General features: G+C 39.1%; 2 protein-coding genes, 1 long non-coding RNA gene and 1 other non-coding gene across 4 annotated transcripts in view; 1 reads left to right on the forward strand and 3 right to left on the reverse strand.

Moving 5' to 3' along the window:
- The window catches only part of ROR2 (receptor tyrosine kinase like orphan receptor 2), a 151,521-nt gene extending 146,609 nt beyond the window's left edge, over window positions 1-4,912 (reverse strand). Inside the window, exon 1 of the mRNA XM_068667765.1 lies at window positions 4,585-4,912. Within this exon, the coding sequence (XP_068523866.1) occupies window positions 4,585-4,681 (97 nt within the window). The 5' untranslated portion in view covers window positions 4,682-4,912. The remainder of the gene's footprint in view (window positions 1-4,584) is intronic.
- Window positions 4,913-6,682: 1,770 nt separating this feature from the next.
- On the reverse strand, window positions 6,683-6,753 carry TRNAG-GCC (transfer RNA glycine (anticodon GCC)). The gene has a single exon. It is a non-coding gene; the product is annotated as a tRNA-Gly (tRNA).
- Window positions 6,754-7,237: 484 nt separating this feature from the next.
- LOC137848468 (uncharacterized) lies at window positions 7,238-9,969 on the forward strand. The gene is made up of 3 exons (XR_011091371.1): window positions 7,238-7,386; window positions 7,763-7,911; window positions 8,846-9,969. It is a non-coding gene; the product is annotated as an uncharacterized lncRNA (long non-coding RNA).
- A 15,054-nt stretch (window positions 9,970-25,023) lies between these two features.
- On the reverse strand, window positions 25,024-60,474 carry SPTLC1 (serine palmitoyltransferase long chain base subunit 1). The gene is made up of 15 exons (XM_068666459.1): window positions 60,320-60,474; window positions 59,162-59,269; window positions 50,974-51,068; window positions 50,000-50,093; window positions 49,511-49,583; window positions 43,428-43,560; window positions 41,645-41,774; window positions 40,016-40,105; window positions 37,379-37,486; window positions 36,491-36,586; window positions 36,105-36,201; window positions 34,757-34,811; window positions 30,231-30,348; window positions 29,270-29,343; window positions 25,024-28,783 (listed from the first exon to the last, which is right to left on the reverse strand). Exons 1-15 carry the CDS (start codon window positions 60,383-60,385, stop codon window positions 28,690-28,692), a joined length of 1,431 nt encoding a protein of 476 aa, XP_068522560.1. The 5' UTR covers window positions 60,386-60,474; the 3' UTR covers window positions 25,024-28,689.
- Between the last annotated feature and the right edge of the window lie 10,181 nt (window positions 60,475-70,655).

Consider the following 70,655-nt stretch of genomic DNA (forward strand, 5'->3'; position numbering starts at 1 on the left):
TCTGGTGAGCTAGCTAAGCTTACAGTAAGTGGGATGCATCTACTTATCCCCATTACAATAACCATGTACTGCTAGTAAGATGCATTTTTTACTGTGATTTCTTGTTTTCACTGAAATTGTAACACAGATTTGTGTTCTTAAATTAAACTTCTTGTCCACTACCAGTTAAAAGGCAAAGACATACTCTACAGGTAAGGGATCATGCTGATTTTCTGGAAAATGTCTCTTACTGCCACCAAAAAAAAAAAAAAAAAAAAAAAAAGAAAAAAAAAAGATCATCAACCAACATAGCTCAGAAAGTTATGGAAATTCTTTCCCAAAGTAGCAGAGGATGGCAAACAGAAGGAGAAAAATATTAGTTGTGGGTCAGGTCGTGGAGACTGTCAGAAAAACTATCTAGTTGGAAGTTTGTGCAGGGCAAAGGCTTGGAGAAAAATTAAAGCAAAAAGCTAGTAAGGTGCTGTTCACTCCAACCCACTCACACGTTTAGACAAAACCAAGAGGAAAGTCAATCATTTAGGTTAAATTGATGTTTGCCCAGAATGGTTACTAGCAATGCTGCAGGAGTCTGCAGTATAAGTAACAATAAAAAGCAGGATTAACAAACAATGCATCTTCTTTCAGTGCACCAAAATCCTGTCGTTTCTTTTCTTTGAAGCTTTAACTACTTTGTAGTCACTGGATTAGAAGACTTGAGGACTTGCATACTTTCCAGACATGCTGAGCCTAATGACAACTTCCTTTACAAAGCAACAGCCTCACAATGAATAAACAAACTTAAATAGCAAGCTATCCTTCGCACAGAGAACATAGTGACAGATGCTATAAATTAGACGGAATACTCTAAGTAGCATTTCTTTCCTCTGAGCAACCGCACAACGCAGCAGAGAACATCTACAGAAAGATTTATGTAGGAAAACCGAAGGGAGTTTGCTTCATATTTTTGCTTTGCTTGCAATGTTCAAAATAATAAAAAGAGGATCTGAAAAATAAATTATCTCAGTCAAAAGTGTGATTAAAGACCTCAGATGCTGATGGCTTCTATCTGACATTTTCATTGAACACAAAATGTGAATTTCAGGCTTTGAAAAAAATAGTGAAACCATGAGGAGGAGACAAGTCTTGTATACAGAAGATTCACATTGACTATCAAATGAAAGAGAGTACCTATTACCATTCTTCCTTTTACAATGTCAATCTCATTGGCTAGTGGGTTAAGTCTGATTCCTAATTAGTGGTCAAATATATTTCCATGCCAATGACAATTCTGCAAGCTAAAGTGCAGTGAGTGTAGAAAAAGATCAGCTTTCCTGCAAACAACTGGAAGCTCACTAAATAGGATGAATTTGCCAGGTCTGCCAACTGGTCCTTTTCTCCCTGCATCTTGCATTTCTATTTACAGCAGAAAAGCGATTAAGGAGAAAACACCAATTCCATTACAAATGCTTAACATAATCAAGACACTCCAGGGGAAAAATCATTCAGTGTCAACCCTTGACCCTAAGATAAACTTCACCACTGAATTGCTTAACTATTTAATTAATGCAAGAAAAAGCTTTAATAAAGTTTGGCCATGCTTAAGGTAGTCTGCGTAGTCGATGCCATTTATTAAAAAGCTGTGTGAAGATTCCGTGTATTCAAAGCTGCACGGACTTTTACCAGGTGACCTAAGTACACTTTCCAGAGCTGAATCTCATTTATTAAAGTCAGGAGGGGGCTATAGCTAAATCCCATGCAACTTTAAAGATTCAAGCATTTTACAGCTTTTTGTAGTGAGGCATTTAAAAGCGCTCAGAAGTAATCTGTACTTTATTCATTTCTCTACTAACACCGTACTCTAAGAAACGAGTCGTTTTTTTTTTCTTTGTAATGTTGGGTAGAAGTTTACACACCACAGGGCTTGCAAAATCATAGCACAGAGTTACCATTATGTTTTCGTTCCCAGAAGCTCTGTTGACAGAAATTATTTATTTTTTAAACACAGTGTTCTGCATACTTTGTGAGTCACGTGAGTATTAACTTCAGGTCGAATAAATTCCTATTTAACGGTAAAGGGGTGAAACAAGTTAAGTAAACTGCAGTGTGTGTCCTGGAAGCGGAGCGCATTGTGCACCTACACTTCCAGGAAACCAACATGCCAGTCCCTGTCCCTTGGTAACTCGGTCGTATTCCGAAGAGAGACCAGAAAAGACTGAAATAACCTTTTTCAAAAATAAACACAGAAATTAAGCGTGGGCGAACACACACTCTCTTTGCCGTTAAGCGAGTCTAATTAGAGAGAGGAGCACAGATTAACTACAGCAGCCCCCAAGATGCGTGGGGGGGCTCCCAGCCGCTCCGCAGCATGTCGGGTGCGGGCAGGGGAGCCCCCAGCTGCACCGCCTGCCCACGCTTCCCGCAGCTGGCTGGGACCACCAGCGCAAGCCCACTTTTGGGGCAGCACAGAGACAAACACAAATGTTGTGTACGCGTCCCCCTCGGCGCCGGTTTGCGGTCGCGCACTGCCCCCAGGACGTTTCCCCGACGTGGGGTGCCCACGGGTGACGGGCACAGGCAGAAGCAGAAAGCGCTGCCGTCCTCAGGGCACGGCGTTTTGGGGCTTTTTCTGTGGGGAAAGAGCAAGCAGCGGGGGGAGAGGGAAGGGTTCTGCCTCAGAAGACACCTCCCCCCACCCCCCGAGTCCCCGCTGGGGAGAGGATGGGGGGGCAGCCCGCGCAATTTGTTAGCGGTCTCCCCCTTCAAAGGAGCAATAAAGGCGCTAGGAAAAATAAACGCGACGGGAACTGACCCCAAATCTGCGAGCGGTGACACCCTCCCCCCGGAAAACCCCCAGACCTCCAGCTTTCTGCTGACCCTTTCCCTTCACGGTAAGGCAACAAATGGCAAGACCTAGGACCCCGGCGCTGAATAACAGGAAATATAGGCATCTGTCACCTCCCGGGGAGAGGTAAATGGATTAGCGAGAGCAACAAAGGGAAGAAAAGCCCTTTCAAACGTGCAATTGATTAACAAGTCCCCTCTAATCTGCAGCATCACTGTTTTTCCTTAAAGACATCATCGGTCTCCTCCTGCACCTCGGTGCAATTAAACCAGGGCCGGGAAAGGCGGGGGAGGAAGGCGCTGCTCGCCCGCCCTCCCGGCCGGGACAGAAGGAGAAGGGTTTCCAGCCCGGCACGGAAACGGTGCCTCCTCTCACCTCTCCCTCAGTCCCTAGGCGAAGCGCCCCGAGAAGGAGTTTCTGAGCAAGGTTTATCTGCCGCGAAAGGGGAGAGGGCAATTCTGGAGGGAATGGTTTTAGGAAAGATCAAAGAGCTGAATCCGGCAGCTCCTACCCCCCTCCCAGCGCGTTTCACATCCCGGGTAAAACGAACAGGGTAAACCACCCCCCTTTCTGCTCCGAAAGCGCCACACATTTTAGGCGTGCGTGGAAGAAGGGGGGAAAATTATTAAAATATAAATAAATAAAGAAGAAGAAAAAAAAAAAAGTTATGCGGCTTCTTTTACAGGAACTCTTACACCATCGCGGCTCTCTAACCCCACACGCTCCCTAAGGTCCCTATAAATCACGGCGCTCGCCTCGGAGGTGCCGGACAAACTGGCAACTGTTCAGCAGCCGCTCTGCCGCTGCCGCGGCGCAAGGTCAGATGTTAATAAGGGCAGCTTATTCAGCCCCAAAAACAATCGCGGAGCTCGCTGAACCGAGTCCTAGCGTTTCCCGAGCCCAAAGGCAGACCTCCTCCGTCCCCGAGGGTCGACCAGGTACCCAAGGGACATGGGACCCTTCCGAGCTCGGAAACACACAGAAGGAGTCTCTGCTGAGCCTCCGTCGGCTGCAAGCGCGGCGGCTGCCCCTCGCCCATTCGGCTTTAAGCCCCCAGCCCCCCTCCCCCTGGTTCCCGCTGAGGTTCTGGCAACACTCAACGTCCCAAATAATAACACATTATTATAACCGCTCCGAGGGGAGGGCTGGAGGGCGGGCAGACTGAAGGAGGAGGCTCCACTCGCTGCTATCCACCCTCGGCAACAACAAAACCCCGAACTTTTCCTTTGTTTTCTCCCTCTTCCCCCCTCCCACCGACCGCCACCACCCAGCTCCGGTGCGCGGCGGCGGCGGCCGGGGGGGCGCACGGAGCGCCCACCGCTGCCGGAGCGGGGCAGAGGCGCAGGGATGCACCGGGGAAAGGTGAATTTTTGGCGAGCCCTCCTCAAGAGGGGCCTCTGCCGCCCGCCTCGTAAGGAGGCGACATCAGGTTTCCATTTTGCAAAGAACCAAAAAACAGAAAAGAAAAAAAAAAAAAAAAAAAAAAGAGGAGAGAAAAGAAAAAGTAGGAGAGAGAGGAGAGGAAAAGAGAAAAAAAAAAAAAAAAAAAAAAAAGGAAAGAGAGAAAGAAAGACACCAAAACAAACTAATCAACACCAAATGGGGATGCTGGCGGCTCCTCCGGTCCCAAACGCACAGGCAAACTCCCCTGGAAGCCCCCCTCCCCTTTCCCCCGCAGACCCTCTTCCCGAAAAGTGGTGGCGGCGGCGTTGCCCCCCACTCCGGCGGGTCTCCCTCTCCCCCCCGGCGCATCCCCTCCTTACCTGCGGCTCGGAGGCGGAGGATGGCTGCGGCCGCCAGCAGGGCGAGGATGCGGCCCGCCGCCCCCCGCCGCCCGGCCGGTCCCGCCGCGGGGACCATGCTGCCCGGAGCGAGCCCGGCTCCCTGCGGGCGGAGCGGTGCCGCCGCGCTGCGCTGCGCTGCGCTGCCCTGCGCGGAGCGGTGCGGAGCGGTGCGGTGCGGTGCGGAGCGGAGCGGTGCGGAGCGGAGCGGGGAGGTGCGCAGCGGGTGTCCCCGGCACCGCCGCCCCGGCTCTGCGCTGCCGCTAGCGGACTGTCCCCGACTGGGGGCGGAGGGAGCCGCGCTCCTCTCCCCTCCTCCTCCACCTCCTCCTCCTCCTCCTCCTCCACCTCCTCCTCCGCCTCTCCAGCATCCCAACGTCACCGGGGACAAATCCGACACAGGGGAGGGGAGGGAGAGGCGCCGAGGGGCGGACGGTCCCTGCGCTCCGGCACCCTCTGCCGGGGGCTGCCCCCTCCTCCGGGCCGGCTCCCGCCGCCCCCAGCCCCCCGGGCAGGGGGAAAGCCCCGCGGCCCCTCCGACGGGCGGCTGCCGCCGCTCCCAATCCCCCCGGACGGCCGGAGTTAATTTTTACTTTCCGTCCCGAGCAGCGAGGAGAGCGCTCTGCCCCCAATAAGGCTTCAAAACATTTCAGAAAGTGATTTATTGCCGGAAATAGGGACGCCGTAAGCGCGATTTGAATATGCTTTCCTAAACCCTTTTTAGTTTATGTTTTCTGCAGTTCAAATAAACCAGCGCGCTAAGGTAACGCAGACCCGGGAGCAGGCATCTGTTAACTGCATCACGAGTGCCAAAAAGGCGCGTCTTAATTTGACGTACTTTTAAAGTTATAACTCATCAGTAAATTTAGTTAGATGTCTTCTCCACAGTCTTGCCTTTGCTTTAGACTTTGATACTAAGGATGTGATGTCGAGTAATGCTGAATATACGCTCTTGATATATGTATAAATATATACAAATCTCTTAACAACCCTCCCCCCGTCAAGCTTTAAATGTACATGGTTCAGTGGTAGCGATTTTACATTAAATTTCTTTATTGCAAACACAAGAAAATGCTACAAAATACTCTTTTCTTCTTGCTTTTGCATATCGTTTCTTCCCTCTCAGCTCTCCAGTTCCATCTTGAAAATTCTTCTGGCACCTACGGGTGACAAAGGAAGGTCCTGATCCCTCTTTGGTAGGAATGTAGGACTGGCTGAATCCAGTCCCTTGCCATCACAACAACACTTTTTGTAATCCCTTTCATAAACAAATGAAACCAAACTTAAGAGTACTGAGGACTTTCTTTCTTAAAAATGATTTCCACCCTTTTGATTAGAAGGCTGCTCCAGACCTTGCCTTTTCAATGCTCAGTGAGCTATTTCCAATCTCCAGTCTAAATTTATTCATTATCAGTTTATATTCCTTGCCTCTTGTGCTGCTGTTATCTTTTTCATTTAAGTATCTTCCCACTTCCCATTTCTATTGAAATAGAAAAAGAAATACTCCTCAACCTTTATTTTGCTGCACTAAAGCTTAAATTGTCAAATTTCCTCTGGAACAAACAACTCTGCACTCCTTGATTACCTCTGTCCTCCTCTTCTCTTTTTTGTCTGCACTTTTGGAAATCTGATTGAATTTTTCTAAAGCTCTGTCATTAGACATGCTTTCTCTTCCAAAGCACTTGCACTTTCCTATCAGTGCTAAAAAGGCTAATACGTTCTGATGATTACAGCACCTTTCCACTTAACAGATATGCTATGATGTGTTAGGAAATCTACATCCTCTGTCTTTATAAGTTCCAGTGTGTTCCTTAACAGCAGTGAACTAAATCAAGTGTCAGCCTGGCCTGGCACTCCCCCTTCACCCTTCGTTTTTTTTTCTCATTGTATTTCAACTTATCAGGATGAGTTCTTTTTGTAAGATCATAGGAACTTTATGTTGGAAAAGTTATACTGCTCCATCTTTTATCAAGAATGGCTCTGTATCAGCAAAACACACTTGGCTGTATGCTGATAATCATAGAATCATTAAAGTTGGAGAGACCTCCATGATCATCGGCAGACCAACTAACAAGGATGTTGCATTGGCCGGGAATCGAACCCGGGCCTCCCGCGTGGCAGGCGAGAATTCTACCACTGAACCACCAATGCAAGCTCAAATATGATTTAGTGTGTCAAAACCAAAACAAAAAAATGAATAAAAAAGCACACAACAACATCCTCTATTTAATATGAGAGATAAATTATGAAGAGCATTCTTCCACCTAATATTTTCAAAAATTCTCCTTTCCCTCTCTTCTGCCAGCTCCTCATCCAATTTACAGCCTATGGATCACCTTCATCTTAACCTGTAACTTCCTTGTTGGAGGTATATGAGATGTTTAACTCAAGTCTAGATGAATGAGATCTAGTATAAACTTTTTGTTTCAAGAACTGCTTTAAAGGAAGCTATTAGTTCAACTGACATGATCTCTCTTCAGTAAATACACTGTGTTCTATATATTTCCATGATATTAACTTATCTTTTCCTCCAAACTGTTCCAAAGCTTTGCAAATTCCTGAGGCCAGACTAATATATCTATAGGTATCTGGATGGCTTTCTCCTTACTCTTCATAATATCATCTACAGAGATGAAGAGAACTGATCTCATGGGAAATGAGCAAGCCTGCACAGCCATGTAAAATGATATGTGAAGCGTATGCAGTGTGCACAAGCTGATGATAACAAAAACACTATACACTCTTCTGCTGCTCTCCAAAGTAAAGCTGCATTTGCCACTGATGGTAAGTAGCCAGGGTGTATCTTACTTCCTAGTTATATGATACTGCATTCATTTTGGTAGGTTACATGGCTGAGGGCAAACAATAGTAACAAGACCTACAGTTGAATGTATTCTTTCTCCTTTGCCTTATTCTTTATTCCTGCTCTCATAAAAATAAATAAATAAACTCAGAGAATAATTAGGATATTGACACAAATAATTTTTTTGCACTTGGGAACAAATTAGCATTAGATAGAAACTTCATTTGTGAGTGATTGTTATGTTATGAAGGCCAAATTACCAGAACAAGTTAGATACTGAGAATTTGCCTTCTTCACAGCCACAAATGACTTTGTCACTGACCACAAAAGCTATCATTTCATATTTCACATTTGCAGGGAGAATCACTTGGCAAAACTGAGATGAAGTCACTAGAGTGAAGAAACCACAGTATGAATTCTTGTTGTGTGTTGTAGAAAGACATGTACAGTGGGAAGAGAAGGATGGACAATTGCACATTTCTTCTGAGTTGATTCACCCTACTCATGTAAGCCATTAGAGTGCTCACTTGTGTTCTGTAGCATATGGTCCCAAACTGTTTTGTCGCTATTTGACAAAGAAAAAGCTGTACACGTATTTTTTTGCATGGCCATATGGTACGTGCCTGATAGGTGTAGCTGAGAGCAACAGGGAGAGCTGGAGTTTGGCCTGAGCTTGTCTGGAAATCCCTGATAGAGTTCAGATGAATTCCATTTGCCATGTGTGTCTGCTTTCGTAATAAACATAACAAAAACACTTTAAAGAAAATATAAGTTCTCACGTGGTTTGAGCTTCAAGGACATAGTGTTCCTACAATCATTTTACAAGCTTAAATAAGTTTTAACCAGTGCACTATCTTTATTCAAAAAACAAATTCCACACCTGATCTTTCTATTCCTATGATATAAGGAGCACAGAAAAAAATATTATTACAAACATTACTTATATGCTCCACGTTTGCAGGATCAGCTTTTAGATTTTCTTCTACAATTGTTTTTACAATAGTGGAGAAGTGCATACTGTTAGAAGTCATCAGAAGTCCAGCTAAATGGTTAAGACATTGAGCAAGGTACAGAAAGCCCATGAGACTGGTCATGCTGATAAATGTTAGAGAATCACTTAATAAAAAAGAATTTTGGAGAAGTCACTCGGAAAACAGTGCTATATACACTATTCTCACATTCATACCTGCAAATTTCTGATATCTTTAATGAAATCAGCAACTATTAAAATTAAATCAAAAATAAGTTAAACACTTAAAAAAAACCTTTTTCCTCTTACAGGAACAAAATAGTATAATTTTTTAATCATGCTTTTAGATCACTATTTACGATGATTTAGATATGTTATATTGAGATACATATATGTGTACAAATAGTAAGCTTCAATACATATTTTGAACAAAATATTTCACCTCTTCCTATTTTTTTTTTTTTAAACAGGCACAGAATTTATCTCCCTTCTTGCTGTTGTTTGCACCTCAACACACACAAATGTATCAAACAGTATTGATACAGAAGCTGGCCCCCCACAGAATAAGAAGATCTGACAAGCATTCAAGTAATCATCACTCTCGATAAATGGAGATCATCAAGGGCATTTCTCATTCCTAGAACTACAAGAAGCATTAATTCAGCTTTTCATTTATTTCATGGGATAGGATGCAGACAACACTCACAAAAATAGAGCTGATTTTCCTGACTAGTAAAATCATACCCTCTTGAAGGTCTGAGCAACATGTGGTGTCTTTAGACTGATGCCTTCTCAACCCCCTGAGTCATAGAAACTGAAAGGAGCAGGAATTTTCATCTCTCTTCTCTATCAGTTATTCCTACAGGTAAAACAATTAGAGAAAGACTTATTAAAGCTTAGAATATGAATAAGGAACAGGATTTAATTTCTTTTATACAAACTAAGCAATAGCTTAAATGCCTGAATCAATCAATTTAATTTAGAGCTAAACTAATCCTTGAAGTCATTATGATTACACTAAAGAGTGAACGTGGCATTTGGTTTTTCATGCCCCCAAAATAAAACAGAGGGTTTTTTTTTCATGCAATTGTCATTAGCATTTGATGTAAGCTGTACTGAAATACTTCTATGTATTTTAGTAGTTAATAGCCATCATCCTGGCAGTAGAAGTCCAGTCCTGTAAATAACACAAATAATTAAAATCGTAACAATTTAACTTAGATAAATCTCAAAACAATATCCTTCTTGTTATGGCTGTCAAGCTGGAACACCAACAATCAGAAATTTGGCAGATTTCAAAGTAAAAAGTTGTTTAAATGTCCTTAATCACCTAAGTTGCTTGTTGAGTTCATACAGAACTAGAAGTCCATTACCCCAAACCTCAGCAGTAGGATATTAAGTACTGCAGAAGTACTGCAGTACATTGCAAAACAACACTGAAAATGCATTACTCCAGTCAAGAAGATATGAAAACTGTCAGTGGATGTAAACACCACAGGATAAAGTAAAGTTCAATTTGAAAATAAATCAAAGGTTTCCAAGTTACCACAAAACTATATATATATAAATATATATATATATGTTTTGTTTGTTTGTTTGTTTGTTTGTTTTTAAAGGTCAGTATATGGACATCAAAATGTCCAAAACTGAATTGAAACAGCAGTTTATAAATCAGCAACCAAAGGGTACCAACTACAAAAAAAAATGTCTCTTTTTGGTGGGTGGGGGTGGGGCGTGGGGGAAGGCAGTGTTTGCTGGGAGAGGCAGGGTTTTTTTTTATTGGTTTTGTTTTCTTTTCTTTTCTAAAACTAGCCTTAGCTAGAGAAGAGGCTGTCTTCAACATTGGCACACCGGGTTCAGGGCCACATCAAAGAGGGATCAGAATTTGTATGCTGTGTTCCCAAGTGCACTTAAGAGTTCTCCAGATGGGAGACATCTCATTACAAGCTTGTCAAAAGTGCATCAAAGACTGCCTTGGCTTTGAAAAAAAATAGATGGATATACTCAAGAAAGAGGTAAAATCTGGCAAAAACTAAAAGCAGGCAGCTCTTATTGCTTAGGCCACAAGCATGATTTTTCTTGCAATTCCTGTGCCTTTGCAGTCACAAAGCAACCCCAAAATGGACAACAAACTTAGTCAAGAGAGCCAAACTAATTATTCTGCAGTCCTGCACTAGGGATCCATCATGTGGTAAAGTGAAATTCCTCTCCTTCATTCCTCTCTCCCCATATTCAGGGGCACATATGGCATACACACATAAGGGAGCAAGAGCTACCATGGGAAGAACTTCAAAGATAACACACAAACAGTAATGGGAACATGTATACAAGTAAAATTCATTTGGTGTTGCTGTGTTCGATGGCACACAGCAGATGAATGCTGCTGGCTTTAAGTACGCGATCCCAACTGTTTTTCCTTTGGTCTATAACACTTTGAGGAAGACAGTCTGCCACATTTTTCCCTTCTCTCAACTACATTCTGAAGTTCACACTTGTGAAAAGTAAATTCAGCGTACTGATGAATTTTCAAATGTCTGTGCCTGAGCAAATAGCTTATTCTGTAGCATTCACAGACCATTGTACTTACTGAGTAAGAACCTGAGAGTGACGTGAACTTGAACATAGGCATGAATACAACTGCTTAGCAGATATGCACACTAAATTAATGGGCAGCATAGATAAAGACTTGGGACTAAAATACACCAAGGAAGATATGATTACAAATAATTCTACATTTAAAACATTTTAAAGACTGCATAAATCTTTTTCTCCCCGGAGAGATATGTAAAGCCAGTTGGCTGGAATGAACACATCACCTGGGTCCCAAAGTCCCACATGGGCCACTGAAGTTCTCTTCTATTAAAAAAACAAGTAACATTATTTTAAAATAGATTTTTTTGTTTCATATAATTGCAAGCTTGCACTATGTCTGGTTCAGCTGGTTTTGATTTGCAACACTGCTACCCATTTTATACCCATTGTCCTTTGGTTTCACTTTCTCTTAGTCTATGTACCAGTCCCATAAACAAAACAAACAAAGAAAAAAATTGAAAAATTGAATATTTCTGCTCACTTAAAGACACTTTCTACCTCTTCTTGTCCCCTTTTACTGGAATCAGAACAATTTGAACAGCTGTTCACCACACAAAAATAAAAAACAGTCTACATTTTTCTTGTCCTTCTTACATAACTTCTTCGTTGTTACTAAAGTGGATTTTTAAATAGGTAATTATCCTGTCTCATCTATACAGTTATGGTCCTCAAATTCTACAAATAGAAAGAAGTTATCTAAGCGTATTTTTCCTGTCATTATCACTGCTTTGACATTCTGTGCCTTTCATTCACAAATTAGACATGACAGGATTGGAGATCAACCATAATTAGGAAAAAAAAGAAAAAAAATGTATATATATATATATATATATATAGTCTATTGACTATTTAGACATAAATAGTTATTTATGTCTAAATATTTAGTATGTCTATTTAGTCTTATGTTTAAACTGCAAGCTCAGTCTGATCCACCAAGGAAGACAGGAAATTGCATCAGTCTGGGAGTATATTAAATAGTTCTCCCGAATGAAGAAGTCTTATCTCCCTATATTTCACAAGTAGAAGAAAGGGACAGAAGGAAAGTATGTTGTTTTGCCTTTTAGGGAAACAGATTTTTTGTACCTGGTCAGCTACTTTGGTGGCACCACGTCCATTTCACTTCAGAGATTCTAGGAACATGCATCCTCGTTTGAGTTCTGTTTATGTAACCAAATTTTGACATACTGGAGTCAAAACCTCTGATCTGGGATCAGTCTGCTTTCTTGACTTTGAGCAACCTGTCAAGGATGGATTATTAGATCAGTCACTGCTGTTTCCCCATAACAGCCGTAACATCACCAATATACAGGTACAAAAGTAGGTTTTCTATCCTATTTTATTGTTCAGAAACTGCTGAGCCTATGGTTTTGATGGAGGTTTACTTGACTTGTGTAACATCAGCTGCAGTGCTACACAAGTGTACCTGCCTCTCATGAGAGCCTTTCAAATGAACGTTCCTTGACATCTTTCTTTCCCAAGCTACCATAACAGCAGCAGCAGTCAACTTCTTACAACAAATCTGTAATTAAATTAAATAGCACAGTTAAATTAGACTCAGATGCTCTGAGCTATTGCACAGACTTGATGATATCTCTGAGGCACCAGTACCATTTTTGTGGAGAAGAGTTCATCTAAAAGGCCTCAGCATATGCCAGTTGTTGCCTTGTGCAACAGCTAACATTATGCAACGCTGGACCAAGAAAAGTCAGACCCTGAGCAAAACTGTCCTTTGTCAGGTTCTCAGCAAGCACAGGCCAGCATGCGGTGCCAGGAATCAACCCAGCTAAGAAAAATAGGAAGAGGAGGAACAGAACAGCTCATTTCCAACTCAGCTGAAGCCCTCTGGGAACATCAAGGATAACTGGGGAAAGTCTGAACAGCACTTTTACTGTCTGTAAGTTATGGATAATAGGAAAAATAAAGACAATGGAAGATAATATTTTTTCTGTGTGTGGTTGGTTCTGAAATACTCAATATTTATAGCAGTTAAGTCAGATGAGAAGGCATAGACTGATTAAGCAGAAAAGCCCCTGTGTTAAACTGTAATGTAAAACATATGAAGGTGGTCTATTTAAACTTCACATTTCTACACTTGTATAGCTTTTAATTCTACAGGAAGAGGGGAGAGACAGCATAGAAAATTGTACTTTTGAAAGGGTATGAAAGAAGCCAGTAGGCTTTTGTTATATAGTGACTTAGAATGCACAGGGCTGCTCACATGAAAAAAGAACGTAAATAGAGCAAACAGCTTCTGAGACACACATGGCACTAGAAATAAAACTAACCAAACAAATGTATATGGGAGGAATGACTGAAACATAGGAAATAATTTATTCCATTGTAAAATGGAGGGGGGAATAGATTTTCTTTTAATGTATATTGGGTATGCATACATTTTAATACTGATGTACCACACACATAATTTTATACCGATGTGTGTATGTTACTGAAGTGTTGGAAGAACATTACAAGATTTTCTGTTGCAACCAACCACCCATAATAAATCTACAATTTTGCAAGCCTCACCTCCCTCTGCCACCTCCTCTCCCCTCTTTTTTTTTTTAAATATATTCTTTGGAAGCAATGCAGAAATTCATTAAAGTAAAATAAAGAAAACAATAACGCAGTAAGGAGAAGATGACTTTAAACAGAGTTATGCACACATCCATTATATTTCCAGTTTCTGTTTATATTTGGAATTTCACAAAGTTACCTATTCGTGTATTTACAACAATAAAAATCCAACAATTTAAGCAATATTCAAATATATTCCTCAGATACAATGTGACTGAATTGATGCTACTCTTGGAAATTCAATATTTGCTCTTTGTTTTTAGTTTTTACATTTAGCATGTTAAATACCAGAAAAGAAACAACTGTTGGTAAGAATCCCAGGCCAAAGAGTATTTAAAAAAACTTTATCTCTCTACCATTTATAGTAATAACAACAAGACTATGACGTTTAAGACTTTCAAGTCAGCCTTCCTACTACCCACAATAAACCCTATGGGGTTTGTTTTGTTTACTTAGTTGTATAAAAGGTCAAACTGGCTTCTAGGACTACTGGAAACCATAGCATTTTCAACTTTCACTAGCATTAGTGGGAATCACATACCTGTATGGTGGTAGGATAAACTCCAAAATAATCCATTTTTAAAATCAAAAAGCAGATTTAAAGACAGACTTCTATCAGTGCATTTTACATGACTAGGCAAGGATTTTGATTTGATCCACACTCAACAGGGGTGACTGTTATTGAAACCATGTGGTATCTGCTTGGTATGTAGGGTATATAATAATGCTGCTGTCAGCATTTGCTTTAAAATCTGATGCAATATATTATAAAGAAGATTTGAACAATCATAACTAAAATTTGTTGGGAAGACTTGAAACAAAGGATTGAATAAAGTTGAAAACTTATGGAAACAATAAAAACTGAAATGTTATAAAAAGAAACTTAGTATCCACATGGGAACTATTCTACAACCTTCTTGGCAAATTTTAATCAGACATGCCTAACAAAAGTAATGTAACTAACTTCTATATAAACAAAAACATACATACCTTCCAACAAAGGGATTAAACATTACAGTTAACATTTTTTAGGACTACCATATATAGGAAAACTTGGTGCAATTGATGGCACTGAGCTTTTAGAAAAATGCATAGCCAATTAGCAGAATAATTTCTAATATATATCTGTTTATCGGGTCATCTTTCACGATTTTCCAACACAAAGACTATATTTACATTAGCATTCATGACATAATACTATCAGTTTTATTCCATCTAGATTTATTTTGTCTTATTAAACCATGCTTTAATCTTTTCTGTCTAAAACACATACACTGATAATCACAACATCCAGAACAGCCTGCAATATTTAAACTTACTTAAACATTTTTGCTGTCAATGAATATGTATGTTATAGCAATTTGGTACTTAGACAGGTCTGCCAGAAGTTATGGAGGAGATCAAATCAAACAATGATTTCCCAAAGTGATCTAAAGCTTTACTGTAAATTACATTGCACACATTCTGAGGAAATAAGACTTGAAAGTAGAGATTTGCCTTATAATAAATATTTTGTGCTACATAACCTACAGCTTCAGAGGTTTTCAAACTTTCATAGAAACAAACATATGCAACCTTAAGTTAACAAACCTGTATTAGCTACTTTTAGAGGTGAAGAAATTAAACTCATGGGGACATTGACCAAAGTTTTATAGAAATTGTGAGAATATAAGACATAAAACCTGCACCTCAGATCAGGATACAAAAATTCAGAAAACTTTTTCTTCAGTCTGTGCTTCAAGAAGACTAGCTTCATCTTTATGAAAATTCTTCATTCTCTTTTTAAGCAGTGAAGCCTTCTCTGCTAAACTTGATCTGTGTTAGTTTTAACATCCTGAGAGCTACAGTAATTGTTGAATGCATAGGAAGAGAAATTAAAAAAAAAAAAAAAGCTAAATATTTGACTCTGCACAATTTCAATTTGTGCTTTCAGTTTCATATTTCTAACCCTGCAACTTGTAACAATAGTTACCCACTACAGAATAATGGAGTTATTGCAAAACACTAAAGCAAAAGCAACTTGGAGAAATTCTTACTCTTCTTTCAAGTGATGGAAGAGACTTTGTCTCATTCTGAGATTTATCACATATGGCCTCCTGGATGGCAGCACTGAATACAGGTCTTACATTGCATATAAAGTTTTATTTCTTTGTACTATCAGCACAGAGCAACACCACCTCTGCCAGAGCCATGAGAAAGTCTTTGGAAAGCATTGTGTATCACCTAAGATGACCTTGTGATTCTTCTGGTGAAAATCAGTCTTTTAAGAACCACTGATGTAATTGTCTCTCAGCAACAAAGGAGATCCAAATGAAGGTGAAGGCTGATAAATTAAAAATAAAAGAATATAAGTTAAAATCTATAAAAAAAAAATATATATAAATAATATAAAATCTAAGTGAGTATATTTACCAGGTGCAAAAAGATTTAAAGAATGGTAAGCATGAGAGTGCATCTTACTAGAGAGCATATGTGATTTCCAAACATAGAAAGAACTACAAAAATAATATATATATTTTGGACAGTGAAAACGTATTCTGAATTATTTACCATGACAATAAGTAAAGAAATAACACTAGCACTACAGGATTTGACCATTAAAGTAGTCTGGTGTCTGTTGATTCCTTTTCCATGTTCAAGACCATCAAGATCATAAGAAACAGAAAGAATAGCCTTAATGGAGGTAAAGCCCTCTTTCCTGAAGTTTTTCAGTAACCTGCTGTAAGCAGCAATCTAAGAACAAGTTCCTGGCCCAGACAGACCTCAGTCTGATCCAGTATTGTTAGTCTTTTATTAATTGTATTCAGTGAAAGTTTTCTAGTAACTTTCTAGTAGCAGCAAAATTAGACTACCACCAGAGATTGAGATGTACTATGATTCTATTAAGCAAAATCAAGAATGGTTTGGGTTGGAATGGACATTAAAGATCATCTAATTCCAACACCCCTGCCATGGGCAGGGACACCTCTTACTAGACCATGTTGCTCAAAGCCCCACCGAACCTGGCCTTGAACACTTCCAGGAATGGCCTTTTGAGATGTTTCCCAAAATCACCTTTCTTTAAACAGCAAAATTGCTACAATTACCAATACATAAAGAAAAATATGAAAAAGTCCATGACTACAATGAAATGTCATATTCTACCACGATACACAAATGTTTTTCAGTGTCACAAGAAAGAAATAAAGTATCCAGATTTGATTATGAATACAATAGAGTTTAGACTGAACTGAGGATGTAGAAAATGCAAATTTTTTTTTTTTTTTTTTAATTTTTTGCTATTATAAGTAACGTTCAGTATTACTTTTCAGAGTATAGATCTCACTGCAAATCATGAAAAACAGACTTGTTTTTTTGAAGGGACATGTTAGTATTAACCAAGGGTGAAGGTTCTGGTGACACTATGTTGAACGGTTCTGCTGGCGGAAGAAAAAATGCATCTGAGTTGTACTTGTGTCACCCTATCTGTCCTACTGATTGGCATGCACTTATTTCCTCTTTTATTTGCGTTCAATGTAGCTATGTGTAACTGTCAAAACTTCCATATAATTGTATAGAAATGTACACAACAGGAATAAATCAAAATAGAAAACTCAAATATTTTGCTCAATTTTATTAATGACCAAACTTCAATTTCAGTTTTCAATTCTCTTCCTTCCATCTTTATAGAATACTGATTAACTTTATAAGAGCAAAAGATTGTTTATTAAAAAGTAACGATGAAGCAACAGTACAAAAAAATCAATGTATTGATAGCAAACTCAAATACAATTTATTCAGTGCCTCATTCTTAGCCTAAAAAGCCAGCTTCCAAAGCAAGAAAGGACAAAAATTTGGGGGGTTTTGGACTTTCTCCTAATAAATGTTTCTCCCACCTACTATGCCACTTATGTAATATAGTGGATATTTATTTTGATGTTAGATAGATAAATGTCAACATTAGAGCACAAGGTTTATTAAAAAGGGATGTTATGTAGTGGCTATATTTATCACAAAGCTCAGAACCATCAGATATCATACGAGAATGCATAGGTCATGTAGAGTATAGCAGTAACTTTTTTTTTCTTTTTTTTTTTTTGAAAACTGCTGAACACACCACTATACAGTCGTATAACTGTCCAAATTGCTCTTGATATAAGACAACACACGCAAAAGTAGTCGCTGAATTTAAAGATACAGCTTTCATAAATAGCCTTTACTATCAAGAACCACAACTCAGTCAAACACCACAAAGAAAATTTGTACTATGTGAACAGAATATTCCTAAAAGATTGAAAACTTACCTCATCTGTCAGTTCTGCACCAGTAGCACACATCTTCTCTTTTTTTTTTTTTTTTTTTTTTTTGATATGGGGGACCTACGCCTTCAATCTTATGCCTAATACAAAACACTTATTGTTTCAATACATCATTCCTTATATCCCAGCTCTCAGTATTCCTTTGTCATTTCTGTTGACCCCAGTAAGTCACTTCAGGATAAGTGTTCTACCCATAGGAGGACAAAATTTGAGATCTACTTTGGGATAAGTATTCTACCCATAGGAGGACAAAATTTGGGATCCCAATTCAGAGTCTATCAGGTATTTCAGAATACTAGTTTGATGAGTCTGAGCAACGAGTCCTTACGGAAGAGTCCAGTCAGATGGATTCTGTGAGTGCAGTGAACTGGTCAAGTCTTAAACTTCTATATACTCCCAGTACCCCACACTCACAGGTACTGTACCTTCCCAAACATTACAAACCAATTGTAATGTAATTTGTATTGGTAAAATACTGGTAATCCTAAATAAGTATAGAAGTTAGTATTAGGCATGCATCGTCTACCAATGTGATCTGTACAAATCTCAGTGCTGCCTTAATTTCATTTTTATCGTTACAGATCATCTTTCAATGCAGGGACTTCAGAAGTTTGGGTGGTGGTGGTTCTTTCTTTTGTTGGTGGTAGTTTATTTTTATTTTTTTAATCACAGGCTTTGAGAAGAAACTACAATTGAAGCCATAGTTTGAGTATAAATAATGACTCAGACAACTGTTTTTTATTTTCATTTTTGTTTTCACTGACTGAGAATGTAAATTGAACTTTAGTGCTATTGTGCTTTGTTCTCCCTCTCTGTGAAAATGTGTTCTGCATTAAAGTGCATGGATAAACTAGAACAGCTCCAAATATCACCCTTCAGCTTTTGTATAACACAAGAGCCAAGAAAAGATAGAGAATGTGGTTTTATGACCAACAGATGGTGTAATTGGTATCATAGATGTTTTTATGTCAGGGGGTCGTAGGTTCATTCCCCATCTGGAGCCTTCTCAGATCTGCTGTGTAGCTAAATGATTAAAGAAGCCATATTGGGTCAAAAACACAATCACCTGCCTGAGGGTAAATGTATTGCTTTCTTGATCTTGTTGTTATACTACAGTTGCCTTCCATAATACCACTCTCAAGTCAATCAATGCAGCAGTTAGTATGAACAGGATTCAACAAAATACTTAATATCAACTTGTTCATACCCTTCAAGACTCCAAATAATGTTTGTCAAACTTCACAAAAATCTAGTTTTGCCTACCTGAGTGAAGAGCTATTTAACTTTGTGTGTTAAATTATAGCAATAGGCCAAAACTCAGGGTAAAGGAAAAAAGTTTGTTGGACAGACCTTTAGAAATTCAGTACTGGTTGATAGGCCAAACTGGGTCATATGTAGCAGTCAGAATTAGAGACTTTTGTATTCTGATGGTAAAAAGCACCATTAATACTAAATACAGGTTTTTTTAGCTACGGTTTCTGAATAATAATCACAAAATCTACAAAAATGCTCTAACCATATAGTATAAGGGTCATACAGAGTATACTTGTCTAAAAGGGTGTTAGACAAAAAACATTAATTGGTACACATGATGAGGTCACCAGTTTACTTTTCTTATAGGGGTATTAGTAGCAATAAGAGCATAAAATGAGTGAAACCACAACTTTACCAAAGACCAATACACTCAATTCCCTAAAATATTATTTCTAAATCTTAGTTTTATCCTTACTCAATGCACCAAACTTGATTGGGATACCTCATGATTTAGTTACGCTCTACAGTAGTACTGATGCCAGAAACCTCACCTGACTAACACTGGAAATTACTGGAAATAAGTAAAATGTCTCTGTCTAACACTCACGCAAATTACCATATTTTCTCGCCGTTCCACTGCAGAACATGCTGTTACACTTCACAGACTGTGGAATAAAGCAATCCTATGCCAGACAGAAACAATGGTCCAGCATATGAACATTAAAGATAACAATACTTGTACAAATCGTAAGTTTTTCTTTATTGAGTTTCATATACTCATACATAAACAGTAAATTCAAAATCTGTTTCTGAATTCAAAACACTCCCATGAACTGCTTTAAGGATTTCTTTGTGGTAATGAGACATTGGTATTTATTAGTACTTTAATACAAGCTTTAACACAATTTAAAAACTAATGTTAAACACATTAATAATGAACTGGTTTATTTTCAAAATTTAAACACAAACTCTACAGTTTTTAGTGAACACAAATATGAGGATGTATTGTCAACTAACTTCCTTATTGACTTTGAAAGTTTCTCTTTACCTATATGACTGAACCAACAGCCTGCTAGACTTCTGCGATCACTTGCTGAAAGTTTCCCTAATAAATACAAATTTCCGTGTCAGGCAGAATTCCAAAAGCGGAAAGTTAAGGTACAGATAACGTGACATTATTTGTTCCTTTTTGCAGATCCCTAAACAACATGTGTACAGCATACACACATGTACAGTACATATAATGCATTATAAACACTGTATATACACATACATTTATATAGTAACCATATTAATAAGCAACTTCTTTCTGAAGACAAATATAAAAGTCATCAGAAAGCAGTTGCTTATTAACAACATGTGAAGTTTTAACTGCATATTCATTAAAACATGTTCTTGCATAGATGGTGTTCACATTATATGTGTTTATTGGTATAAGAAAAAAATGACAAAGGAAAAACAAAAAAGTGTATTTTCTCTCTCACGTACACATAAAAAGACAGATGTATTTCTATTTATTTTCACTTATCAGAAAGAGGGAGACATTTTCCTTTAACAATGAAAGTATTTTGCTGCAGAGCACTTTTCCTTATCTCCTCTACTATGGGATGGATAACAAAGACATCAATGTAATAAGATAAATTTACATTAATTTCTACATAGTTGAGACATATCAAGTGGATGCAGCATTTATGAACATAAATAACTGTAGCTGACCACATGTATTTATGCTGGCCACCAAGAATATTGCCATTGTAATGCCTCTCAGAAGGAAATATCATCAACGTAATCAGTCAACAGCCAAGAAAACAGTTTATTTTCTTGTTAAGCAAGGTATTTTTTATGACTTCATGTAGCCTCTCATATATTGTGTTTCTTGATTACTGCTCAGGAACACCACACAGCTTCATGTAGGTCCTGGAGAGCTCCCATACTGAAAACTCTACAAACAGGCAGAAAATTGCAACTAACATGAATACACTGTAAGACTGTTGTGAAATGCAGCCAGATACTCCTACACTGAGAAACTTAGAACTTACTCTTGTGAGAATTACAGTAATTATCTCATAATGTCAAGGTATTTTCACAAGAAAATTGGTGACAAAAGTACAGGACCTATGCCTGAATCTTTGGAGAAAACCTTAAACCCCTTTAACTTCTGGATTCTTTTGGTAAGTACATGAGCATATGAAATAATCCATTGGTCTGGAAGTTGCTGTTCTAAGGTCATCTATAATGCAGATGTTTCACAGAGCCACAGAATTGTAGGGGCTGGAAGGGACCTCAAAAGATCATCAGGTCCAACCCCCCGCCAAAGCAGGTTCCTTAGAGCAGGCTGCCCAGGTAGGCGTCCAGATGGGCCTTGAATATCTCCAGAGAAGGAGACTCCACAAACTCCCTGTGCAGCCTGTCCCAGTGCTCCATCACCCTCACTGTGAAGAAGTTCTTTCGCAGGTTGGTGTGGAACTTCCTGTGCTCCATCTTGTGGCCATTGCCCCTTGTCCTGTCCCCACAAACCACTGAAAAGAAGATGCTCCAGGCACCGTATCATCTTTGTGGCCCTCTGCTGGACTCTTTCCAGGAGTTCCGGGTCTTTTTTGTACTGGGGAGCCCAGAACTGGACACAGCACTCCAGGTGAGGCCTGACCAGAGTAGAGTAGAGGAGGAGGATCACCTCCCTTGACCTGCTGGCCACACTTCTTTTAATGCACAGCAGGATCCCATTGGCCCTCTTGGGATCCTCAGGATCCTCATTGAAAAGTGGGGGGGAGGAGAGGAAGAAGCAAAGTTCTCTTTGCTATTAACGCCTGGCAAATGCAATAATGCTTTAAAACAGTAAACATATATTGTGGTAAATGTATTGTAAAGAGTAAATAAGCAGGATTAATCAATGGCTTTTAAAGTTTATGTTCTATTGAAGTGGCTATCGACAGAGCAGCTAGAACAGAGTCTGTCTGCACAGTGAGATTCTACTACTCTACTTGTCTCCTCAAATCCATCCCTACTGCCTTAACGGATGATAAACATACCAAGGTGTACATTAACCACCTAAGACTTCTGAGGCTACTCCTGTTTTCAGAAAGTAAAGGACAGTGCCAGTCCCTTCATTCTCTGAGTAAGTTGTTAAATGATTTGGATAGCATGAAACTTGTAGAAAGCCCATCAACAGTCTCATAATGAACTACCCTAAAGGCAAAGTTTGCTGTTATTTTTTCTGTGACGACAAAAACTCCTTCAACAATGGGTTAACTACACATTTCTTGCCCCATTGGCTGCACAAAGAATATCTGTAGACAAAGCAGTACAATATTCTGAACCCTTTCTTTTTTAATGCTAAAGGTTGAAATAGCCCAAACTTGTTTGAACCTTGCTATTTAATACCAATTCTTAGCTCTACTCAAGAATGTTTACAAGTCCATTTTCTTTCTAGCCTAGCTGTTTTCAACATTTTTAGTCCAGCATAGCAAATGTATTCACAGAAAGATGTATAGATACATAATATATTCCCTTTGTCATCATACATTGTACTCTGCTTCCACATTGCCAACAATATATATAATTTTATTCATATTTCAGTTTCTGTAAGATTTCACAGTTGCAAATAATTTGGTGTGAGGTCAGTCACTTCCTGACACTAGGTCAGCCACAATAAGCCACTATCACACACACAGAATTCTTTCCTTATGAATGCAATTTCTGATATACAGCAATTTCCAGTACTCAGAATCAAGCATAACATTCTCCAGTGTGCATTGTTACTCCCTAGACTCAGGTGGACAAACAACGGGTGGGCAACAATTCTGGTGATAATTAACTTTTGAAACCCAGTAACATTATTAATGATAGGTAGGACCCTGCTGTTCATTTTTTTTTTTTCCATTGCAGCACTTTGTATTCTTACATCTTCTACTACTCTTAACAAGCACTTAATGAGCTCTTTATGCTTCATGTATTACTGTAATTATTATTTCCATTTTAAACCTGTAGCTCCAACATACCTGATACTGCAGCTGTGATATCTTACCCATACTCAATTCTATGGTTTCAAAAAACAAATTACGAAGACAACAGAACTCTTTCTGTGCTTAAAAAATGTCCGCTGATAACTGAGTAACTATATGGTTCTCCAGACTTCAACTTGCTCTTTAAACCTCAAGTAAAAATATATTGTAAATTGCACATCATTCACCAGCAGAATCCAGTGATAGTTGAGCACGACTAACATGACTGTAACTGAGTAATTCCCTTTTAATTGGAATCATCACCTAATAAATGCAATTCATTTTTAAACCCCATCATAATTAAAAACCCAATTTAAAGCAACCTTCTGCACATCCCTTGACTTACACCTGGCAACAGGAACATGTCTCTACTTTCAGGAAATGTGGACATAATCACTAAAACATGGTCTGTTGTACACCAAACACCTCACTGCTTAAGTAATTTTTAAACAACTAACAATGCATTTGGTTTTGGTGGCCATCCTGGAAAATGAGAAACTGGGAAGATGACTGGAAACCAAAGGTATGTGAAATGACAGAAGACTTGAGAAACAAGACAGCAATTTTTTTTTTTATCATGTTTACTGTTTTCACAAAGATCAAGCCTTTTTAACATCCATATTCTCAAGATAGCAATTTAGATATAAACAAAGTCTTAAAAATTTGTTTATTAGCAATAAGAAAAATAAGTATGTCTCAATAAAACAATCCTCATATACCTATTGGCTTAACTTTTTCCTTTTTATACATGGATAGCTCAGTAGATCCTGGCAACACTGGTTACTATTTACTAGTAATTCTTGATCAGGCATTGTAGCCTGTATCTGTTTTCTATTTAATGTTCATATTCACCATTTGCACAGAGGCAAAATTTCACTCAGTACAAACGTGTTAAAGACAAATGAAGTCAGATTATAAAAACATTATCCTGAACAGAATTTAAAAAAAAAAAGTTAATATTCAAACTTATAGCAATTGACTTTACAGAACAGCCATTTCATTATCTTCTGTGAAAGAAAATAAAAAATCCAAGCCAGTGAAAAATGATTACAGAAAGTCAAAGCAACTTCTCAGACTAGTATGAAGTGCTAGTGTTACTTCACCTTTTTTATTCTTTCATTAGCATCATTAACATGTAATTACTGTAGCACACTGAATTTAAATCACTTGCTTTTGTTAAACTTCATGCAGTTGGTGATTGCCCAGCTCTCCAATCTGTCCAGGTCTCTCTGCAAGGCCTTACTGCCCTCATCCGAGTCCACAGCGTGTTCTTTCCTCCCAGATCTTAAGTCTGCACAGCTATACTGTTTTCATTTTGGCTTTGCATCAAACGTATAATCTACTGGTTAACTGTATTTCCAATGCTAATTAATGTTTTACTTTTGACTCCACTACTTACTGTAGCCAACACTGGCTCGCTCCCCTGTTGGAAAATACAGCTCAGTTACCCCAAGAATATCCAAAGTGAAGTGATAATTCCTTTAATATCAGGGGTAAAGACAAGTATTATCCATGTAACACAACAGGCAAAGCTTCAGTATTCTTTTCTGTAAAGGTCCTTCAGAGCTGGGCATATTTCAGCTGGACTTAAGGGTTTGCCAATACATCAGATATTTCATACACAGCTTTCATCACAGCTGAACTGTATCTGGGCCAACGTCTAGTTTCCTTAAGTACCTGCTACCTAAGAACTAAAAAGTGGTTGTGTATAGATCAGTCCTTCCCTGATAGGTACTTCCACCTTCCAGCAATCTACAGCTCAGCTGATTTATTGTGTATGTGACTTTTATTACGCTTACTCTGGAATGACCTAGCACACACGGGACAGGAAACGAACATCTGAACAATCCATCACCAGCAAGACAGACTAAGTCCATTATCTTATTAGCATGGAAACTGCCAAAGAACATAAAAACACAACAAGAAACATTATCCAGACACTTCCTTTTATTGGGACAATGAAACAGTTTAATGCACAAACGTTTTGTGTTAGTTGTAAATATTTCCTCTGTTTAAGCAGCATTTACAGCTCATGTACAGTTCTCAAGTCATCTCAAGATGCAAGACACTTTTGCAGTAGCAACTTCATAGATCAGTGAATGCCAACACTCCACAGCCCTGTTTAAAATAATAAAGTCCAGATGGAGTGACAGAAAGGAGACAGTACACCATTCTGTGCAGTGACTGGGATTATATTTCAAAAGTGGAAAAAAAATCAAAATTATCCAGCCATACCTCTACTTCCTTCTTAATACTTTCCTTATGCATTTCACCTCCTATCCAAAAATTACAATTACTATAATAAACAGAAAAAGGCATCTGTAGGTTTTCCTATAAAAAACAATGAACCTATACAAATAACAACCAACTATTTTTTAAATATGCATGAAAAACAGATCACTTGGTTAAAAAAAAAATCACAGATATGTTTCCTCAAGCAAAAATACCTTCAAAGTATAAATTCTTTCCAGCCTATCCCAGTTCCTATATATTGCAAATAACTGCTTTCAACAGAACAATTTCAATAAATGACCACCTTATTACAGTTATAATGCATTCCTTCTCAACTACCACATATATATCTTTTTTTTTTTTTAAAACTAAAGACAAGTAATATGAACCCCATTTATCATCCTGACGCTTCCTCTCAGCTTAAACTCCATTCCAAATACTTAGCAGGGTAAAATAAAAATCATTGAAAAGTTGACTTAAAATTAAGAATCCATATTTTTTTTTTCCCAATAGATATGTTGATGTTCAGGGTCAGGCCCTTATGCTTTGGATTCACTTCACAGTATCCTGCTGAACAGGTTTCCTGTTCAGCTTCTAAGCTGTTCTAAGTTACATGGATAAGCTTCTAAGACCCTAACCTCACTCCAGTGTCTGAAGAAATGGGTGAAGAAGTCCCACTTCATCTAAGCAAAACCACAAAGCAACTAAAACAGGCTTGTTCATACATTTATCAGCCTAGAGCACGGAGAATTTAAGCACCTTAGCAGGCTTCCACTCTGACTTTCGAATGTCAGAAGTTTAACCAGAATCACCTGCTGTGTCCCTAACCCCAAACAACTTTTTTTCCCCAGCCATTGTTCCCTTCATATCAAACAGGGACATTTATCAGAAGAGTGAAAATGAAGAGGGCCAGAACTGCTTAAACTGACAATGGGTATCTCTCTCCACCAGCTACATTGCTTAAGCCTGTTAATTTCTCCCAGAGTCCAAGTATATAACCTCTTAGTAAAAAGCACATTAATAACAATACTTCAACTGCTATTAACAATAAGATATTCGCTTTAGTGTAGTCTAAGTGCTGATTTCCTATATAGTTATTAAAAACTGTCATTTCCTATATAATTATTAAACTGTCAAAGGCAGTTTAACCAATGCTTTAATGCCGAGTATGTGTTTGCTAAATGAATCAGTGATATCTTTTATCAATATACTTCAGCTTTTGCCTCATCAGAACAACTTAGTTATGGCTTTGAAATTGCCAGAAGTTCCACTCCGCTTCCTGCCAATTTAAGTGTTATCACTTCATTAAAAAAAAAAAAAATCATATATCTAAAGCATATTGCTAGTTCTCAAGAGAACAACAAAAAAATTCCCCCTATTTCCAGACAACCTAATAGAAAATGCAAGCAGTACAGATTCTGCAATCTCCTATTTTAATGCTAATCATTTACATATTTACCTTTATAGATTTACCTTACATTCCAAAACAATTATGCTGCACTAGAATACAAGCACCTACTTTGTTCCCAGCCTGTAAGTCACAGGCTTGAGTTTATTTGAAAATTATATTTTGTATTATTAAACCAAAAATGGTTCAAAAGCTCAAAGTATAGTGGTAGGTTTTAATTTCCATCTCTCAAAATCTCTGGAGGCCCTGAGAAGGGTGATTGTTCTTGAGAAGGCACTTCAGTTCCAGCCTGTAAAATGCAAACCAGCTTCCATTCTCACATTTTTGTTCTTATAAGTTGTTGGCTTTTACTCACCATGAGAGAAAAACATAAACGTCAATGTAATAATAATATTCTTTCACATTGAAATGAAGATTACTCTACTTTACATTGATAATGATTTGAATATTTCTAGTGCCAGCAGTACCAGTGACAAAAGTGCCCAACCAAATTTAGCATTTTCATCTAAATGTACATAATTCAGTTCATTGCAAAGATGGAGTCACTATCAATTGAAAGAGGCAACAGACTATAATTATCCAATGGAGAATATTCAACAAAATACAGTTGAATCATGCTAATTATGTGGTACATAACAATTTGAATCAAACATACAGTGTTTTATTTAAACAATGATCTCTCTTTTAAAATAGTACTCTATTCCTTATAGCAGCAAACAAAAAGGCACGTAAGTATAAAACAACCCAAATGCAGATCAGGCAGAACACAAAGTTGTTTTTTTTAAACAGGCATTCTTAAAAAAAATGCTGAAATACATAGCTGTAGTTTTATTTTATAAAAAGATACAACTTACTGTCATCCTTCCTTAAGAGTTTCCTCTGCTTCATGTTATGTTTCTATCCATTTGTGCTTACTGAAAATCCCAACAGCATAAATATCTAAATATTACTATCGAATTACGTGGGGATTCTATGTGCACATATTGATTGTATTTCAGTAGTACTTGTACCATCTATTCTCTTACTAGCTGTCAGTGTTTCCTTCTAACACATAGCAGCTGTTTAGAGATATAACTTAGCACACACCATTTTTGTGCTTCAAAGTTGTTTGAGTAAGCTAGACTTCGGTTGCCATTTCAAAACTTTGGTTCATACTCCTTGTTGTTTATGCCTCCTCTTCAAGACTGATGCAAAGTCTGACTGAACACGCTGCAGTTGAATTGTTATCAGTTTCACAACTTAGAAGTTTCAGTTTAGGTGTTTAAGCTAGTAACAAGAAAAATTTCACCCATAATATCAAAAATGCATACATTAACATATGAAATACAGTAAGCAAACAGTGTTTGATATGAATTTACCTTTTAGATAACTGAATATCTGGCCAGGCATTTTGAAAAACTGCTTCCAGAAATGGTTAGACAAAGATATAAACAAATAAAAATTGAAGTTCCCGCTATAATTCAATATAAATGACTTAATACAGCACAAAATTGTCTTGATATGTTACTCTCTCATTTTCAGCAGTATTAGGAACTTCCATTTTGAAAAAAGTAGATTTCTTAGAAATTTATTTGAAGCTCATACATTCTGAGAATACTGAGAAAAACTGAGATGTTTGGGAAAAAAACTGAATGATTTCTCAGTCTGAAAACATTTCAGGGTTTGAAGGACTTTTTAAGATGAAACTTAAAAAAAGGCCTGCATGCAACAGTTACATTCCATTTTACGAAATTCTACTAAATGGCAAGTTTTGAGTTGTAAGTACATTGTGTCATTCACCATTTCTGAAATTCAGCATTCGATACCTCACTGCATTTTTAGCATTCTGGAACTATCTTGTTAGTCAGGCTCCAATGTCATCATCAGATGAAGTTGAGTATCTAAAGTGGAATTCACTATACAGTGTAAAACATTTATCCTTATAATCTGAGGAAAGACGAATTCAAAACCACAGGTTAATTCAGTACAGACTGCGCAGCTTCCTTAATAAGTGATGCAGCTTTGTCCAGTTCTTGTTCTGTTTGTTCCACAGTTATCACTACTCGAATACTAGAAAAAGAATACCAAAACATACACAGTATACTTTAATCCTTGTCTTCAGTTTTAGGCTTTTCTTTTACTTCTTTTAACTTATTAAAATTAGTATCCCCAGGGAAAAGATTATGAATTCAAATTCAAACAGACACAAGACACAAGATTAAATGAAAATAGACTACTTTCTACCATGTCCTCCATACATACAAGCAGCACAATAATTTTATTATCTTTTTACCTTCAGATGTGCAGTTCATGGAAATCCTGTCTGGTAAACAGGCAAAGATAGTGCCATGCTGATTGCTAAGATTCATGTAGTTTTGATATAGTTGTTATTTCAGGGTATTAGCATCCTGTAGCATTCACTCAAAATTCATCCTCCCCCATTCTTTACACAATCAACTATTCTATCCAGACTATTAAACAAACCCCCCAGTATGGTATGAGAAGACATAAAAGCATCACATCCCACAAAATGAAATATATTGACTTTCTACTAACCTGGGTGAAGGAAGACATTTTTCTTCTTTCTCCAGATAGCGGGCCTGAGTTAATGCAATACCACTATTCATGCACTTCAGAAAGAAACAGGAGAAAACACAGAAGGTTGATTGTACATAACAAAATACAGCAGTCAATCTGGGAGCTTCTGATGGTGTATATCCTTTTGATCACTGACTACATATAACTAACGTTTATGAGCTGGATGTCAGGATAACTAACCTTTTCCAAAGGAATTTTTTGAAGATTGTGCAAAAAACATTTTTAAGTTTAATACAGCATACACATATAAAACAGGAGAGGTTAGGCAGAGCTTTTTTAGCTTTCCTCTACAAATTATTAGATAAAATTGCTACATTAAATAGGCTATCCGAACAAATTTAAATATATTATCAAGCAAAATCAACTTCAGAGTTTGTCTGTTGTGTAGTCTTGTTTACATGCCTCCTGAAATCTAGAATACCTTTATCAACCTCAATCTCTTTATACCAGAGAGAGAAAGCCAATGTGAAGATAGAAAAAAAATTACTATATAATGAAAATACTATATAAAAATATGGGATTTTTCACACAAAGAAAAAAAGCATGTTCGCTGACTCAAACAAGCAAAACTACAGAATGCTAGGTTAAAATAAATCAGCAGAACAAACGATAACATGGATTCCTTTGAATATTATAGATGTTTCCTAAGCAACTGTTTTATTTGAAAATTTTCTTTTCTGAAGTTAAAAAGAAATATACATTTTTATCAAATGTTACAAACTTGAATATCTAAAGTGAGAAAAGATTAGAAGATGGTGTTAGCTAGGCCTATAGTCAGTGAAGAAACTGGGTTTCTTGCAGCTTTCCTGCAAGGCATTCCAACAAAAGTTACCCAACAAGTCGCTCTACCTATTTGCTTTTCAACAGGAAAAATGAATGCAATGCAACTATATATTTTAATTGCCATGGGAACACTTACATAGTCCACAACTCTCTTCAGTAACTTCACATCATTTTCTCGAGATCCACTGCTGTCTTCCAACTGTAAGTGCAATGCTGGAGAAAATGATTCTCCCACTACTTTCAAGCCAAAAATCCTAAAATGAATAATGACATCTTTAATGCACATACTAGTTGAACACGAGTTCAAAAGTTCTAGGCAGTATGTGTTCCTCTTTTTGAAGTGGAGAACGAAAAGAAAGGGATATTTCATAAAAAAAATACTACATTGCTTTGTGTAAGGAATAGCTGTTCATTAGCAAAAGTAACATTCTCTGTTCTGGTATATGCACCACAAAAATTAAACTGTATAAGGACATGCTTCCTCTTAACGTTCTTCAAAAAAGTTACACAATCCTGAAAACATTAGCTAACGTTTGAGTAAGATTATCTAAATTATAGTACTGAAACACTTTTTTTCTGATGCATCATTCATTTACTTTCCTCTAGCTGTTCTGCAGGGTTTCTGCTTATTTCCTTACCTTAGACTATTCATCATAAATTCACAATACTAATACAGGAAAAACATATGTGCACTTCAGCTTGCAAGAGGTAAAAGCAACAAAACTTACCAAGTGAGTATATTCCCTAAGGAGTTTACTAAATGTAGTTATTTGTGTAACAATAGCTAACCCCTCCATTTGCAAACGATTTAAAAATTGTGAAAGTATCCTTCCAAAGATGTAGGAGGACTGTTAGGGTTAGAGCATTTATTTTTCTAATATAAACATGCTAGTGAACTCAAGTTTTTGTTATCAAAATAAAAAACAGCAAACCTTGCTACTCACTTACATGAGATGAAGAAACAAGTTTAATTTTTGGCACAGCATTTGATTTTTATTTATTTCCTGTAGAAAAGCTTTAAAACATCTTCTGCTACTTAGTCAGAAGCTCCTCTATAAAGTAGTTATTTTAACAGAATTGTTCCCATGTCTGTATCTAGGGACAGCTGTTAATTAGTATCTTAGACTTTGACTTCTACAGTCCTGACATACCATATAATCATCCACAGAACTGAGTTACTTCCCTTCAAAAAACTATTCAGTTTAAGAGAAACACAGTATTAGCTTCTAATTACATACTAGACATCATTCTCCAATTGAAATAAACTGTCCCCCTAAAGAATAAGTGAGAAAAGATGAGGAGGAAGCAAGCTTTTATCACTTCCATTCAAACTCTGCGCACTTGCCCATACAACATGCTTCGTATTAGCTCCATATTTACTCATAGAGGCTTGCTTACAAGTTTCAAACTTAAGTTTAACCCAAAAACTACTTCTATCAATTACAGCTGTAGAAAACTGAAACTATTCAATTGATCCTACCCAATTTTTGAAGAAATCCAAGAGTTTAGCATAAGTACCTAATGAAGGTACTTAAACATTCATGTGAAGTATTATTTTTTTTTCTGAATCTATGGTAAATTAAACAAATATTTGAGAATCTAATTGCATGCACACTATAACTTTTCTGAAATCAGAGTTCAATTTTCCATAAAAATACTGGAAAAGTAAAGATTTCAAAAAGAACAATTTCCACACACAAAAAGAGTCTCCGTTTGAAGTAACAAAGGAACAGAAGTAGTCTCCTGAACTCCAACACTCCTTTTAAGGCTAGTTCTGTATTAGTAAATTAAATATGTCTTGGACCATTTGCTGGCCCTGAGGCCAATGGGTAGGGAATGACTCACATACATACTTTTAAAAGTCTGAGTCTCCAACTCAGGGTGGCCACATCCCAACTGCCTATTGGGAATGTTTCCTGGCTCATACTAACTCCTGAACCGCATCCAGGAGTCATTTCAAAGAGGGCTGTTCAGCCTGGGCCAAATCCATGCCACAGACCATTCTAACAATGTAACGGAAAAGACAAGCATGTTCCAGTGATCAGGGATGCCTCCTGACATTAATGCATTGGTATGTATGTAACCTCAGCAAGCTCTCCCAGAGGGCGTACCTCAAGACTCTCTGCAGCTCAGCCTAATGGCTGAGCTGCAAAACTGAATGGCAAGTCCAAGCTCTGCGCTGTAGGGAAGTCTCCATGAAAAGTCTGTCCTAGAGCTGAAAGCCAAACATTTCTGTCGGTTTTGCTAAGAGAAAACTTATATTGAGTCTCACTAAAAAAAAAAGTCAAGTGTCTCCAGAAGGGGAAATCTTAAAAAAAAAAAATAAAAAAAAAATCTGCTTTTCCCCAGTAAAACCTTGCTTCATTGAAAAATTCTCAGCCAGCTCTAAGATACACCGTAAGTAATAAACTATTTAAGGTATACTAATTACTAATGTCACACTTTTTCAACAAGCAAAAAACTCTGTCCCCATTCCATCCCAACTCCCTGCAGAGCTTCTTCAAATCCATATTATCTAAGATTACTTAGAAAGTAAGGATTATTTCTGCTGTATGTTAGCATCCCATCTCCTACAGCACTCTCTTATGCTATACAAAACACCATAGACAATAAGAAAGTAATTCAATGAGGGATTCAGAAGAGTTCTTACATTTCTTCCACAAACAAGTACTTGGCTTACACCCACCCACAAGAAGCAAAACCAGTCATTCTTTTAGCTTACAACACTAATGATTTTCCTCCCATTGTCCATTCAAAGACCAACATTTTTTGGAACATTAACCATGCACTGGTCCTTATACAAGGAGTCCAACATTTTAAAGGCTAGTTACACTTTGGTTAAAAAAAGTTTGTTTTTAATTTACTATTATCATTGTATTTGTTCTGTTATGAGAAAGGAGAAGAGCTACACATTATTTTTCTCTTTCGTTGTGTACTATTCTACTGTCCCTCTGTTAAACCAACAGTTAGCTCCACGCTGTCACAGGAAGAACACAAAGAACTGGAATCAAGCAGTAGCCATGGTTAGGCAGGGGAGATGAATGTATTTAATATAACAGCTTGACAACAAAGAAGCAGAATTCCTCTCTTAAAACTTTACCTCGCCTTTGAATTGTTGCACTTTTTTCTAGCATGGTTATTAAAAAAAATATGCAAGATCCTGCAAATATTAGGTCAAGTCTTCCCTCTGATATTGTTTTACACATTTATTGTTACCTGCTAAAGGGCTATACAAGTACCTAGTATTATTAACTCCTACAAGTTCTTTCCTAGTATGACTGAGAACAAACTTCCTTAGCTATTTTTTTTTCTGAACCTATTACCCCACTATTTTTCATAATACAAGTCTTATTAGCAGACACTTCGGCATTTTGCCTACTTATTATTTTTGACTATACTACTATACTGATCACTTACAGAATTTAAGTGAAAAGGTAGAATAAAACACAGGATAAAAGTGTCAGCCATGTCTTAACCGCCACTGTTTTGCAGCAGATATTCACAACTAAAAGGTTGATAAATTCTAGTTGTGTGTCTTTTCTTTCTGTATTTTAAAAATATTTACAATTACCACCTCAGAATAACAGGTAGAGAAAAACAGTTACTCTCCTTTTAGCTCAGTGACAACATTCTATTACTAGCAAAGAAGACACACTAATAGTTCTCGAGTGCCTGCAAAATATTTCAAGCATAAGAGCATCTGGGATTCTTTGACTTCAAAGCGTAAGCATTTTAGACCCACGTTGAAACAAAACACAGCAAAAAGACTACCGGGATTATTTTATTGCAGGATTATTCCAAAGAAGTTGAATGCAAGTGAAGTTCTAACATAAAACACGGGGTGGCCAGCAAACTGCTATCAGAATAGAGATGTACAACAGGCAACTTGTACAGAATAAATTACCAACACTAAAAATAAATGAATAAAACCAGGTAGTATAATTAATAACAGATTTTTTTTACTGCATTTTTCTTAATTTCTGTAATACGTAAAAGAAAATTTTAAGAAAAGTAATGGTTAAATACTAAATAAAGCAATGACTCTGTACATCTTTTAAAACAGATCAGTCTTAAAGATAATTTTAAAGAGAATCCTTATTTTTCAGATAAATTCTAGCAGTTTTCTGTATCCCTCCCGAATAATCAACACTTTGCTACTGTTTAGCATTCAAGTCTTATATGTAAGAACAATATTGTATTAAAGTTGATTGCAAGGCATTTTGAGTCATCTGAAAGTGTATCTGCTAAGCTACAACACAAACTACCATCATGACAAATTCTTGTACTTAAGTTGTTCCTTCAGTATGCTTCAAAACTTTGTACTATTGAGAGCTATCTCCTAAAGACTACAAGTCTTAGGGCTTGTAAATGTCTCCACAAGAAATAAAGTATAATCTCTTTTCAATACTTGTAAATGGATTTTAAGAACTTGGAATCTTGATTTTAGTATCGTAATAGAGAGAGCTGGAAAAGGAAGACTTTCTTCCTTTAATGGACATATAATTTAAGTGTAATAATCCCAGTCTAAACATCTGTAAAATCAGAAAGAGTTTTGGGCAAGGAAAGATCTTTAAAATTGGCATTATAAAGGCACAAATCAACAACAACACTGCTCCCTTTCACTATATCACTACTCAAACCAAAAACAAATAATACACTTACCCCTGTAAAGCCTTGTGCATATGTTCACATTTAGCCCGGAGAGTCTGAAAAATGTCTAGACAAAAAAAAAAAATAAATCTTGTTTCTACTTTACATTTCTTTAAGTCAAATATTAAAAAATAGGGAAAGAAAATTAAAATATGATTTTTATACTCTCTCTACATACACACACTATATATATAATGTATATATGCATACATAAAAATACTAATTTTCTTCACTGCTCTTCATAATGTTCCTTATTCCCATTTCTGCAAGGAAGTGGCAGGCTTTTAAGACCTAACAAATGCATCACTTTCCATTACCTCATTAATTCAAATGTACTGGTTCATGATCATATGAAAAGCATGACACAAGACCTGGTAAATGGGACTGAAATGGTAGATCTAAATTATTTATAAATTTATCTATAAAATACCTACAGCCACGAAGACTCTACTCCTTATCCTTTCATCAGCTCATTGTAGACTCTTAAACAGGAAATTTTGGCTCATGGATCTATAAACCTTGTTTCTTTTCCTTGCAAGAGGCTGATCATCTACTACAGCTAACTTTCTTTTTCTTGTTTTGTTTAACTTACAAAGATTAGGTGTGGACTACACAGACTACCGAGTGGTTTTTATTTGGAACAAAATAAATACCACATCTCTCTGCACATCTCCAACCTATTTATGGTAACAAAAGGTTAAAAACAAACACAACAAGACTTGGCCAATTTTGTCTTTATCATATATCTCACCCCCCAAAAAAATCATTCTTAGCTTCTACGAACAAGGGCAATTCTCCAACTCATACAGCAGGAACTACTTCCTGACAGCTTCATTCAAATGCCCCATACTTCGTGCTGCCACAATCACAGGTGTTCACAACATGTTCCTGCTGGGGATACTTGCTTGGATGCTCACTTGGAGGAGAAAAGAAATTATGGAGTAGAAATTGAAAGGAATGGGTTATTCCATCCTGAGGAAATACATTTCCATCCCTTTCTCCGCAACATTCCCTTTCTTCATTTGTGTTAAAGGTATTTATGTACAAGGAAGAAGCCTATTACAAGTCCATAAGGCAGAAAATAAACTTATTTGGTCATCAGTGATTATGATCTCTTTCCCTTCTGACCACAAAAATTCACTTATTTTTAAAGAAGGAAAGAGGAAGAAACACCAAAGATGTCAGAAAGAAAACTAGGATGGGAAATAATATAAAGTAAAAACTATTCATATAAAATGAATTATTTGTAAAGTTGAGAGGACATACAAAAGTAAAAGGGTGAGAAATCAAACAAGGAAGTATGAGTTGTGAGCTTTGGGTGAAGAAAGATTCAAGAATAACATTTTCTTGACTTAAATACCTGGATTATCTTCCATAATATTTAGAGCCTCAATAGCAGCAGCAGCTAACAAAGGAGGTAGAGATGCAGAAAAGCAATAGCCTTGACCAGACAATCGCTATGGAAAAAAAAAACAAAACACTTTTTCGTTTACAACAGTATAGACAATGTTTTAAAAGTTAGTTTACTCATACTTAAACAACCTGTTCTCCACAGATATAGGTTCACGGAAGTATTGAAAAATAGATCTTCCATGCATCTGCAATGTTTCATAGAACTAGAAAGCCCCTACATGGAATCAAATGTTGCATATCATAATACTCCCTGCAAATAGATACCAATTAGTAATTCATTTTTATATAACTGATCATATAAAAACAATCATATAAAAACAAGACCTGACTTACCTGATGGTCAATAATAAAAGATCTGCCACAGCAAAATCCTCCAATAGAAGCCAGTGAATTTTCCATGTTTGCACTAATAAGATCTATATCATCAATCTGCAAATTAAATTAACAAGTTATTAAGAGAAGCCTTTGATTACATCAAGACTATATGTAAGATAAAACTATCAAGTATGCATCTTGTTTTGTATTATCATGAATACTAGAAAAGGTCCATCACACACAAAAATGAAGCTTCAATTGAAATAATATTAAAGAATCATAGAATGGTTTGGGTTGGAAGGGACCTGAAAGGTAACCTAGTTCCAACCCCCCTGCCATAGGACTCTAAAAATTAAGTTTTATATATCTATATATAATTTACACAGGATTATTCTTTTCTAGGCACGTGCAAAACATGAACAGGAAAACAAAAAGACTATACAAAAATCAGTGACAATTCCTCAAAGCATTCAGTGTGAGATTGTCCTTTAATAATGTTAAGTAGACCCACTGCAGTCAGTAAGAGTTAAAACTCAAGTGAAAAAAATCCGGTTAAATCAGAGTTTGAATATTCAAAGGTGTATGCATGATATTTTTAAGTGTATGGAGCTGGAAAATAGTGCAACCATTATCTGACCATCCAAAAAAATGATAAAATTATAAAAATTGTAGATTTTTTTTTTTTTTAATATTCCTCACTAAATATTAAAAAAATACTTCAAGTAAGCAGGAGCAGGGAAAAGTACAGAGATCTGAATGCTTTAAGACTGATAACTTGAAAAACACAAAAGTATGTTGATGATTTTGTCATCCACTAGTAAATATTTTAAAGGAATCAGTTGTGCAATTTGTTTCTGCACACACCTTTTTTGTAACAGGAACAGCAGACAAAAAGACGGCACTTACATTTATTCCAAAGTGTTCAGTAATTCCTCTCCCATGTTCTCCAAGGACTCCAAAGGAAAGGCTCTCTTCCAAAAAGATTCTAACTTTGTATTTATACTTCAATTTTATCTAAAACAGTGCAAATGATATAAAATAAAGTTCACCCCAATCAGAATTTGGTCACAAAATGGGTAGGGGAGACAAGGTAAAGAAGGACAAGTACAATAACTTGGATACTGCAAAAATATCAGCTCTAGAGTTCTGTTCTATCATTAAAGACATTTAAAGTGTCTTCAAAATCGTTTCAACATTTAACATGAATCATAGAATATCCCGAGTTGGAAGGGACCCATAAGGATCATCAAGTCCAACTCCTGGCACCACACAGGTCTACCCAAAAGTTTAGACCATGTGACTAAGTGCACAGTCCAATCGCTTTTTAAATTCACACAGGCTTGGTGTGGCGATTACTTCACTGGGGAGCCTATTCCAGTGTGCAACCACCCTCTCGGTGAAGAACCTCTTCCTGATGTCAAGCCTAAATTTCCCCTGCATCAGCTTAACACCATTCCTGCGGGTCCTATCACTGGTGTTTACAGAGAATAGGTCACCTGCCTCTCCACTCCCCCTCACAAGGAAGTTGTAGACCGTGATGAGGTCCCCCCTCAGCCTCTTCTCCAGGCTGAATAGGCCCAGTGCCCTCAGCTGCTCCTCATACGTCTTCCCCTCTAGGCCCTTCACCATCTTTGTCGTCCTCCTCTGGACACTCCCCAACAGTTTAATGTCCTTCTTGTATTGTGGTGCCCAGAACTGCACACAGTACTTGAGGTGAGGTTGCACCAGCACAGAGTAGAGCGGGACAGTCACCTCCCTCGACCAACTAGCGATGCTGTGCTTGATGCACCCCAGGATACGGTTGGCCCTCCTGGCTGCCTGGGCACACTGCTGGCTCATATTCAACTTGCTGGCAACCACAACCCCCAGATCCTTCTCTGCAGGGCTTCCCTCCAGTGTCTCGTCACCCGGTCGGTACATATAGCCAGGGCTGCCCTGTCCCAGGTGCAGGACCCAGCACTTGCTCTTGTTAAACTTCATGCAGTTGGCGATCGCCCAGCTCTCCAATCTGTCCAGATCTCTCTGCAAGGCCTTTCCACCCTCATGTGAGTCCACAACTCCTCAAAGTTTGGTGTCATCAGCAAATTTGCTCAGAACACCTTCTACTCCTACATCCAAATAATTTACAAAAACACTGAAGAGGACTGGCCCTAAAATGGAGCCTTGAGGGACCACACTAGTGACCATCCGCCAGCCAGACCTGGTCTCATTTACCACAACCCTTTGAGCCCTGCCCACCAGCCAATTGTTCACCCATCGTATGATGTTTTTGTTAAGTTGTACACTGGACACTTTGTCCAGTAGGATCCTATGGGAAACCGTGTCAAAAGCTTTGCTGAAGTCCAAAAAGAGTACATCAGCTGGTTTCCCTTGATCGACTAGACGGGTGATCTTGTCATAAAAGGAAATCAAGTTTGTTAGGCAGGACCTACCCCTCATGAACCCATGTTGGCTGGGACCAATGACCACATTGTCCCCCAAGTGCACTTCAGTAACTTCAAGGATCATCTTCTCCATGATTTTCCAGGCACTGACACGAGACTGACAGGCCTGTAGTTTCAAGGGCCTTCTTTCTTACGCTTCTTGAAAATTGGCACAACATTTGCTAGCTTCCAGTCTACTGGGACCTCTCCATATTCCCAAGAACATTGAAAAATAATTGAGAAAGGTCCCACAATGACATCAGCCAGCTCCTTAAGCACCCTGGGATGAATCCCATCCGGACCCATGGACTTGTATGGATCCAGGCAGAGCAACAAATCCTGCACACATTCAGGGCTTGGTGCAAGTTTGTCATTCCCACCGTCATGGTCCTCCAGCTCAGGGTACCCTGGGTCCCGAAGCCCATCATCAGTGTTGAAGATAAAGGTGAAGAAGGCATTAAACGTCTTCGCTTTGCTTATGTCATTCATTGTCTGTGAGGAGACCTTCCCCATTAAGTAGCAGACCTATGTTTTCTTTGGTTCTCCTTTTTCTGTTTACACATATAAAAAAAAAAAACAAAAAACTTTTTTGTTGCCTCCCACAAACATGGCCAGCTTCAACTCTAGTTGGGCTTTGGCCACACAAATTTTCTCCCTACAAACACAAACAGCATCCCTGTATTCCTTCCTCATCGCCTGACCCTCCTTCCAGCAGCCATACACTTTCTTTTGCCTAAATTCCTGTAGAAGATCCCTGGTCAGCCAGGGTGGCCTTCTGTCCTGCCTGCCTGACTTCCGATGTTTTGGAATTGCCTGATCCTGTGCTTTTGGGAGGCAGTGCTTAAAGACTGACCAGCACTGATGGATGCCAATGCCTTCAAAACCAGTTTCCTGACTAGTTCCCTGAGGAGCCTGAAGTCTGCTTTCCCCATACCCAGAGCTGAAGTTTTGGTGGCAGTTTTCCTTGATTTAGAATCCACATTTCACAAACATTTCAAAAAGCAAGAAGGTAAAAAAAAACAAACAAGTATGCTGGGGTCATCAATGTTGGCATAACAATACAATATTACTATTTCATTAGTCACAGATATTCATATCCAGAGTTTAAAAGGCTACTTACTAATTCTGGAAGAGGGCAAACGTCTCCTGTATTCATATACAATCCTTCCACCACAATAAACCTTCGAGTCACACGGGCCTTGCGAGGATTCTTTGGAGAAAGATATGGTTTCAGTTTGTATCAATACTTACTAGCAAGGGAAAATCTGACATTTTTTTGGTAGGAAAGGAAGGTAATGGAAAAGAAAATAAAGTCACCTTTTCAAGTAACCATTTACTTTAAATTAAACTTAGCATTTATCATGTGCAACAAAAGCTGAAATGCCTCATTGGACTATTTTTTTTTTTATTTATTTTGTAATATTTTTGAAGCTTTTAACTCATACGCAAGATTTTAAAATGCCCTGTTTTGTAGCAAACCATAATCAATCCATTATGTACAAAATCAAATCTTCATGCATAAAATGCAAACCATACAACTACAGAACTAGTTCTGCAAATCTTGGTCTCTATTATACTCAGGCCAGCTAGATATGTTTCCTCAGTGTATTTAGAAGGCTTTTCAGCAACTGGTTTGTGCACCCACATTCTCAAGGCAAGCACAATCCTCTTGCGTCTTTACAGAGCACAATCCAGAAGTATTCATAACATTCAAGACAGTCTCCTAGCTTGATCTCTGGATGATATAGGCTGTAAGAACATCTTGCACTGGTTAGTTTAAACTTCAATCACTTGAGTTTTGTTGTTTTAAAATACCATTCGCCTATTATTTGCTTTAATAGCCTTGATCAGAAGATATCATTAAGATTTAAGTCATACTTCTTTCTCTTTTCAGTTCTTGTAAAACGATTCAGAGAACAATCTATTCAACTTTTCTGAGTTGTAGGCACCAAAATGAGGCACAGTTCACTCAAAAAGTTGGACCAGCTCTAGTGGTAAGATCCACTCCTTCCTTGTCAGTATGTCTTGACTAAACACATATGGTCTACATTAAACTCTTGGCCACCAACTTTATGTTCACGTTCAGCTAACTACATTAAGAAACTTTAACCACGTAGCTAAATCAAAGCACTCTGCTCTAACAAACCAAATGTGTTACACAAACATATTACATCATTACTTCGTCAACCACAGCCATAAACTCACCTAAAAATTATCTGACAAAATACATTTTCCATAAAGGGAAAAAGTTGACTAGTATATTATCTACAAATTTGCTATTCATCAGATCCATTCCTGACTTAAGACTGATGTTAAATTGATATATAATAATAATCCAGTTTATCTACTTGACTTTTTCTAAGTAGCACAAAATCAGCTTTATTCCAACTGTAACTTCCCAGCATTCTGTGAATGAGGTACATGATGTTGATAATTCATCTAATTCTTTTGAGTGGATCGTCTGCACTTGCTGATCCTGATTTCAGTGGCTTCTTTTGAGCATCCTTTCATACTACGTGGCTCCACCACCGATGCTTGTGAACTCACTTCCAATCATTACACTGATAAATGCCATAATAATGTCAATCTTAATTATACAAGCAACATTAAATGCTCAGTTGAGATTTACAGAAACCAAATCATGGCCTATAAGTATTGGGCCAAATCAGTTACATAATACTGTAAAAAAAAATAAAAATGTTGGCATGGAGTGGACACAATGTACAAGTATTTTTTCAAGGAACTGTACCTTTTGATCTTCAATCTCCTGCTCCTTCAAGAGTCGTTCAAGGTCAGCCATATCATTATGCTTAAATAACTTGATGTTACTACGAGATGCTTGTAAACCCTTCTGAATAGCAAAGCAGGCAGCTTCATCTCTGTAAATACAGCAAGGTCTTCTAAGTTTACACTTGTTTTAACTTTTATTCAAAGAAGGAAGGTGACAATTAGGACTGTTCTGGTCTGGGCAGATGTCTGTACTTAGGTATATTAAAACAAGATTTATCAAAGAATCATAAATTTTATTTACACTTTGAACACTCATTTCTAAAGTTTTGCAACTTTCTTGCTGACTACAACCATTAAAAGCAAGCAAACATTTTTTATTTTAAGTGTACACTGGTTCTTTTGTCTGTACATGATAGCAATTCATTTCAGCACTGCATTCCATAGACTAGGTACAACACCCCAGTAATCATCCCTGAAGCACTCATTCCATTCACTCTGAATCTTAGAAGAAAAACATGAAGATGTGCGTATAACATTTATAGTGGTGTTCTGAGGATCTAAAACCTGCTTTTTAATATAGCTTGGAAATTACTATCTTAGAGGCTATTCACCATTTCTAAGTGCTGGAAAAGCAAATCTCTGGGTATGATGGAGTATGTCATTTCACAGCTGAATAAATCCATTAATCTTTCAAAAGTGGCAACTAAATCAAGCCTTCTGCACATGATTAAACCAATAGCTTCAAACAAGTTGATTTTAAATAAGGTGAGAAGATCTTTTCTCACTAAGAAGCTGAAACAGTACAAATAACTTAACTACAGGCTTACACCAACACTTTGAATAGTATCTGATTCTGGTCATTCATCTCAGAAAAAGCTGACCCAGAAAACCAAAAATAAAGGATAACTGAAGTGGTATAAAAGAAGGCATATAGGCTACAAACCTTACGCTTCAAAAGAGAAGCGACTTAAGAAGAATTACAGACAAATCCAAAAGTATATCAACAGTACAGAAGTGTCTGCTTGTTCCCTAAAAATCAAATGCATCAATTGAAACTACTAGGTGTTATACTCAAATACAGTTATTCATAAAGAGTTCAATTTAAACCATGAAATTACATGTAACAGGAGTATTTTTACTATTACAGATTTAGACAGGTACAAAAAGAATAGGAAAAACAAACAAAAAACATCAGCTACTTCTGAATCCAAATCCTTCTCTTTGGTTCATAAAGTTTTGAATATTGCTATATTCTTTCTCCTGTTTCTTTACTCTTTCAGATATAAATCATGACTGGCTACTTTTAGGGACTGGATACTGGGCCTGCTGAATCTTTGGTTTGACCCTGTATAGATGTTCTTTTGTTACATTAATATATACACCAATCTTTAACCAACCAATCCACTGCAAATATGCATGGCAGAACAACTGCCTTACTATCAGTGTAAAAAGCCAGCAGTAAATAGGGGAACAGCAAATATGACAGTCCATTTTCTTAGGAAAAAGTCTAGATATCAGACTTAGTCCTTGCATAAACAAGTACATCATCTTTCTTTGTTTGGATGGGATTTTTTTGCGTTAAGCTGAGTGTCCAGGTCTGCTTTTCCTTGATAAAAACGATAACTTATTTGTCATGGAATATTTTGCAAAGAAAGAACATTTGAGATTTGTACACTAAAATAATTGATAAAAAACAGCATTGTTTTATAAACCATTAAATGAATTTGACTTACAATAATAAAAGAAAAACTGAAAGGAAAATTCTTAAATCTGCAATTTTCCAAAGAGAAAGCAGTACTTACACAAACACTATGTCCCCTCTTTTTGAATATGCAGGAATAGCACTGGCAATTGTTGCAAAACCATATGAGTATATAATAGCTTCCTCTGTCCTCATGAATTTTGCTAGTCGGTCTTCTAATTCTAGGTGCACATCTGTTTGAGAGAAAAATTATGAAGTTGAAAGCAGTTAAACTGACTTGAGATCAGGAAAACTAACTAAACTAAGACTAACTTGCTAAGAGCAACCTAATTAATTAAATAATTGTTCATTTTTAGGAAGAGAGTTAAAACAATAGCCTCCTAAAAAACAAGCTACAATTAATACAGCCTTACTTAAACTGACAAGTAACCCAATATTAATCAGAAACTTTCATAGATTAGAAAAATATTTAAGTAATGTCTTTCTCTTGTACTCTTATGCAGTGGAAATTAAGATCTGCTTGTGATTAGACCACAAGTAAATGATGCAGGGTTCCTGGCCTGTAACTAGGGAGCAACATTACTTCAATCAGACAATACTTAGCAATGTAATTTATAGCAATTAAAGAGGTCCTTTTGGCAGACTGTCAGTTCTTCCAAGACGACATTTCCACTGCACATAGCACAGCCATCATTACAACGGAAAACTGTTCTTGTCAGGCTGCAATCACATACCACCTCCTGAATGCAATTCAGCCTATTTAAAAGGTCACCATCTCCATGCCAGAGATTACTCATCCTGAGACAAACTGACAACTCTACACACATGCATTTCCCAAACCAATTTGGTCAAAATGATTTGTGTTTGCAACAAAATACCACTAAATGAAGAGATTAAGAGCAATACAACACAGTCAGGGAATTGTTGCTTCAGAACCAGCCAGAATCTAAAAGGTGCATTAAGTATTGTGCCTAAGCAAAATAACCTATACTGGGCAAACAGTTATTTTAATTGTGCAACACTCTTGTCACTACACGCTTCTGCTAGCAAATGTCATTCAAAGAATCACATCCTTTATCAGCTAAAAATAACACAGAATTGAAGGACAAATAGAGATCCTCAGGATGTGACATGAAAGATCACCCTTTGCCAAAGGTTACCTTCTTGCAATTATTCAGAATTCATTGAACATAAATTCAAATGGACCAATATAAAAAAAATAAAAAAATAAAATTAACCAAACCTAAAAGTCTATTGGAGATATCAACATTGCCATTTCTGGCCAGATATTAACAGCAAAGGTATAGCAAGAAAGCGCTTTGTAAAAAAACAAAAACAAAACAAAAAAAAAACCAACACTTACTTTGTTATAGGAAATATATCTAGTCTAACCTTTCCTCAAAATGGCACATCCACCTGATTTGTACATGCATAGAGTAAAAGCAGAAAATATGTCTTCAAAGACATCTGGGGGTCTTGGTCAACAGCAGGCTCAATTTGAGACAGTAGTGTGTCCTGGCAGGCAAAACTGCATTTTGGGGTGAATTAAACACAACATAGCCATCTGGCTGAAAGAGCTCATTCACTTCCTATATTTAGCATCGGTGTGGCCTCACTGTGAATATTGTGTGCAGTTCTGGGCTTTACAACTTAAAAAGATGTTAAGATACTTGAAAGCATCTAAATGAGGGCAACAAAGCTGGTAAAAGGGCTGGAAGGCACGTCCTGTGAGGAGACTCTAAGGACACACTCGGGATGTCCGGTCTGGAGAAGAGGAGGCCAAGAGGTGACCTCATAGCTCTCTGCAACTCCCCAAGGAGAGGAAGGGCAGAGGGAGGTGCTGGCCTCTGATCCCTGTGAACCACTGACATAGCATGTGGGAACGGGAGAAAGCTGCACCAGGAGAGGTTCAGACTGAACAGCAGAAAAAATTTCTTTACCATGAGGGTGGTCAAACACTGGAACAGGTTTCCTACTAAGGTGGTTGATGTCCTATGCCTCTCTGTGTTCAAAACTTAACTTGGACTTAATGATCTGAGGGGGATAGGAGGGGCAGGCGCTGAGCTCTGCTCTCTGGGGAGGGAACGGCATGGAGCTGGGACAGGGGAGGGTCAGGCTGGGGGTTAGGGAAAGGGTCTGCACCCAGAGGGTGGTGCAGTTGTCTAACCTACTTTCTTGACAGATATCTTAGGCAGTCTTTTCTTCAGAATCTTTGCATCTTTTTCTGTATTTTTACATGGACTTCAGAACAAATGAAACAATCTGCAGCAAGGCTGCAAAACAGAATGGAGGAACCTCGTTTCAAGTACTGAAAAACAACTCCAGAACAATATTTTTTGGATCCGGGAAACTACAGGCCAGTCAGTCTCACCTCTGTCCCTGGAAAGGTGTTAGAACAGCTTGTTCTGGATGCCCTCTCCAAGCAATTGGAAGAGAAGAAGGTTATGAGGAGTAGTTAGCATGGATTCCCAAGTTGAAGCCATGCTCGACCAACCTCATTGCCTTCTACAATGGCATCACCAGCTGGGTAGATGAGGGGAGAGCAGTGGATGTCATCTACCTTGACTTTAGCAAGGCTTTCAATACTGTCTCCCATGACATGCTGATAGCAAAGCTGAGAGTGTGGGATAGAGGAGTGGACAGTAAGGTGGGCTGAGAACTCACTGACTGGCCAAGCTCAGAGGGTAGTAATCAGCGGCACAGAGTCTGGCTGGAGACCTGTGACTAGTGCTGTTCCCCAGCGGTTAGTGCTGGGTCCGGTCTTGTTCAACATCTTCACTGACGACACACCTGGGGTGCTGTGTCCAGTTCTGGGCTCCTCAGTACAAAAAAGACAGGGATCTCCTGGAAAGAGTCCAGCGGAGGGCCACAAAGATGATACGGGGCCTGGAGCATCTTCCCTATGAAGAAAGGCTGAGAGACATGGGTCTGTTCAGCCTGGAGAAAAGAAGACTGAGAGGGGATCTCCTCAATGTGTATAAATACCTGAGGTGCAGGAGACAGAGGGATTTGGCCAGCCTCTTTTCAGTGGTTTGTGGGGACAGGACAAGGGGCAATGGCCATGAGATGGCGCACAGGAAGTTCCACACCGACATGCGAAAAAGCTTCTTCACAGTGAGGGTGATGGAGCACTGGGACAGGCTGCCCAGGGAGTTTGTGGAGTCTCTTTCTCTGGAGATATTCAAGGCCCATCTGGACGCCTACCTGGGCAGCCTGCTCTAAGGAACCTGCTTTGGCAGGGGGGTTGGACCCGATGATCTTTCGACTGGACCCAATGATCTTCCAACCCCTTCAATTCTGTGATTCTTCTGGCCAACAAGCATTGAAAAAGGAGGCTGGCCTTGTTGCAAATAAAACATGATATAAACAACATTCATCCCAAAACGTTTTTTTTTTTTGAAGCCTCACCAGTCAAAAATGAAGATTAAGGGGAAACAAGGACTGAACTATTACACTGAGTGCCCAGCTGTTGATATCCAACAGGGAAAAATGTTTTCCTTGAGCATAAAAGACCACCCACTTTCTCTAACCAATAAATTGAAAGAGACGAAGAGGCCACCACAGATAAAAATGAAGACTTGCAAGCTTTTCATTGAGCTTTACTCAGCAAGAGCAAACATTACACTGAGGGAAAGCTTAGTAAAAACAGTGGGCAAAAGAAGTACTGTCAGCAATAATCAGATAGTGAATACAATCAGGTTCACGTTAAGGAAAGAAAAATTTACAAGCCTAGTAAATTTTGCCAAGGGCAGAACATTTAAGTTTATAGAAAGCAAGAACCATGAGTCAGAGCAAGATATACCATACACAAAGTTGATACATCATCAAGCTTACAGCTCTATTAGTTAACATTTTACTAACATTCTACTATGATAAAAACAGAGTATTACTTGACCCTCCATTCTTCATCGCAATTACTTCATTTACATCACTTGGATTAACCTACATTAAGTAAAATTTGCAAACACTACCTAGATTATATCTGTAGAGACAAAGCTATGGCTGGAACATCTTTCTGCATACTTATGAAACTTTAAAAAAGCTACTACAGTCAAAAAATGCTGTGAAGGACCAGTTTAGTATCTAGCATGTGCTCACATGCAAGTCAAGAGCAGAAGCACTGAGATCCAAAACCCACATCTCCTTTTATTTATTTTATCTGGTGGCCTTTCCTGATCTTCCCAGTTCTGAACGGTGCTGAGATTATGGCTGCCAGGCAATCAACAAGAGCCTTAAAAAAAAAACAAAAAAAAACAGAACACACCACCACCCCTCACACACTTGTATCTCACCTGTCTGAACAGAATATCACCATGCAGGTTCAGTCCTGTATGAATATACTAACACTCCAAGGTTATCACAAGATAAAGGCATGGCTGCATTTTTCGTATATGCAGCACAAAACAGCAATTTTTAATAGGGACTCATTAAATGTATAAAATCCCTGCAAACAGACAGAGAGAATGAAGAGGTCTCTAACACTGATAAGAAATACCAACCCCAAGAAGGAGATAATTCTGAGTGAGCACAATTAATAATCACTGTAGCAATAAGAGTAAGCTATGTCGTTCTGGACACAACATAACTCATTCACCAACAGCAAAGCACACAGAATATCCTGAGGCACACAACAGTACTCAAGCAAGAAACATTGCAATCAGAAATTCAAAAGCCTACAATACTTAGAATGTTTAAACTCAAGAAGAAATGGGAAGCCATTTGGGGATCCAAGAAGAATAGCAGCCTTGTCTCAATTTTGAAGCCAATTCTGACCTTTTCTTTCACAGAAAAGGTAATGCAATGTAACATCATTTCTTTACTAGTGATGTCATGCAGCAATACCATGGATTACATGCCCTGTTTTGTAAATGGGGCATTTATCAAAAAAATACAGAAGCTAATGACCAGTAATTCAGGTAAACACTAATGGTGTACAGCTTGGATCTTAGTATTACAGCTATAAAGAAGGCAGGAAAAAAGCCAAACAATCTCTCAATTAACCAAGAAAATCAACTTTTAACTAGTCTATTCTGAAAACTTACTACAAAGAAGCACTAAATTAAAAACTTCACAACTCTTGATATTAACCTGAACTCAAAAGTGCAGAAACATTAGCCCACGAATTTCCTTGAGCTTTTCAGTGTTTTTGAAACCTTATATGAATTCCAACAGATCAATGCTTCGCTGTGGTTACTAAGGTATTCTAGCTTCATAAAAGATCACTGATAATTAACAGGCTACTATCACCTTCTTTAGAAACGAATTACAGATCTAGAATGCTGAACAGTCTGTAAGATTGCTGTCAAAGACTCAACTTTGTTCTGATATATAAACATATAACAAATCAAAACAGGTACAGCAACTACATGATCAATTAAAGGTCTAGCTTGATTAATGAAACAGTGCAAGTCAGTCATGAATTCAACTCAAGGCTAAAGGAAGCCAACCCTACAAAGTCATTTGAGTACAAACACTGTCAATTCCATCACCTCTGGGAAGAGACAAAAAAGTTCACAAGACAATAAGGCTGATGTTTTCAGCCTGCAACTGCACAGTTATTCATTTATTACTCTTTGGCTTCCACACGGTATTTCGTAATACAAATGCCCGTAAAGAACTATTTCCAGAGGCTGATATTTAACAACTTGCTTCTTCTTACCAAGAATTAAGAAAACACTCAGTAACACCCTCTCACATCATAAAAACTCTCAATTACAACATTAAAATCACGAGTAAAGGAAAACTTCATTCTTACTACAGCACTAGATACACTTAACTAATGAAAAATGAGAAAAGAAAACAGATATCGGACTGCCCTCTTGCGGTCTACTTAAAAACGTATTTGTAAACTACACTGAAATTCACCATGCTTGATAAATTTCTGATTTATTTATTTTCACTGTCTACTGTGGCAACCTAAGTTAAAACAGACAATATTTAACTTTGTAACTCTCCTCCAACACCAGCATTAGAAAGTAAGAAAGAATAAGAAAATTTATAAAATGAGTAAAATGCAAAACTACCAACAATAAGTGCTACTAATCCTTACCAGTTACAGTAAAAACTGTGTGAAAACGTAATTGTTCTACACAGTAATAATTTGCTTCTTACATACAGGACTGCTTTAGTGAACTTACATCAGTATGAAAACTATTAAAGGTAGATTAAGAAAAAAATACTGACCAAAAGTACCATAGAATCCTCTAGGTCCACAAGTACCAACTCCATACTTCTTCAGAGATGCTTGGGCTGCACTCTTTAACACAGAAGAATTATGTGAAACATACATTCCTACAAAAGCTGACTAATTCTATACAGTTCACACTGCAAAGTCATCATGCAACATGACCAGCTTTACAGGAAGTTTAATAATGTACTGACTTCTGTATTGAACAAGTGGTAAAAGTGACATTCATTGTATCTATTCAATCTAATGTCCTCAATCAGTAGATACTCTAACTTGAAAATTGGTTAGCCATAAGTGCGTGCACAGGTAAAATTTTAGTAAACAGGCAAACTTAATAAATCTTATAATTTTGTGCTATTTATTTTCCTTGCTACTTCAGCAGCATATTTCCTTGACAAAGCTTGTGCTTTCTGAAGTAATTCTTAGTTTCAAGGTAACACACAATAGGAACAGTCACACAATATATGGTAACTGAAAGAACTCACCTTAACTTTCTCATTATCCAGAAGTCCGAGAAAATTGAACGATGCAAAGTTTATACATTCTTTGCCATTAACGGTGATTTTATGGGTGGGAGGACTGAGAAATAAATTAGAGACATATTCTTATGAATGAACATTCGGCATTTACAAACAGTAGATGTTTTGTTTTTTCCTATAATAAAAGACAGTCTGCATTTTCAAGATTCCCTCTTTCCATTTCTTTACCAACCAATGAGTCGAAGTTCAGTTTCAAGGCATGTTAATACTACCAATATTAACAAATTCAGTATCCTCCTGGGAATTATGCTTAGGCACATGGAAAATAAGGAGGTGACTGGTGACAGCCAACATGGCTTCACCAAGGGCAGATCATGCCTGACAAATCTGGTGGCCTCCTCCCATGGGATTACAGCATTGGTGGATAAGGGAAGAGCAACTGACATCATCTATCTGTGCAAAGCATTGAACACTGTCCCATGTGACAGTGCTCTCAAAACATCTTTGCTGTCAAGCACCCCCCACTTCTGTTTGTCCAAATCTACCACATTAAAAACAACTTTGCATGAAGTGCCAAGTACCTAGCCACAGCTTCTTTTTAAGTGTTTTGTAATTGCTTACTTCCCTCTGCACTGCTTAATCAAAAGTTGGTAAACATTAATATTTGGGAAAAATACAATACTACAAAAAATACAGACCCAGAATGAAGATTAAGATAAAAGTATCCCCTCAATATTAAAAACAAAAATAAAACAAAATCTTACATTAAAACACTCAAAATAAGAAAGACTTTTTTTTAATAAAATAATCTTGGTAAGATCACAAAAGTAAGACCACCTCTTTGGTGGTAAATTCTGTTCTGTCATCTAAAAAGTAATTTATATAAGCTTCTGGGAATATAGAAATTCTTTGTTAGATATATGCTTAACAATATGGACATCAAGTTGATATGAGGAAAAATTTATTTTGATTAGACTTACCCTGAAACAACATTGTAGTTAAGAGCTGGGTGATCTTTCGGTACAGGTGGAACAAGCGGCTCTGGCTGCCATTCTTCAATCAACTCTTCTTTTTCCTGAAGAACGAGAAAAAAGTATTACTTAAAAAGGATTTCCATTAGAAAAGTCATTGTACTCTAATAAGCACTATCAACTGTTTATATGAGAAATGACATATTCTGCATATCAGCTTCCTGAGACAGTTGAGATTGGTATTAGTGTGTTCAACTATGAGTCTCTGAATTCTTCAAGGAGAAAGGCACGTAAAGAAAGATACCCCAATTGTGTCTGTACATAAAAAAAGATCTCACGATATCATAGTAAAAAGAGCAGATACTAACTTGATGTCTTTGCCATATTTTAATCAATACTATTTCTCTCAATCTATTATTTATGCAAGTCTGCCTCTAGTGGGTAACTGAACACAAATTATATAATAATTGAATATCAATTGCCTCGCTTCACATTCTCAAGTCTTCAACTGAGCTGTTTAAGCAACTGTGGCATTAAGATGCTAAGCAAAATAATACAAACATAAGCAGGACACAATAGATAATATAAACTGCCAAATGATCAAGAAATGGCAGCAACTGCTAAACCGCATATCCCCCACCTAACCATGGAAGAATACCCAATGCACACTCATTTTCAAAGTGCTTTAAGCAACACGGAAAGTCTCAGTTAAATGACCTTCTGAAGGACATGCTCTGGACCAGAATGACAACTGCATTAGAATAATTGGTCAAATCTATAACTATTAAGCCATAACACCAAAACTGTTCTTTGTACCAACAAAGCAGAACTTTTCAAGAGGATTATTTACTAGTATAACAGCAGGTACCATACCTGTTAAATTAATTTTGACTACAACAGTGCTACATTTCCATTATTTCAAAACGCAGTACATTTAAGGCTACTTATGGTAATACCTAAAATATGAGAGCTGTAATTGATTCTTAAAAGAACAACTCAATAGTATTATTCTCGATTTTAATTCTTTATCAAATACACATTTCCAAGTCTTCAAAGTAAAAGAAAAAATTAAGACAGTAAAAATCAAAAGGAAACTATATGAAACAGTTTATGTTTACTCTCCTGTATTTTCATCACTTTCTTTTTACTAAATGAGTAACTTGGCTTCTAGACATTAATAATGCATAATCTTGTTTATAGTTACTTCTAGAATATAAATGAATAACCCACAAGACCTACAAAGGTCTACTGCAAAGCACAAATGGAAATTTCAATGGCCCTGTATTTCAGAATAGATACCTTTTTTTATATGAGCATAGTAACCCATATTTCTAACATTTAGCAGATGTCGTTTAAATACCTTTTTATTTTACCTTTTCACGTTAGATTTCTTACTGGAATTTTACCCATGAGGCACATGCTTTAAAGGAAGTAAAATGCCATTAACACATGTGACACAGTTAAATCTATTCATTATTTTGATGTGGGTACACATATCAGAAAAAGCACTCCATTTCTTTAGTGACTGCAGGAGAGATCACCGGAGCCCCACACACAGTTCCTGTACATCTACTCAAATGCTGCTTCATATATTAAGGAAAGAGCTAAGCATTAATCTTGGGTTTACTCATCTGCCTTGTACTAGTGCCATTCACACACGTCAAACACCAGATTTAATGCTTCAACTAAAAAAATCCAAACAACAAAGCAGCAGAGACAGACGATTAATAAACCAAACTGTCCATCGATACTACTGACAACTATTTTGTAGCTCATCGTAAACCTCACACTCAACAAGATTCAGCAAATACCTTTAGAACCCTTTGGTAGAAGATTACCAGAAGATATACCCTATAAAGATTAACATGTATCATAGCACCAAAATGGTGGAAAAGTAGTACCTAAATTAAGGTTAACTTCTGAGTGAAACAACAATCCTAAATCTGTACACTAAGCTCTGCTGATCCGAAACAGAGATTGGCATTCTGATCTTGGATCAAAACATAGTAACATGAATCTCTATACCATATTGCTATTAAAAAATCCAAAATGTAATTTAACACTAGATGTACCGACCCACAGCGCTGTAAGCCCATAGCTGGTACAGTACATTCCTCTCCCAGACATAAATACCTTCCTGCTCCTTTGGTTAGTAGAGGCAGTCTTGAAAGAGGAGAATAGCATCCTTCAGAAAATGATCCAGCGTGAAAACTAGCAAAAGCAACATGGGTATAAAACTAAGGTGAAGGCCACAACAAAGTAGTCCCAACATAGACTTGCTGATGCTACTGCAAAACCACACTGCATGAAACAAAGCAATGTTGACTATATGACATTAAAACTGTTACTGTCACCACACTCCCTGACAAGGAGTCCCTCCCCAGCTCTCCTGTAGGCCCCCTTCAAGTACTGGAAGGCCGCTACAAGGTCTGCCCACAGCCTTCCCTGCCCCAGGCTGAACAACCCCAACTCCTTCAGCCTGTTGTCATAGGAGAGGTGCTCCAGCCCTTTGATTATCTTCATGGCCCTCCTCTGGACTCATTCTAATAGGTCCATGACCTTCTTATGTTTCTTACGACCTTTTGTATTCTTACACTGTTGCCTCATGTTCAGTTTTTCATCCACCAACATCCTCAGTTCCTACTCAGAACTGCTTTCAATCCTCTCATCACCCAGCATGCTTGGGATTGCCCCAGCCCATATGCAGGACCTAGCACTTGGCCTTGTTGAACCTCATGAGGTTTGCACAGACCCACCTCTTAAGCCTGTCCAGGTCCCTCTGGATGGCATCCTTTCCCTCCAGCATGTTGGCCACACCACGCAGCTCGATGTCATCAGCAAATGTGCTGAGGGTGCACTCGATCCTACTGCCCAGGTCACCAACAAAGACATTAAACAGCGCCGGCCCCAGTACTAACCCCTACAAACACCACTCATCACTGATCTCCACCTGGACATTGAGCCACAACTCTTTGGGTGTGACCACCCAGATAATTCCTTACCCACTGAGTGGTCCATCCATCAAATCCACATCTCACCAGTTTAGAGGCAAGGATTTCATGAGGGACAGTATCAAATGCTTTGCACAAGTCCAGGTAGATGATGTCAGTTGCTCTTCCCCCACCCACACATGCTGTAACCCCATAGTAGAAGGCCACCAGATTTGTCAGGCACGACCTGCCCTTAGTGAAGCCATGTTGGCTGTCACCAGTTGCCTCCTTATTTTCCATGTGCCTTAGCCTAGTTTCCAGGAGGATCTGCTCCATGATCTTGCCAAGCACAGAGGTGAGACTGACTGGCCTGCAGTTCTCTGGGTCTTTTTTTTTCCCTTATTAAAAATGGGGGTTATGTTTCCCCTCTTCCAGTCAGTGGTAGCTTTATCACACTGCCACAACTTCTCAACCATGATGGGCGGCATCTTAGCAACCTAATCTTGAGTTCTGTTAGGGCCCTTGGATATACATACACAAGAGAAGACTAATCCTCATTCTCCACAACAGCACTTCGCTAATTCCATCTCCCATTCATTCTCCTCACCCATTGCATTATATCATTTTGCTTTCTGATAGACATAGGAACAAACATCTGCATCTTCGTATCTCATGTCTTCTGTTTTCACATATACTTAGTACAGGTGTAAGTTTACCAACAGTTTCTGTGGTAAAAGTTCTTTTATTATGGTGGGAGATTGGAGATGTCTGTGACTGAAACGAGTACCGGTTTCAACATAAAAAAGGGATCCATGCTGCAGATAGGCCAGTCCATGCCTCTTCCTTCTTCCATTCACCACCTATCTCAGTACACCAGCCTTTCCACGAATCATGACCATTGCCTTTTGACCAAAAAGGCAGCCAAATGAGGCTTTCATACAGTGACCCCACATTCAGAACTTATATCTTGTACCTTCTAAATTCACACTAAATTTTGGATCAATATAAACATTTATTTTCAAGCATATGGAGAAACCAAATTGTAATTCACACTGTAACATCCTCAATATACACTTATTTCACTTATTTCTCTTCAGTTCATTGTACGTGAAAACACTCAATTGATGAAAAAAAAAGTTTTAAATTTCTCCTCTCTTTGGCTGTAACATTAGTGAACTCACCTCTCAGCTCTTCCTCTTTTCTTTTTACATGCTAAAATAATTTTTTATGAATATTGTATGAGGAAATATAAACATGTTTATATTTTATACTATATAAAATAAACAATTATATAATATTTATATAAACATTTAAATATTAGATATACATACATATAAAATGTTTTGGGTTCATTTGGTGGCGGTGTTGGTGGGTTTTTACTTTTAAACACCAGATATCTTGCGTAAGAGAAATACTTCGGTGTAAACACATCCAACCCATATTATATTTAAACAAGTTATTTTTTGGAATTACTTGTGCTAGTAGAGAGCTGTCTTCATGAAGATGTTTTGAAACAGCGTAATTCATGTATCTGTGTCAACATGCAAAAATTAATAATTTTCTTATTTGCAATCATACCAGCCCTCAAATAATTCTTGATTTTGTTGGTATTTGCAGAATCACACAATAAATTAGTAAATGCCTTTAGCCAAGATTCTCTCTGTAGGTAAAAAGAACTGGAAACCTTTACCAGAAGCTGCTGCATCTGCTCTTCTTTATTCAACACCACCCGGTCAATTCCTGAACTCTCTATGTTCAAGACACAGCTTTTACAGCCTACAGTATTTCCCAGCCATGCATCCAACATTCTTCTCTGAAAGAAGCTTTCCAGTCTCCTGACTAATACTGTTCTAATAAAACTGTTCTCATGCTACTGCTGTAATGAAAGTTCTTTAACTAGAGAAAAAAAGGCTATTCCTCACATACACAAGTAGAAGATGTGGCTCTTGGTAGAACATAAGTAGAACTTAGTAGACTGAGAAGCTCGGTATCGTTTACTGTAGAGCAAAAAGCATGTGGAGGGCTTCTTCTTTTTGTACAAATGGCTGTTGGCTGGCAAGCAAGCTGGTAGCTAAATGATGGAATGCAGTCTCCTTCAGCCTACTGCAGTCACTCAATGGCACTTTGCTGTTTTTCTATATATTTTATTTTGGATGAAAAGCCCACAAGAATCTGTATGTCCAGCACCCTGTCTGGCTATAGATTTATTTATTTGTACCTCCTGAGATCCCAAATTATCTAGAAGTTACAGTCAGAGAATTTCTCCAGCTCTCTAGTTGATGATTCATGAGTTTTATTACTGTTGTATAGAACCAATAGGAATACCTGCAAGCACTGTTGTGAAAGGTTGGCAGACAGTCAGTCTGAAAGCTGATTCCTTTACTAGGTTTCAGAGTATTATTGCTACACACCTGCCTAAACCCAGAAGACACCTTTGGATGGATTTCTTCACTGTTTTAGAAGCATGACTCCTAAGTTCACTAGGTTGCAAAATACATCTACTTCTGGTTCCCCAGGACAGACTGGTCCTGACAGATCATGCTAGATAGCTGCATAATAGTGGTATTCTTTGGTAATATTTATTATGTGGAACCAGCTCTCCTCTGGCAGCATCCCCAGCAGTAAGCCACAGCAAAGCACCAAGAATCATTACATAACTGGCTGACATGTAGGTAGCTCAGCTCACACAGTAGAGCTCAGGTTATCTCCAGTGCCTGCACCCAAACAGCCGAGCCATTCTACCTGGTGTGGCAGAGGCTGGACACTGCTGCATTAATCAAACCAGAGGACAAATCAGCACTTGCCTCGCTGTGCAGCTGGCATGTTACTGCATGTAGTGCAACACACACAGAAACCTGCTCATCCCACACTGTATGGAACAAAGCAATGCCAACTATATGAGGATTTTTAGTGAAGATTAAAGATTGTTGTTTTTTTCTTCCTTCTCCCAGATATTCCCCTGCTTAAAATAAGAGCTATTTTCACAGCTACATTATACAACCTGAACTTACCATCAGACCAAAAAGCACTGCCCTATACTATTCTTTTTGCCATGAAACTCACAGAAGGGTTAAGACTGAAAGGGACCTCTGGAAGTCACCTGGTCCAATCTCTTGCTTAAGCAGACACACCCTGTGCAGGTTGCCCAGGAAATACCAGATACAGGTAAGAAAAAACCAGAAGTGTTAATCTCTAACATCAAGTCAAACCCTTTGCTGTAATGCAGCTCTGAAGACTGCAAGTTTTCTTCTAGGCTTAAATGTGTTGCAATTTTGAAGTAATGTATCCAGCATAAGTACACTGCAATTTTTGATGATTTTAGTGTTTTGTTTGTTTTTTTCCCTAGCATTTACATTCCTTTCTACCTCTCAAGATCAGGAAAGTTTGTATGAATCTCATGAGAAGCACCACAACAAGAGCTTATGTTTCCTCTGTTCTTCAGAAAACCTGCTACCTGTTGTCTTGCCAGTGACCATCATTCCTTTCGTCCTTCAAAAGCAGGAGTTACTAAGTATGAGCCATTTCAAAGCGTTTGCCCCCTCTGACCCCCTCCTCAATCCCTGCTCCCATGAAGTTACAGCAAACTGCAATGCGCCTTCTCCCAGTTGCTCACTGCTCCCATTTAAAAAGATACAGCATAGTTTTTCCCCACCGCATACCGCTGTTCCAGATCTATCTCAGCACTTTCTTAACACCTCAGCTTCAGCAAAATGGCCTGTCAGTGAATGAAGGGTATGACCTGCAACTGATTAATAACAAGTACCCATGTGTAATTCCTACACTGTTAAAGAGAAGATGTGTTTCAGCTTTTTCACATCACCGATTGTACAAGAGGAGCAAAGAGCCTCTTCCAACATAAATTGAAGGGAGAATGAATCTTCCAAAAAAAGTTACCCTCTAAAATACCAAAGATGAAAACCATTTAATGCAGGAAAACTCTACCGAATGAACTATCACTGCTCCTGAATGGATGATCAGAAACTACTTTAAAGTTGCAGCAAGTCTTCCTGCGTGATCTGAGCACTCAATACTCGACCATGCTGGACTCCCCTTCATACTCACCCTTTAGTCTTAACACATAAAGCCAACGAAGAGAATCAGTGCAAGTCCTCCCATGCACAGAACTGACCTGGCCTTTCTTGACTCCTGCTCAATTCATTTCTCACTTCCAATATTTCTTATAACTACACGCTGAAGTGTTCCTCAGAATACTCTAAGCTTAATGAATACTCCCACAAAGCAGACACTTTCTGCAATTTTGCTCGTCTACAGTCCTTGTATCCTGTTCACTCGATCCTGAAGGACACTACTCTTCAAAGCCCACATGTAACATATATCCTTAGGAAGAGTAAGATCAAAACCCCTGCAAGCACATGATACAGACAGCAGTGAGGAGGAAAAACACCCAAGAATCAGTTTCATAAACCTTATTCTCTACCACTAGGGAATTTCCATAATTTGTACTGCTCATGAAGAATACCAGTCTAAGCTTGCTGGTTATACAGGACTTAAGACCATTAAGACCAACCCTCACATTTACAAGCTGGTTTTAACACTGCGATACATTGCCATAATGCATCTTTAACTGAGAAAAACAAACGAGTCCTTACCCACCTCAGTGTTTTCACATTCACAGAGCTCATCCAGTCATTCTTTGAATATAACCAGCAAGATCAACTACAGACCATGCCTTGGACAAACTAGTCCAGGGATATCTCCACAACAAATTCCTCTCACTCCTGATCAACTCCACCTCCAAGTCAGGAAGAAATTCCTGCCTATACAAAGAACTGTTTTTCTTTGAGAAAAATATATTGTAAAGGAATTAATCGCCATTAAACTACAACGTTCTCTGGAACTCACTTAACACTGTCAACTCTAAAGAGTTATGACTTGCAAATGCCACACGTACAGACTATTTTACTAATCATTGTACTCTTATAGTGTTTTAAGACAGTGTCCATTTCTAAAACAAAGCCATCCATAGAGTAGAGATAATGCCACCTTTTCCTAGCTCATCAGTCTTTCCACGGTCACATCAATCTGTTTTGTTTGATTTTTAGTATTTCTTAGATTATCAAACCTGATGCTTATTTTAAAGGCAAGAACTGAAGTTTTTAAGCAATTTATTGCTCAAAAGTAAGCTTATCCTTTGAAATCCTAAGGAAAACTTGGATTATTTATGATTTTGCAGCTGAGTGGTTCACAGCCAAATGCATCAGTAGCCATCAACTGTTTCTCTAAAGCAAAACATTTTTCTGCCATACCTTAGGTGTTAGATCAGATCGCTCTTGAAGTTTATATGTCTTGGAGAAAATAAGTCTGATTATCCACAGAATTAGAATTCCTTCCAAAATAAGATGGTAAGCAGGAGCCTGAAAATAAAGCACAAAAATAAGTCTAAACAGAGTTCTGTTTGAATCAGTTTCACATTTTGCCAATTTATACTCCACCACTTACAGTCTTAGAAAATCGAAGCTGATCATCAGCTGAGAACGTATTTTCACTAAAACTTACGTTTCTATGAAAGCGTACTGCTTCACAACTACTAAATGTAGCTGTTAACTCCAGCACAAATGGACTTACTCTCTACCATTACTCTTTAATGGCACAGTCTAAACTGATAAGCAGTCCCAGTTCCCCACATGCACATCAACCGAACGCTGAGAGCAAAGGCACTGCAGATACTCCCCCTCAGGGCTGCACCAGCGTTTGTGAGAGCAGAAAATTTTCACAATGGACAGTTCCTGAGAGCTGTTTCATCTCCACATGCCAACTCCAACCCTAGGTTCTTATAACTCAAAGCCTACCAGTAGCAACAGCTACTGCTGTATTCAAGGAGACCTAACAGGGCCAACAGCACCCATTTTAGAGTTAGCTTCTTCGGATGCTGGGAAGGAGGCAGGTCCCCTGTCTCTAGCAGCAGAGCCCGTTTAAAGTCCCTGTGGAGTTACAGCATCGCTACTCGCCACCTGGTTTACATGACAGGTTTGGTCACTCCATTTCAGCAAGGCCACAGTCCACGCCGTGGGTGCCTACTGTTTTTATAAGACTCAAAGTGCACACAGGTTAGCACACACCACCTCCAACCAGCAGAGAAGCTCCCAAGCACCGACCATTTCTGGCGGAAAAGCTCCCATTTCAGGTGGGCTCTGACCTGCAAATAAAGCGAAACGACGCACCCAGCGCCCATGAACGGAAGGAAACCAAACAGACGGAGGGAGCGCTGGCTGTGTCACATCCACGCCACAGAAATCAAGCCCTATACGTAAATATATAAATATTTATATATAGTTCATAGGCTATATATATATATATACACACGTATATACACACACACATACCACATCTATTTTTAACAGAGCCCACCGCGGATCGCGCACGCAGCCGGGGCAGCCCCCGCCGCGCCCCCCCCCGCCCCGCACCTCGTAGAAGGCCTGCACCATCTCCACCAGCACCCACTGCTGACCCACGCCCACCGCCGCCGACATGGCCGCCGCCGCCGCCACCCGGCCGCTTCCGCCCCGGCCGCCCTACACCGCCGCCAGAGGGGCGGGGACGCGGCGCGGCGCGGGGACGGGGCTTAGGGGAGGGGCGGGGTTAAGGCCAGAGGGGCGGTCACTGGTGGCGTCCCCCGGGGCTCGGTGCTGGGGTCGGTCCCTCTGTAATATCTTTAGCGATGATCCAGGTGAGGGGATCGAGTGCACCCTCAGTAAGTTCGCAGATGACACCAAGTTAGGTGCATGTGTCGATCTGCTCGAGGGTAGGAAGGCTCTGCAGGAGGATCTGGATAGGCTGCACCGATGGGCTGAGGTCAACTGCATGAAGTTCAACAAGGCCAAGTGCCGGGTCCTGCACCTGGGGTGCAATAACCCCAAGCAGAGCTACAGGCTGGGAGAGGAGTGGTTGGAGAGCTGCCAGGCAGAGAAGGACCTGGGAGTGATGGTGGACAGTCGGCTGAATATGAGCCAGCAGTGTGCTCAGGTGGCCAAGAAGGCCAACGGCATCCTGGCTTGTATCAGAAACAGTGTGGCCAGCAGGGCTAGGGAGGTGATCGTCCCCCTGTACTCGGCTCTGGTGAGGCCGCACCTCGAGTACTGTGTTCAGTTTTGGGCCCCTCGCTACAAGAAGGACATGGAGGTGCTTGAGCGGGTCCAGAGAAGGGCGACGAAGCTGGTGAGGGGCCTGGAGAACAAATCCTATGAGGAGCGGCTGAGGGAGCTGGGCTTGTTCAGCCTGGAGAAGAGGAGGCTCAGGGGCAACCTTATCGCTCTCTACAGATACGTTAAAGGAGGCTGTAGTGAGGTGGGGGTTGGCCTGTTCTCCCACGTGCCTGGTGACAGGATGAGGGGGAATGGGCTTAAGTTGCACCAGGGGAGGTTTAGGTTGGATGTTGGGAAGAACTTCTTTACTGAGAGGGTTGTTAGGCATTGGGATGGGCTGCCCAGGGAAGTGGTGGAGTCACCATCCCTGGAGGTCTTTAAAAGATGTTTAGATGTAGAGCTTAGGGATATGGTTTAGTAGAGGACTGGCTAGTGTTAGGTCAGAGGTTGGACTCAGTGATCTTGGAGGTCTCTTCCAACCTAGATGATTCTGTGATTCTGTGAACCACTAAATTAAGAGGTTTTAGAACAGAGAAGTGTTAAAATTGTCAGACTTTATTGTGATGGCCTATTAATAGTTTTCCTTCTCCCCCAGTTTCTAAACTTAATGATACACTTCTGAAACGCCAGGCTTTACACAGTCAGAGGAAAATGTGGTTTGCAGCCATCTCCAGAGTCAATACAGACAATAAATGCCCCTTTATTATTTTAGCTGTATGAAGATTATTCTGTTCACTGTTCAGTGCTTCTGTGGCCATTGCAACATGCTGGAGAGGAGTCTTGGGCTCTTGGGAGACAGCTGCTACTACCAGCCTGAAAGAAAGTGTCCGGTATACATCCCAGTCCCAAGCTGCCCCCCAAAGAGTGGGCCACATTAATCGTCTTGGTGGGCTGCAGATCAAGTCTCCACCCTGCTCTCAGCATCAGGTTCTGACTTTCAAAATGTTTGACAGATACATGTATGATTGGGAGACTAAAAAAAATCATTTTGTGAGACACTGAGTGAGTTGTTTCCAGCTTGAAATACAGTGAAGTAAATAATATGCCAACCAGTAATTCTTCTGGCAGTGAATTCTGAGTTCCTGGTCTGGATTATTTTAAGGCTGGGCCTCTTGTAATAATGAGCCTACTCATATGTGAGAAACAAATTTGTGTTTTTGCAGTAGAGAATTACTTTTCTGTACTCCAAGGTGTGGTCATAATAAGGAGAAATGCTAAGTAGGTAAGTGGACAGTAGAAGGCCTCGCTGTTCCAAAATAAGGTAGAAGCTTGAGAAAAACAGGATGAGCGGTGTGAGAACAGTAAAACAAAGATCACATGTTCTCAAAATGTAAGAAAGGAGAAAATAAAGGATTGAAGAAAAAAAAAAAAAAAAGAAAAACTGTACATATATAGTATGGAGGAGCATTGAGTAGCTCGTGAACCTGTAGTACTTAGCCAGTGAGGAAACAGGGGAGGTGATCAGGCATCAGGTAATAGGGAATAAAAGGTTATGATTTGTTTACCGAAATGCGCTCCTGATTGACAGGATGCCTGCCATTGCAATCACAAATAAAATAGTTTCACAGAAAATCCTGTCTGAAGAAAATTATTTGAGATTTTTCTCACATCCTATTGTTCAGTATTTTCATTGTTCCAACACAAGGCAACTGCTACTAATTGCTTAATGCTGCTATACTTCTGAGAGCAAAAAAGAGGGGGAAGTGAAGGAAGAAATCCTTTGCAGTGGCAGTTCATGGCCTGGAAGGAAGGGAAGAGGGAAAAGACTTGAGTCTGTCTCTGAATTTATAGTCCCAACAAAATCTATTGATAGTGCCTGTAGGAAATTCCTGCTCCTGAAGAGTCAAGTTTTGTCTTTCCCCATATCCTCCAGTTGCACAGTATTCCTAAATTGTTCTTCTTCTAGACCTTCCTCTCCAATCATTTCCAACACCCTGCTCTTAACTCCTAGTTCCCCAGGTCAGCATTTGTGTTCCAGTTGTTCCAGTATATTCTTTTCAGGTCACTCCAGAGGCAGAATAATGGGACTTAACATGGCTATCAGGAATTTTATTTTTCATAAATATCACTGAGGTGGACAGTGCAAGCTATTTCCTGCCTTCTTTGCCCCATTCATTCTTCCTCTGGCTCGTCCATTATTATTCTGTCAAATCTGAGACAGAGAGTAGGGGCTGGAAGTGGAAGTGAGGGAATGATGTCCGCTGTCCTTCTGCACTCTTGGGTCTCACTCCTGGCTGCTATTGACCTCGTACATTACCAACAAGGAACAGGGGTTAATGGCAGTAGGGAGTGTCACATAACTGTGCCTGCTGGCACCTACTTGTATTGCTGCTGTCTTGGAGATGTACACATAGAGGGGCTGGTGGGAAGAGGGATGTGGGAAACTGGTAGCAGTCAGTCCCGAGTACCATTCACTTCTTCCCTGCCTCCTCCAATCGCACGCACCCAGAGGATGATGACAGGAGATTAGGGGCATAAGGAAGGCTTTGCAGCCATTCTTACACATCCTGTGTGACAAAACATTAGCTTATATTATTGTGTCCTTGGTGTGCCTAGTTGTAACTTCCTGACTCTGTGGCTACCCTCAAAAAATAGTCACAGAGACTTTTCTTACAGCACTGGGAAAGCAATCCTGTATTGGCAAGGGGAATAGCAGGATAGCACTAGTTAGTCTTTTGTTGTTGTCTTGAAACTTGATCTCAACCAAGATGATGTTGGCAGCAAACAGAAAATATCCCAAGTCAGTTGGGAGCTTAGTCTTAAACCCCAAAAATATGTCCCAACTCCTAGTGGGAAGGAGAAAGATGTTGCAAGAGAGTTCTGTGTAAGTGCCAAGAAGAACTTGAATATCAAGTTCCATAATTTACCTGATATGCAAGGAAATAATTGTTCACAAGGCAAGCAGAGCTCATGATAAATTTCGTATTATCTCAAGCCATGCACCACTGCATGTTGGAAATGTGCTTAATCCTAATTCTACAGTGAATTAGCTCTGGATTAACTTCACCAGCAGAAAGCTGTTTTAGATCTGCCTGGGAAACATCTGGAGACCACAAGCTTTAACACAACTTTTTGTGGGAGTAAGGGCACCTCCTGGTGCATTCTAGCTGTCCTGAGCTGTCACAGCACCCTAAACAACTGCAGTGACAAAGTGACAGAAAGTGGAAACGCCATACAACGAGGACCAAATGTGACCTCAACTGCCAGGAGCTAATGACTATTGTAATTATCCAGAGTGACCACAGTCTTCTTTTTAAAGCATTTTCAGCCAAATGCAGACCTTTGGAGCAAAAAACTAACTTCTCACGAAGATGGATGTAGACACGGCACTATGCCTCCTGCTTCTGCTTCAATTCGGTGCCCAGGTGGGCTTGGCAGCACCAGGCTTAACATTTGTTTCCCGTGAATGGCAGCGTTGTGTCTTAAAAAGGAAATGACAGCAGATAGGCCCAACCCTGTGATGACTGAAGAAAACTTATATGAGGAACTTGTAAGAGCATCTCAGCCAAGCTGCTAGGATCACTAACAGCATAGACACAGTTTAAATGGGAATATTTGCCTTACAGAGAGCCAGTTGCACATGTGCAGTGTTGCAATGTTGCTGTTGCTAAACCAGATTTTCTGTCTTGTGTGGTTAAATCCCACACCTCTCTGATTCAAGGCTTCAGATATAGTCAGGTTGGGGATTTGCAAGCCAGAACTTCCTCCTGGACTGATCCCCTGCAGAGGGAAAGAGATGGATATCTCACCTGTTCCTCTACCCCACCTCAATATGCAGCTAAGTCTACCTTTTACTACGAAAGATTAGTCCAAGCAACATTCTTTTACTTATTTTAGAAACACAAGTACTATACTAGATAGGACAATTTGGAATTTGTGCTCTTCGCTTCTTTTTGTCCCACCTTTTTCTCACAATGAGTTGTCTGTCTGCTGTTTCTCACAGTATGTTTGGATGAGAAACATGGCAGACATGATGGGCAAACTTGTACCCAAAGTCTTTCTAATGTCCCCAGGGGACAATACTGGGTCCAGTCCTGTTTATGATCTTCATTAAAGATCTGGATGGTAGAGTGCACCCTCAGTATATTCATAGATGATGCAGAACTGGGGGAGAGTGGCTGACTCACCAGAGGGACCTTGACAGGCTGGAGGGGTAGGCCAACAAGAATCTCATTAAGTTCAACAAGGAAAAGTGTGGAGTCCTGCAACTAGGGAGTAATAGCTCCAGGCACCAGGACATGCTGGAGGCCACCCAGCTGGAAGGCTGGTCTGCAGAAAAGGATATAAGGGTCCTGGTAGACGTCAGGTTGAACAGGAATCAACAATGTGCCCTTGCAGCTAGGAAGGTTAATGGTATTCTTGGCTGCACTAGATAAAGTATCACCAACAGGTCAAGAGAGGTGATCCTTCCCCTCTACGCAGCATTGGTGACACCAGAACTCGAGTACTGGAGCCAGTTCTAGGCTTCCCAGTACAAGAGGGACATGAAACTACTGGAGCAAGTTCAGAGGAGGAGTACTGAGATGATTAGAGGACTGGAGCACCTGTCATACAGGTGCTCCTAGGACAAAGGTGAGAGAGATGGGCATGTTTAGCTTGGAACAGAGAAGACTGAGGGGAGATCTCATCAATACATATAGATATCTGAAGGGAGGGTGTCAAGAGGATGGAACCAGACTTATTCCAGTTGTGCCCAGGATGAGAGGCAGCAGGCACAAACTGAAGCACAGGATGTCAATCTGAATACGAGAGGGCATTTTCTTCACTGTAAGGGTGACAGAGCACTGGGACAGGTTGCCTAGAGACGTTGTGGAGTATTCTTCTCTGGAGATACTCAAAATCCACCTGGATGCCATCCTATGCAATGTGTTCTAGGTTATTGATCCTGCTTGGCAGGGGTGTTGGACTACATGATCTTCAGAGGTCCCTTTCAACCTCAACCATTCTGTGATTCTGTCACATCTTGGAAAGAGTCCAGTGGAGGGCCACCAGGATGACCAAGGTACTGGATCACATCTCCTGAAAGGAGAGGTTGTGAGGGCTTGGACTGTTCAGCCTGGAGAAGAGAAGGCTCAGGCAGACCTTATCAGTGCCTATTAATACCTGAAGGGAAGGTGCAAAGAGGACAGAGCCAGGCTCTTTTCAGTGGTGCCTAGTGACAGGACAAGAGGCAATGGACACAAACTGGAATATAGGAAGTTCCATCTGAACATCAGGGAGCCCTTACTGAGAGGGTTGACAGAGCACTGGCATGAGTAGTCCAGAGAGGTGATGGATTCTCCCTCCTTGAGGAGCTTCAAAAGCTACCTGGGCCTGGTCCTGGGTAAAATGCTCTGCTTGTCCCTGCTTGAGCAGGGGGGTTGACAAGATGGCCTCCAGAGGCCTCTTCTAGCATCAGCCATTCTGTGACTGTGAGTCTGTAATGGATTTAGAACAGGCTGATCCCATGAACTCTGAATCACTTTGTGAAGAAGTTGGGAAATAAAAATACAATTGGCGTAAGTTCAAGCCATTGATAGGGGAGACAAGATAAACCCAAGAGGTTTGGCTCTGAAGCCTCATGTTCCATACCTCCTTCAACTATCATCCTGTAGGCCTAATGTCTTGAGAATGAAACTGGAAGAGAAGCAAAAGGAAGTTAACCCTGTGTCAGTTCAGCTCATTTACCTGAAGATTTGGACTCCAGACTAAAATGTCTAAGAAACTTTCTTATCAGTAATGTTTTCCACACTTTTTGTCATGTAAGTTTTAAAGGAGGATTTTGTATTCTGTTCTCTTCCTGGAACTGAATATTTCTGATGCCAGCTACATAAAAAGATGTTTTCTAATGCAGCATGAATAGCCTTTAACCTCTGTGTGGTTACACAGAGGTCACACTGGTTTGTACAAATGCCTCTGCTTTTACAGTACAGTTATCCAATAGCTGTCATCCATAAAAACGGAGTCTGTAATGAGCACTTTTACTGCAGCAAGCAGTGAAACTATGATTTACAGGTTATTCTGATGCCCAGAGCCCTAGACATTGCAATGCTCAGAAGCATAGAAATGTGATTTATGCAGCCTTCACTTTGCATAGTTGCAGCTAGATGGCTCAAAAAAAGGACTCATTAAAAAGTATGTGAGCATAAATCTGCCAGTCTGAGGTTTTAGGAATATACATATGCTTTGAGTACTAGATGGCGGTGAGAATATGTTTTTTCTAGTCAGATATTAGGATATTTTGAAGTAAGATAGTTCAATCCATTTTAATAAAAATGTGTCAGCAAGTACTGTGGATTTCATTTGCCTGCAAAGAATAGGTAGATAAGGAGGCAATTACAGAGGCATGGGATCATAGGTAGGTATCTAACTTGAGTTTCAGTTTCAAAGAGTTCTTAAGTAAAGTTTGTGAAAGTCTGTGCTGGATTGTAACTGTAAGTGTTCCCAAAAATTTGATGTTTAGAGTGTGGTCTAGATTCAGTGAACCTTATGGGAATGGTGCCTATGGGATGTGAAGACTTTCAGTTGTTGTTGTTTTTGTTTAGAATAAAATGGCAATACTGTCCTTGTGGCACAAAGAAATGCAAAAGATACTTACCTTCCAGCAGCAGCCTTAATGAATTGGCTCTAGATTTGGTACCATAAATCCAGTTCCAGGTCTTAAATTTAAGTGCATGTTAAATCCATCCAGGTAGCAGATCATTTTCAAAGATTAACAACAGATTTATCCTTCTCCTTCTTCTGTAGTTAATTGTCAAGCAAACTTTCTGATGAAAAATAGAAAGGAACTGTTATATTTTTTCAGGCTTCTGATATTGCAGAACTCAGATCAAAACCAGGGTGAAGTTGTGCTCTGTTAAATCACTGTTTTTCTTGGCCTGGGGAAAAAAAATGGAAAGACAGCAATTAATTGCAGATTTCAGTAAAGATGTCTTGATTGTAGTGCACATCTCTCAATTTCTGGTAGCTTCTTACATTTACTTAATATCATGGGGCATTAAAGTATTTTATTATCAAGTGCTGTCTTAACATCCTCAGATTGATAGAACTGAATGTTCAATTCAAGTTTTAAACATGATAGAAATCTTCACAATTTCCAGGAGTTTTTGAGGGCAGACTGAGCCGTCTGTGAGAACATAATCTTTGTTTTTCCTCCTAACCGACTGTTTCCTTACAGATGTCTGCAGAACACTTCGTGCTCTTAGTAACTTCTTTGTGCTGATTCTAGTAAGCATTGCAGTAAGCAGGAATGCACTCATTGACTTTGTGACACCTTCTACAGATGGTTTGGCTTGGTTCAGCTTGTTTAGGTGTTTCTGCATTTTAATGATAGTAGTGTGCTCTACAGCGTGACTGTAAATCTCTTACTAGCATACTTGAATTTAGAAATTTCAGATGGAGTTATCAGAGTAGGGAGAAGCTTGAAAAGTTACGGGAACTGCAGCATGTTAATGCATGGTTTTCACCATGGAGGAGTTTGTTTCCTTGAAGATATAGTTGTAAGATCACATGTAAAAGAAGCAACTCAGTTTCAGCCAGAAAAATGCAAAGCAGTCGCTTGCCAACTCGTGTTTCTTGCCAATGTACTGAAGTTCAGAAAGGCACTGTATTGTTTACAGATCCATGTAACACATACCAGCACACAAGCTGAAATTCTTTGCGGTTATAGGTAAAACGTGTGTGAATGTGTTGGCAGAGCTAGTCAAGTCCTACAGGCAACACCTTGCATATGTTTGCTACCCAGAGAGTTGCAACATAACTGCTCTGAATTCAGAACAGATGTGGTTAAAACATTTTTTGAATTGATACATTAGTCTTTCAAGCTCTGAAATTCTTACCTGGCTTTTAGTCCCTATGAGTTTACCTGAGTGAGGCCTGAGTGAAAACATAGTTCCCTCTTCAACTGCTGTTTCATAGCCAATTAGTGGAGTACAAACTGTGTGTTCTCCATTATTAAGCATCCATAGTCTCCCCAGATGTTTCGCAAAAATAAGTAATTGTGAGCAATTGACATCTAAAAGATAAAATAAACAGAATATAATAATAATCCCAAGAAATAAATTGAGTGAGAACCTCTCCACAGATCTTTCCCACACAGACTAAGTGTTGAAACGTGTCTTTCAGAGGGCATTAAATGGTAGGGTCAAGTAAGGAACTGAGGAAACAAAGAGGTCCTTGTTAATGGGGTCAATGTTGGCATTATAAGACAGATTCTGATCTTCCTCACACCTCTGAAAATCTAAGTGAAAGTCTGTAGGAATCAGATATGAGTAACTTGCTTCTGAAGCTTTTCAGAATTTCCCAGTGCACTCTTCAGCAACTGAGGAATCACCAACTGCATGAAATACAGTAAAAGCAAGGCCGGGTTCTGTACCTGGCACAGGGCAACCCAGGCTATACATACAGACTGGGGGATGAGAATCTGGATAATAGCCCAGTGGAAAAGGATGGCTTCTGGTTGAGGGCAAGTCACATATGAGCCAGCAGTGTGCCCTGTCAGCCAAAAAAAAGCCAACCATTTCCTGGGGTGCATCAGGCATAGCACTGTCAAGGGAAGGGGTTGTCGTGCTCAGCTCTGTGCTGGTATGCCATGAGTGCCAAGTGCAGTTTGGGGCAGTACTGTCTAAAGAGGACATCAGACTTTTAGAGACTGTCCAAAGGAGGACTACAAAGATGGTTAAAGGAAGATGGAGGGCAAGATGTATGAGGAGCAGCTGAGGTGCCTTGGTTTGTCCAGCCCAGAGCAGAGCAGGCTGAGGGGAGGCCTCATGGCGGCCTGCAGCTCCCTCACGAGGGGAGCGGAGGGGCAGGCACTGAGCTCTGCTCTCTGGGGACAGCGACAGGACCCGAGGGAACGGCATGGAGCTGGGACAGGGGAGGGTCAGGCTGGGGGTTAGGGAAAAGTGCTGCACCCAGAGGGGGGTCAGGCACTGGGACAGGCTCCCCAGGGCAGTGGTTATGGCACCGAGCCTGATGGAGTTCAAGATGTGCTTGGACGACATTCTCAGACATATGGTCTGATTTTTGGGTGGTCTTGTGTGGAGCCAGGAGTTGGACCTGGTAGTAGTAGTAGTAGTAGTTCAGTGGTAGTATAGCTTCTGTATGAGGTTGGCATTGGAAGACAAGCCTGCTGCACGTGGTTGTGAATGTCAGACGCTGAATTCACTGCACAGTTGCAAGTGAAAAACCTAGCACAACTTAGCTTGTGCTCCCTCTCAACGTTTTCTCTTAATTATTCCTGATTATCCTAATAGATTTTCCTTTCCCTCAAGAGAAAAGGAAATGACTGCAATTTTGCAGTTATAATGGTAGGATATTTAAAATATAAATTCCCATTTATACCATTGTTTCACTTAGAATTCATATTAAAAATAGGACAGCTGATATTTTAAACAGTCTTCTGAGAAATGCGGTATATTGATGTTTCTCTAGACTTTGTTGTTTTGTTGTTGTTTTTGTTTCAGAAAACAAGCAAACAAGCAACCTAGTTTTCAATTGCTGCTTTTCTTAGTGACTTTTATTTCTATACACTCGGGTTACATTCTTACTAATTTAAAAATAAGACACTAGCCTTAATTAACGTGTAAGATGACAAAACATCTTAAATCAATTGTTCTTTGCTTAAACAGCAAATGTAACAACTCTTCAAATATTCTTATTTATTTTTCCAGAAGACAGG

Source organism: Anas acuta, chromosome Z, assembly GCF_963932015.1.
Source record: "Anas acuta chromosome Z, bAnaAcu1.1, whole genome shotgun sequence".
NCBI lineage: Eukaryota > Metazoa > Chordata > Aves > Anseriformes > Anatidae > Anas > Anas acuta.

Excerpts from the sequence above, each read along its gene's own strand:
- SPTLC1 (XM_068666459.1), bottom strand. The coding sequence starts at position 60,385 with ATGTCGGCGGCGGTGGGCGTGGGTCAGCAGTGGGTGCTGGTGGAGATG. Across the intron at positions 41,775-43,427 it reads AGAGGGGACATAGTGTTTGT|AGATGAAGCTGCCTGCTTTG; the intron begins GTAAGTACTGCT and ends CTGTATTTACAG. Across the intron at positions 40,106-41,644 it reads AGGAGATTGAAGATCAAAAG|AATCCTCGCAAGGCCCGTGT; the intron begins GTACAGTTCCTT and ends CTTTCTCCAAAG.